This window comes from Phaseolus vulgaris, chromosome 2 (assembly GCF_000499845.2).
Source record: "Phaseolus vulgaris cultivar G19833 chromosome 2, P. vulgaris v2.0, whole genome shotgun sequence".
NCBI classification, from domain to species: Eukaryota; Viridiplantae; Streptophyta; class Magnoliopsida; order Fabales; family Fabaceae; genus Phaseolus; species Phaseolus vulgaris.
The window spans coordinates 38,101,585-38,162,532 of record NC_023758.2 but is presented as its reverse complement, the minus strand read 5'-3'; the positions used below and the strand labels follow the sequence as shown (position 1 = coordinate 38,162,532).

General features: G+C 33.6%; 9 protein-coding genes across 14 annotated transcripts in view; 5 read left to right on the top strand and 4 right to left on the bottom strand.

Moving 5' to 3' along the window:
• The first annotated feature begins 9,691 nt into the window (after positions 1-9,691).
• On the top strand, positions 9,692-10,878 carry LOC137809465 (uncharacterized). The gene is made up of 2 exons (XM_068610574.1): positions 9,692-9,923; positions 10,601-10,878. Exons 1-2 carry the CDS (start codon positions 9,692-9,694, stop codon positions 10,876-10,878), a joined length of 510 nt encoding a protein of 169 aa, XP_068466675.1.
• Positions 10,879-12,717: 1,839 nt separating this feature from the next.
• LOC137809464 (uncharacterized) lies at positions 12,718-13,239 on the bottom strand. The gene has a single exon (XM_068610573.1). The coding sequence runs from the start codon at positions 13,237-13,239 to the stop codon at positions 12,718-12,720; it is 522 nt and encodes a 173-aa protein (XP_068466674.1).
• Positions 13,240-14,443: 1,204 nt separating this feature from the next.
• On the top strand, positions 14,444-15,886 carry LOC137809463 (uncharacterized). The gene has a single exon (XM_068610572.1). It carries the CDS (start codon positions 14,444-14,446, stop codon positions 15,884-15,886), a length of 1,443 nt encoding a protein of 480 aa, XP_068466673.1.
• Positions 15,887-20,979: 5,093 nt separating this feature from the next.
• LOC137809462 (hyphally-regulated protein-like) lies at positions 20,980-21,576 on the top strand. The gene has a single exon (XM_068610571.1). It carries the CDS (start codon positions 20,980-20,982, stop codon positions 21,574-21,576), a length of 597 nt encoding a protein of 198 aa, XP_068466672.1.
• A 744-nt stretch (positions 21,577-22,320) lies between these two features.
• Positions 22,321-26,035, top strand: LOC137811887 (uncharacterized). The gene is made up of 6 exons (XM_068613749.1): positions 22,321-22,681; positions 22,759-22,854; positions 22,964-23,004; positions 23,796-23,913; positions 24,801-24,881; positions 25,691-26,035. Exons 1-6 carry the CDS (start codon positions 22,511-22,513, stop codon positions 25,745-25,747), a joined length of 564 nt encoding a protein of 187 aa, XP_068469850.1. The 5' UTR covers positions 22,321-22,510; the 3' UTR covers positions 25,748-26,035.
• A 302-nt stretch (positions 26,036-26,337) lies between these two features.
• LOC137811888 (uncharacterized) lies at positions 26,338-28,225 on the bottom strand. The gene is made up of 4 exons (XM_068613750.1): positions 28,033-28,225; positions 27,761-27,932; positions 26,880-26,996; positions 26,338-26,694 (listed from the first exon to the last, which is right to left on the bottom strand). Exons 1-4 carry the CDS (start codon positions 28,143-28,145, stop codon positions 26,563-26,565), a joined length of 534 nt encoding a protein of 177 aa, XP_068469851.1. The 5' UTR covers positions 28,146-28,225; the 3' UTR covers positions 26,338-26,562.
• A 920-nt stretch (positions 28,226-29,145) lies between these two features.
• LOC137811885 (ycf20-like protein) lies at positions 29,146-32,752 on the top strand. The gene is made up of 4 exons (XM_068613748.1): positions 29,146-29,248; positions 29,349-29,470; positions 31,292-31,508; positions 32,080-32,752. Exons 3-4 carry the CDS (start codon positions 31,327-31,329, stop codon positions 32,522-32,524), a joined length of 627 nt encoding a protein of 208 aa, XP_068469849.1. The 5' UTR covers positions 29,146-29,248; positions 29,349-29,470; positions 31,292-31,326; the 3' UTR covers positions 32,525-32,752.
• A 607-nt stretch (positions 32,753-33,359) lies between these two features.
• LOC137809748 (guanosine nucleotide diphosphate dissociation inhibitor At5g09550) lies at positions 33,360-40,916 on the bottom strand. The gene is made up of 13 exons (XM_068610833.1): positions 40,699-40,916; positions 38,272-38,334; positions 38,102-38,185; positions 37,564-37,671; positions 37,252-37,424; positions 36,983-37,094; positions 36,610-36,690; positions 36,472-36,534; positions 35,936-36,037; positions 35,650-35,774; positions 34,680-34,890; positions 34,198-34,272; positions 33,360-33,618 (listed from the first exon to the last, which is right to left on the bottom strand). The coding sequence occupies exons 1-13, from the start codon at positions 40,783-40,785 to the stop codon at positions 33,565-33,567; spliced, it is 1,338 nt and encodes a 445-aa protein (XP_068466934.1). The 5' UTR covers positions 40,786-40,916; the 3' UTR covers positions 33,360-33,564.
• A 6,913-nt stretch (positions 40,917-47,829) lies between these two features.
• Positions 47,830-60,948, bottom strand: part of LOC137811884 (MADS-box protein JOINTLESS-like) — a 15,581-nt gene continuing 2,462 nt past the window's right edge. For 5 of the 6 annotated variants that reach the window (XM_068613742.1, XM_068613744.1, XM_068613743.1 and 2 more), the window contains exons 4-9: positions 51,439-51,500; positions 51,259-51,358; positions 51,114-51,155; positions 48,556-48,654; positions 48,358-48,461; positions 47,830-48,110 (exon numbers count right to left, since the gene is read on the bottom strand). In XM_068613742.1, coding sequence (XP_068469843.1) covers positions 48,101-48,110; positions 48,358-48,461; positions 48,556-48,654; positions 51,114-51,155; positions 51,259-51,358; positions 51,439-51,500 — 417 coding nt within the window. In that variant the 3' untranslated portion in view covers positions 47,830-48,100. The remainder of the gene's footprint in view (positions 48,111-48,357; positions 48,462-48,555; positions 48,655-51,113; positions 51,156-51,258; positions 51,359-51,438; positions 51,501-60,948) is intronic. The other variant, XM_068613747.1, reaches the window with a different exon arrangement.

Below are 60,948 nucleotides of genomic sequence, written 5' to 3'. Positions count from 1 at the left end.
TTTATAATACCCAATTCATTAAGCAGAAAATTAAACCTATCTTTGGCTAATGGTTTAGTGAACAAATCAGCAAGTTGTAAATCAGTACCAATGAACTTAATATCACATGTTCCATTAGATATGTGTTCCCTTAGAAAATGATGCCTTATTTCAATGTGTTTGGTTCTTGAATGCATGACAGGATTTTTGGTTAAGTTGATTGTACTTGTATTATCACACAGCAGAGGTATATGGTTAAGTAAGATACCAAAATCATTCAATTGTTGTCTTAGCCATATAGTTTGAGCACAGCAACTCCCTGCTGCAATGTATTCTGCTTCAGCAGTGGAAAGAGCTACACAAGCCTGCTTTTTGCATTGCCATGAGATCAAGCTTGATCCAAGCAAATGACAGGTTCCACTAGTACCAAGTGTAGTTCCATTGGTCGTTCCATTGGTAGTACCAGTGATAGTACCAGTGGTAGTACCATTGGTAGTTTCCATGATCCATTGATATTCAGCCCTTGTCGCTTTGATTCGTAAAAAAAAAACATAGTACTAGTAGTACTACAATTGGTAGTACCCTCGGTAGTACCCTCGATTTTGTTATTGTTATTGTTATTTTTATTGTTATTGTTACTATTATTATTACTATTATTACCTCGGTAGTAACAGTGGTAGTTCTTGTGGTAGTACCAGTGGTAGTTCAATCGGTAGTACCAGTGATAATACCAATGGTAGTACCAGTGGTAGTACCATTCGTAGTACTAGTGGTAGTACCATTGATAGTTGTCACGATCCACTGAGATTCAGCCCTTGTCGCTTTGATAAGTAAAAAAAAAATAGTACTAGTACTAGTACCAATTGTAGTACCGTCGTTAGTACCCTCTGTAGTACCAATAATAATGATTTTTTTATTGTTATTGTTATTTTTATTGTTATTGTTATTGTTATTGTTATTATTATTACTATTATAATCTTGGTACTACCAATGGTAGTAGTGGTAGTATCAATGGTAGTTCCATTGGTAATACCAGTGATAGTGCCAATGGTAGTACCATTGGTAGTTGCCATGATCCACTAAGATTCAGGCCTTGTCGCTTTGATTTGTAAAAAAAAAGATAGTACTAGTAGTATTACAATTGGTAGTACCCTCGGTAGTACCCTCGGCAATAACCTCAGTAGTACCCTCGATTTTGTTATTGTTATTGTTATTGTTATTGTTGTTGTTGTTGTTGTTATTGTTGTTGTTATTGTTGTTGTTATTGTTAATGTTATTGTTATTGTTATTGTTATGGTTATCGTTGTCGTTGTCGTTGTCGTTGTCGTTGTCATTGTCGTTGTCGTTATCGTTATCGTTATCGTTATTGTTATTGTCCCGACCAGACCTCGGTGATTGACCCAGAGACTAACCTTAGACGTCACGCATGGGTGTATGGTAAGGAAAGGAGGTCAGTTGAGGTGGGCCCCAGACGAATTTACCAGGGAATCAGTTGGTCTTCGAGTCGCTACCTTAAGCCTGATATCGGAGATTGATATCAAACCTCACCAATGGGGGGAGAAGATCGGACATCGGCCGTTAGGACGAAGTAAGAGCGCGTAAGGTGGGCCCTATGATTTCATCCAGATAAACAGTTAAAGACAAGAGATGTACGGGAAACCTAAGGCACGAGGGATTCATGCATGTGGGATGTATGACGCATGAAGGCGCAACATCATGGGTAATCCTGGGGGGCGTAAGGGCCTTGTAAAATTAGGGTTTTCAGGGAAGTTGCATGCATGGCACGTGGATACTTAGGGCACCCGCGAAACAGATGGTGCTAAAGATTAGGTGCACCAAGTTGGGACCTAGGCGACCACTCTAATTATTCGTTGCACTCTAGATAAAGGAAGTTCATGTGCCAGATACGCTAAGATTACTCAATAGCGACACGGGGACACTTCCCAAGGAACCCTAGACAGTGGTAACAGAACAGAGGTAAACCCTAGTTTCAACCTATATAAAGGGTGTTAATAACCCTAGCAAGGTACGTAGCTTTTGAGACTAAAGTTATTTGATACACTTTATGTTCTTTGCCCTAATACTGACATGAGCGTCGGAGTGCAAACGGCCGCTAGGGCGCCCCTTTGTCTTTGTAGGTGAGAAGTTCCTTGACGGAGAAGGTACAATTCTCAGGCAAGGATAGAAAGGCCAATGCGATCGTTGGGGACGACCGGCGAGGCAAGTCAACCAGACAGAATATTTGGCGCCCACCGTGAATTCCATCAGGCGAATGGCCACCATATACGAAACTGCCTAGCCCTGGCCCATCAACTAGACGAGTTGGTAAAAAGCGGGTTCCTTAAAGACTACCTGCAAGAAGAAACGGACGATCAGACACTGGTGGCTATGGGAGTGGATCTGGGGCACGAGGTTCCTATTCATGGAGAGGTAAACACTATCTCGGGGGGTTTCCCAAGAGAAGGATGTACCTCCCAGGCAACGGTAGAAACGCAACAGACAGATCTCGCTCCCGATGTCGACCTCACCTTCACGGAAGCCGATCTCCAAGGCGTCGTACCACACAATAACGACCCGATGATGATTTCCCTAATCACCGCTGGGAGAAGGGTACGTCGCATCCTTATAGATCAAGGAAGTTCAGCTGATATCATGTTCTTAACAACCTTCCATCGTCTGCAATTGTACGTGGACCAACTGAAACCCTATGTCGGGCGTTTATACGGATTTACCGAGAAAGAGGTAGAGGTCCATGGATACATTGAACTGAGTACCACGTTCACAGACAACCTGTCTTCACGCACCACCAAAATCAGGTACCTTGTTATCGATACCACCTCAACTTACAACATACTATTGGGAAAACCATCTTTGAACAAGTTAAAGGCGGTTCCGTCCACTAGACACATGAAAGTGAAGTTTCCCTCCCTCGAGGGAGCAGTAATCACCATCGAATCTGATCAAGAAAAGGCCAAGAGGTGTTACGAAAACCGTCTAAAAACGACGGGGGGAATATTCTCCGTCACGTCCAGACCACCAAAGGAAGATGGAGTGACCCGAGAAGAGATCGTCCGGGAAAACCGACCCGAGCCTATCGAAGGGGTAGAAGAAAGGGAGATCAGGGGGAAGATGTTTAAACTAGGGAAATCCTTGAGCATAGAATTGCGAGAGCAAATCTCCAAAGTCATAGCGAGACATCTCGACGCCTTCGCATGGTCCGCGGCCGACATGCCCGGAATTGACCCTGATTTTCTGTGTACCATTGGTAGTTGCTACGATCCACTGAGATTCAGCTCTTGTCGCTTTGATTCGTAAAAAAAAATAGTACTAGTAGTAACCTATGTAGTACCCTTGGTAGTATCCTCAGTAGTATCCTCGGTAGTATCCTCGGTAGTATCCTCGGTAGTACCCTCGGTATTGTTATTGTTGTAACATCCCTAATTTTTACCCAAATATAATAAAATAATAGTAAAACAAGCATTATCTACTTAACATATGAATATATATAAGTATCTCATAATTGTATCTAAAAAAAATATAGCCCTCTTCATAGGGATTTTAATATATACATGAAAAGTTTTAAAAAAGAAAACAAATAGAGCATTCAAATTAAAACTATCACATCCTCCCGCTGCTCACTTAGGAGCTCTATTACCTGCAATCTCATCTGCTCCCGTGTACAACACGATCATCACAGATAAAGAAACAAACACAAGCAAATAGCAGGATAAGCTAGCTATAATAAAAAATTTCTATATAATTTCAAATTGATACACAAAATTCATAATTTCTCATACAATTCACATAACTATCAAGTGTCTACCCAAGAAATTCACAACTAATCTTGCTCATGTCAGACTTCTACTGACTCACAACACATAGACACTTGACTCTACTTCCGGAAGACTCGTGTATTGAAATTAGCATCCATAGACCTACACCTATCACACTACTCACTATGAATCCACACAACCATGCGCATAAACATCTCAATATCTCATCATCTAGTATGACAGGGTAAATTCATATGACCTGAAAGACCAGATTCTATTTCAAACCCCAGATAAAATCATATGAACTTCCATCGACTCTCACCAACTAAATAACTTCATTTATGTGATTCCATTATATCAGTAGAGTCAAGATCGTCTCATTCACAGGACACTCACAAATCAATACACCCTAATAACAATCTCAACACGGTATTTCCTTTCCTGAAAATACTATGCTTTAATCACACTTTCACCTCATTACATACATCATTTAACACATCACTGCACCATTCAATCCAAATATATATTAAAATTCACTTAAACACGTAATGAAGTTTCAAATATATACTCTCTAAATCAATCATCATCTAAATTCAAACAACTAGTTCTCATCCAACATCCCATTTAAGTATTTCAACAAAATATTCAAAAACAATTCAACTCATTTATATCATCATTCAAACACTTTCACTTCTCAATCACAAACACTTTCAACAAATTATTCACCTTAAAATCAATATAAAAGATTCGAAATCAACCATTTCAAATCAATATATTACTTTACTTTTCAAAAGAGACAATCCTGCAAGCAAAAATTGGAATTGGTGACCACGTCACCCCACATCCAGATCTTCTAACCTAGGTGATGAGAATCAAATAAAGGAGGTTTTTATTAATGGAGGAAGAGGACATCCACCCTCACATTTGAAGTTCTTCCTTCTAGTCTTCTCAAAATTAAAAGAAGACATAAAATAAAGATGAGGCCCAAGCCCAAAGCCCAAGCCCAAGCCCAAGAAGGCCAAAGCCCAAAGAGCCCAAGTCCATCCCATGAGGGGCAATGCCAAGCTTTGAAATACTCTTGTATAGTTTTAGGAGGTGTGGTTATTAAATAAAGGAGTGTGAAAATGTAAAATAAAGTCACATTACCCATGTGACTTAGGAGAGTGGTGTAGGTGTAGTTTTTGGGAGGTGTCATAGTAGAAAAAGGTCACACCTCCCATGTGACTTGTTTTTGGTGGGAATTTCAAATGAGTTTATTTGAAATTTCCCACCTATTTTTCAGCACCTTAGGCTATAAATAGAGGTGCTTCCTTTGTAAAATTCAGATTTGAATTTATCTAAAGAAACTATACTCAAAATTGGAGTGAGCATTTTGAGAGCTTTTGAGCCTTCTTCTCTAGTCTTATCTTGAAGGATCCATGGTGTCCTCAAGTGGCGGCAACACTCTCATCTAGGAGCATCCACACTTCTAGTGGCGAGATCATCCATCATTCATCCATCTTCATGAGCAATTCTTCTCTCCTTCCTTTCTTCTTTGTTAATTCCTAGTTCTAGCTTGTTGTCTTGTTGTTTTGGTTCGGCTGTTCTTGTTTTCCAGCACCTATTTTTCTGTTCTTTGCCTTTTAATTTCACTTTGTTCGGTTCAGTTTGCTTATCATCCTTTTCTGTTCGGTGTGTTTTAATTTTACCTCTCTTTGTTGATTCAATTTGACAATATGTGGAACATCCAAATGAGTTTGGGATTTGGTACTAGTTTTTGGTGAGTTCTTGTCTTAGAACAATGATCCAACTCTAAGAAAAGTGCCTCAATAATGTCCAGCTCAAGGTGATTCCTAAGAATGTCAAGAATCATTCTCTATATGGCTAGTGGAATCACATCATGTGGTATCATGAGTCTTAGGTTCTTCTTGTTTAATTGTTGAGTTGTGTGCACTTTAATTTCAAGAGCTCTTTTAATTTCTTGCAATTTAAGTTTCTGTTTTAGGCTTAATTGAGTTTTTCTTGCTGTTTTTCTTTTGTTACACCAAGTGTTTGTGAAAAGGTTTATGGCACTCATTGTTCATATGAGTATGGCTGCTCTTTTGGAATGACATTCACCTTCCTAGAGCTGACCTTAAGCTTCTTCCACTTGTTGATACATCTTGTGATATGTCTTTTAATTTTGTAATCATGTCAAGTTTTGTCTTAGTCATGTTATTCCATAATTTCCATTACTTCTTGTAGTACTTTTATTGCTTTGATTGTTTCTTGCTTTGGTTTACTTTCTGTTTTGAGTTTATTGCTTGATCCTTTGTGCATTTTCATTTTTAGATTTGAGTTCATGCTTGTATTCTAGTTCTATACAAGTTCCTTTACACAATTTCCATTATGTCTTTGCTAGTTCATCATACTGTTTTTCATTCCTAAATAGGTTCCTCTGTTTTCTTACAAACGTGCTACTGTTTTCAATTTACTGCAATTAACTGGCTCACTAGAAAATTGTGAAAATTTGGATTTACATTCTTCAAAGTGTTACAAAAGCATAGCAAAAAGAAGTACAAAAAAATTCCAAGTACACAAAAAATGATAAATAAAATACGAAAAGTGTACATTACTGCCGAAAAAAAGACGGTAATTGGGCAGCAATTTTGAAAAATTTATTTCTCTCAATTGGCTTACTGTTTTTAGTTCGTTCCAGTGCCATTATTGAGTTGAGACATTGAAGTTTGTGTGGTTAATTTTTCACATTCCAGTTCGCTTTCAATCGTTCCAATTAAATCTGTAAACATAGCACAGTTTGCATACAACATTGTTTTCTTGTAGTTCTGTTTTTGTTTTTTAAATCTACTCTAGTACTTTTCTCTAGGACTCTTTTGGTGTGCCTTCTTTCCTCATTGAGTTCTTTATTTTCTTGCTTGTCTTTCATTCTTTAATCTTTGAGTTTGTCTTACATATAGTATTCCTTTTGCCATTACCTTTCTTTGCTTATACCTTTTCTTGTTTGTCTTTATTGTTTCATTGGTTTTGTGGTGGTTGCCTTTGAGATTGGTGTGCTTGCTTTGACATCTTTCATTTGAGGATTCCAAGGCCTCAAGATCAGATTGGTGCAAGGACATTATTTCTTTGAGAGTGACCTCTTTTTTCTGCCTCCATTCACTTCGGCAATTTCATTGCCAAGCTCACTGTTTTTGCTAATTTTGTTTCTTAACTTGTTTGCTGTTTTTGTGTGTTTGCTGTTTTTTATTTGCAAAATGGCTGGCTATTCAAGTGGTGCATCTTACAAACAGCATTCTCCTTCCAAAGCTTCAGTCCTTGGTGAAGAAGAACATAGAAGAAGGAGGCATCACCATCATTCTCATGAAGAGAGCTATAACCGTGACCAAAGATATCACCAAGTGTTCAACATTGCTTGTAAAAAAGTCCCTAGTTTTAATGGTGATAGTGATCCTAATGTGTATTTAGATTGGGAGACTAAGGTTGACCATTATTTTCATGTGTATAGGGTCCAAGATGACGATAAACTTAGGATAGTTTCTTCATCCTTTTTGGGCTATGCCAAAGAATGGTGGCATAAAATTGTAATGGACATTATATATCGCAAGAAACCTCCCGTGGTTTCTTGGAATGCTTTGAAAGAGTGTATGCGCGCGAGGTTTGTTCCTCCTTCTAGGAAGGAACACTTGTTGAAGTTCCAAAGGCTTCCTCAAGGACATAGGATGGTAGAAGAATACATTAATGATTTTGAAACAACTTTGACTAAAATGAATATGCATGCTAATGAAGAGTCAAAGCTAAAATGGTTTGTACGTGGTTTGAGAAGAGATATTAGAGAAATTGTAGAATTAAATGAGTACTCTTCTTTAAAGAAAGTGTTTCGCCAAGCCATCAAGGTAGAATCCTATCTTTTGAAAACAACTTTCAAAAATACTTATGATTATAATTTCTACAACTCTTCTAGGAAGGATGCCAACAAAATGTCTACTCAAAATTGTCCTTCCAATTTTTCCAAACAAACCATGTTTCCAAAGAAAGTTTCTACTACAAATCCTTCTAATCCTAAGTCACCTACCCAACCTTCAAATATCAAATGTTTTAAATGTTTAGGTTTTGGGCACATAGCTCTTCATTGTCCACAAAAGCAAATCTTAATGATAAAAAAGGTAAAACAAGACCTACCTCACCCACATACCACAAGTAAAAAAGAAAAAGACAAAGAAGGCCAAGTTGACATGGATCTAATCCTTTCACCTCCAAGGTGTTTTCCTTCCTTATCTTTTTCCTTACCCAAGGTTCCTATTTCACCACTATCTTGGTTAAAAACTGTTAGGGATAATTTGTTCATACCTCCTAATGGTTGTCACCATTTAAGAGGTCTTTTTCCAAAACATCACATCATTCCCAAACAAATTTTTCCAACTTGGTCGATTTATAGAACCTCCTTTTCTGAAATCCCATTATTTACAAATGCTAAGTCATGTTTACATTTTTCTTCCACTTTTAATTGTAAAACTAAACTGACTTTGTTATATGCAGGGATTCAGAATTCGTGGACGAATTCTCCAGCACCTATTTTTCTGTTCTTTGCCTTTTAATTTCACTTTGTTCGGTTCAGTTTGCTTATCATCCTTTTCTGTTCGGTGTGTTTTAATTTTACCTCTCTTTGTTGATTCAATTTGACAATATGTGGAACATCCAAATGAGTTTGGGATTTGGTACTAGTTTTTGGTGAGTTCTTGTCTTAGAACAATGATCCAACTCTAAGAAAAGTGCCTCAATAATGTCCAGCTCAAGGTGATTCCTAAGAATGTCAAGAATCATTCTCTATATGGCTAGTGGAATCACATCACTAGGGTTCTATTTTAAAAAATAAAACTAGCTTCTCTTACCTGGACTTGAGCAGATGCTCACCAAAATCTCAAATCCCACCAAAAGCTTAAGAATAGTCTAACCTGCACCACAGAGTCTTGATCACAAATCTAATTATACCACTAGGATCATGAGCTAACAGAGACTATTTCTAGAGATACAAACATCACATGCATGATTAACTAAGAGCAAACCTAACCAAATCAAAACTAACCAGTGGTAGTACCATTGGGCGAGGCGCCTTGAAGCGCAATTCCCATCGAGCAGCGCGTAGAATCCTTTGCGGAGGACTTAAATACGCAACGGGGTATTGTTTGTGGCAGAGTGATCTTTCTACCTCGATCCACTGAGACCAATGGTAGTACCAGTGGTAGTACCTTTGGTAGTATTATTATTAGTACAAGTGGTAGTACCATTTGTAGTACCATTGGTAGTACCATTCGTAGTACTAGTGGTAGTACCAGTGGAAAACCATTGGTAGTACTAGTGGTAGTACCAGTGGTAATACCGGTCGTAGTACCTATGGTAGTACAATTGGTAGTATTAGTGGTAGTACCATTGGTAGTACCAGTGGTAGTACCCTTTGTAGCACTAGTGGCAGTACCATTGCGCGAGGCGCCTTGAAGCGCAATTCCCAATGAGCAGCGGGTAGAATCCTTTGCAGACAACTTAAACACACGGCGGGATATTGTAAGTGGCAGTGTGGCCTTGCTACCACGATACACTGAGACTAGTGGTAGTACCTGTTGGTTATTCAGATTTTATTATTATTAATTCTGATTTTATTACCCTTAAACTATTTTACCGTTATATTGCATGAATGGTTAGTTTACAGGCCTATTAGTATTCCTATTTTATAGCTTCCAGTAATTGTAATTTTATTATATATATGATTGAGTAAATCAAAATGAATAAGATGAGTATTACAATTTTGTGCAATTACGTTCAATTAGTTGCTATAACCTTTTGCTTTTTCTTATTTCCTTCCATTAGTTCTTACAATTGGTATCAAGAGCCAGTCTATTATCATGAACTCTACCCAATTATCCGTCCCTATCCTTAATGGAAAAAATTAAAATCGGTGGTGTGTGCAAATGAGAGTTTTGTTTGATTATCATGAGTTATGGGATGTCGTTGAGAGTGGAGTGTCTGCATTAGGTGATAATGTAACTGAGGCGCAACGAGAAGCGCATCGTGACCAGAAGAAGAAGGACAATAAGGCTTTGTATCTCATCCATCAAGGGATGAATGAAGAGAAGTTTGAACATATAGAAGGAGCAACAACTGCCAGTGAGGCTTGGACAATTTTGTCAACCAATTATAAAGGTGACGATAAGATCAAAAGGGTGCGTCTTCAAACCCTAAGACGCCAATATGAATTGTTGCAGATGGAAACCACAGAGACTATTGATGTCTATATAAACAAAGTTCTTGCCTTGACAAATCAGATGAAGAGCAATGGTGAAACACATTCGGAGCAGGCAAAGGTGGAAAAGATTTTGAGGTCTTTAACTCCCAGATTTGAACATGTTGTTGCCGCAATTGAAGAGGCCAATGACATTTCAAAAATGACAGTAAGGTTATTGTTTGGTTCCCTACGAGCGCATGAGCAGCGGATGAATTACAATAAGATTGAAAAACCAATTGAACAGGCTTTACAAGCACAAGTCTCAATTGGTACTTATTGTAGTAAAGTTCGTGGTGACCAGAATCATGCAGGCGCTGAACAAAACAACATTGGTTCCAATCACAATCCAAGTTCAATAACTCTTGGTGTGGTGAACGTGGACGAGGAGGCATTTATAATAAATCAAATGTTGAGTGTTATAATTGCCATAAACATGGCCATTATGCAAATGAGTGCAGATCAAAAGGTGATAATCATGTTGTCAATTGTGCTCAAGAAGATAGTAATCACAAACAAGATGAAGAGGATCATGCAGTATTAATGGCAGCCACATCAAATGAAACTACAAACAATCAGACTTGGTATTTGGATACAGGTTGCACAAATCACATGTGTGGTAAGAAGGAGTTGTTTGCAGATTTGGATGACTCATTTCACACAAAAGTGAAATTCGGTGATGGCAGGTTCGTTTTGGTGACTGGAAAAGGACGAATTCTTATCACATTGAAGAATGGTGATCACAAGTACATCTATGATGTTTTCTATGTACCTGATATGAAAAGTAATTTGTTGAGTATGGGGCAGCTGGCCGAGAAGGGTTATGTGATGCACATAGTTGAAAATAAATTATCAATTTTTGATAAAAAAAGGTAGTTTGATTCTTAAATCCTTTTTATCAAAAAATCGCATGTTTCCAGTAGATATTCATATGGGTGATTTCAAGTGCTTGAATGCAATAGTGAATAATGAATCGTGGTTATGGCATTTACGCTTTGGGCACTTAAATTTTCATAGTTTGGAAAATCTTTCCAAAAGAAATTTAGTGAATGGTTTACCCCATATTCATCATCCTGATCAATTGTGAGACTTGCATTTTTGGAAAGAATCACAGGATACCATTTGTTAAGGAGCCTTGGCGTGCAAAATTTCTTTTGGAGCTTGTTCATACAGATGTTTGTGGCCCGATGAACATATCATCAGTTGGAGGTAATAAGTATTTTTTAACCTTTATTGATGATTTTTCAAGGAAAACCTGGATTTATGTATTGAAAAGCAAGGATGAGGTATTCCACTGCTTTAAAATATTTAAAGCATTTGTTGAAAGAGAGTGGCAGACAAATCAAGATGGTGCGTAGTGATGGAGGAGGTGAGTACAAGTCTAATGAATTCAAGAGACACTGTGAAGAACTTGGGTTGCAACATAACATAACTTGCCCTTACACACCTCAACACAACGGAGTTGCTGAGAGAAAGAATAGAACAATCATGAACATGGCGAGGAGCATGCTTAAAGCGAAAGGTATGCCAAATTATTTTTGGGCTGAGGCCGTAACATGCGCGGTATATTTGATAAACAGATCACCCACTCGGAGTGTTCCTAACACAACTCCGATTGAGGCATGGAGTGGAATCAAACCCAATGTGCAACACTTGAAGGTATTTGGGTCAATTACTTATGCTCATGTCCCTAAGGCAGCAAGATCGAAGTTGGATGATAAGGCAGTGAAAACCATTTTCATTGGATATAAGCATGGGGGATACAAACTGTACAATCCAATGACAAAGAAGGTGATTGTTAGTCGTGATGTTACATTTGCCGAAGACGAGGAATGGCAATGGAATGCAACAGTTGAAATAGATTCAAAAAAACGATATATTTATGTTTTGAACGATGATATGGAAGATGGAGTCACTCTTGAAGCACCTGTAGTTCAACCTGAAGCTGCAGTTCAACTTGAAGCTGCAATTCAACCTGAAGTTGTAACTCCAATTGCAACTATGATAGAGCGACCAAGAAGGCAGCAGCGACAACCTATACATCTTCAAGATTGCAAAGTAAATCTTGATGATGAAGTTGATGACAATGGAGATTTGGTTCACTTTGCTTTTCTTGCAGAATCAGAACCTGTGAGACTTACCGATGCCATTCAACACCCCAAATGGCAAAAGGATATGAATGAAGAATTGATGGCGATTGAGAAAAACAATATCATAACTCAAATTGGGAAGGTTGTTCCAAATCAGAATTAAGGGAGAATGTTGGTTATTCAGATTTTATTATTATTAATTCTGATTTTATTACCCTTAAACTATTTTACCGTTATATTGCATGAATGGTTAGTTTACAGGCCTGTTAGTATTCCTATTTTATAGCTTCCAGTAATTGTAATTTTATTATATATATGATTGAGTAAATCAAAATGAATAAGATGAGTATTACAATTTTGTGCAATTACGTTCAATTAGTTGCTATAACCTTTTGCCTTTTCTTATTTCCTTCCATTAGTTCTTACACTACCATTGGTAGTACTAGTGGTAGTATCAGTGGTAGTATCGTTCGTAGTACCATTGGTAGTACCAGTTGCAGTACCAGTGGTAGTACCATGGGTAGTACCTATAGTAGTACCATTAAGCGAGACCCCTTGAAGCGCAATTCCTATCGACCAGCGGGTAGAACCCTTTGCAGACGACTTAAATACGCGACGGCGTATTTTAAGTGGCAGAGTGGCCTTGGTACCACGATCCACAGAGACCAGTGGCAGTACCAATGGTAGTACCATTGGTGGTACCATTGGTAGTACTATAGGTAAAACCAGTGGTAGTACCAGTTGCAGTACCATTGGTAGAACCATTGGTAGTACCAGTGGTAGTACCAGTTGTAGTACCACTGGTAATACTATTGGTTGTACCAGTGGTAGTACCAATGGGAGTACAAGTGGGAGTACTAGTGGTAGCGTCAGTGGTAGTACTAGTTGTAGTACCAGTGGTAGAACCAATGGTAGTAACATTGGTAGTACAAGTGCTATTACTAGTGCTACTACCAATAGTAGTACCAGTGGTAGTAGCAGTGATAATGCAATTGGTAGTACCAGTGGTAGTACCAGAGGTAGTACCATTTGTAGTACCAGTGTGATTACCGTTGGTAGCACCATTGGTAATACCCTTGGTAGTACCAGTGATAGTACCAGTTGTTGAAGATGGGAAGCTTTGATGTGTCAAATCCAAATGAAGCATGAAGCTGTGTGATGTTTTAGGTTTAGATTCGGTTTAGGGTTTAGAATCTTAGTAAAGATTAGTTTTGAATATCAGACAAAGCTCATTTCAATCAGTTTTAAAGATTAAAGTGTTTATCCATGGAAAGGGAAAAACAACTGATTAAAGTTTTAAAATAATCGGTTGTTTGTAACTTAGCTGGCAAAGAAGGTTTTGGAATTGTTTTATAACTGACAAGAGCATTTAACCGGTTAAATTGTGGTTTTAACCGATTAAATGCATGTCCTTGTAACATCTTTTTGAAAATCTGTTTTAACTTACTTGGTTGTTTAGATTTGCTTTAACATTAGCATTTCAAGTATTATAAATATATTTTTTATCAAACGTTTAAAGATTGATGAAACAGTAAAACTTTTGATACTCTGAGTTGAGATTGATTTGAGAGATTACAAAACTGTTTGTGAAAAGGTTTCTACCACGTTTTTAGCAAGATTGCTTTGTGCTTTGTTGTCTTTCAAAGAACTGATCTTTAGGGTGCTGGTGTATTGTGTTTTACCAGTTGTTTTCTATTCGTGTTCAAGTTCTTTTAATTGTTCATATAACATTCTGTATAACTGTGTAAAATCGTGTAAAGTCAGTGGGATTCTTGCTTGAGGTGGTTGTTGTGTGCAAAGAGGGTGAGTAGGCTTTGTGGGATTCAAAGTCACCTCTTTGTGTGTGGTGTTTGTGTAATCTGTGATTGGTTGCATAGTGAAAACTCAGTGGTTTGACTAAGGATTGGATGTAGCTCTGTGATTGAGTGAACCAGTATAATCTCTATGTGTAATTCTCTCTATCTCATCTCTCATTAAACTGTTTGTATTTTGCGCTGTCATAAACAACCAGTTAAATCGCAGTTTTAACCGATTGATTTTTTATTCCAGTTTCTGTTTGACTATTGAATTCCTTTTATGAATTGCTTTTTTGAGTTCTTTGTTAAAGTTTCATTTTAAGAAAAGCATTTGTGAAAATAGTTTGAAAACAATTCACCCCCCCCCCCTTCTTGTTGCAGCCATCAAACCTAACAACTGGCATCAAGAGCAAGGTTCTTGAAAGTTACTCAAGTTTTTTATTTCTGGTTTTTGAAAATCTTTTGATGGCTGATAAAATGCCCTTTGGGGAAAGAGCCTCAATAAACAGGCCACCTTTGTTTTGTGGAGTTAATTACCAATTTTGGAAAGTTAAAATGAAGATTTTTATACATTCAACTGACAAAGGCATTTGGGAGTCAATTGAAAATAGTCCTTTTGTACCTCAAGTTAAGAAAGATGATGTTTTAGTTGATAAACCTTCATCTGAATGGACAGAGGCAGAATGTAAGAAAGCTAAGTTTGATTGGATAGCTAAAAATATTTTAACATCTGCTCTAAGTTGTGATGAGTTTTACAGGGTTTCACAATGTAGCTCGGCCCAAGAAATGTGGGACATCTTGGAGGTCACACATGAACGCACAAATGATGTAAAGAGAGTTAGGAAGCATGCTCTGATCCAGGAGTATGAACTCTTCAGAATGCAGAAGGGAGAATCAATATGTGATGTGCAAAAGAGGTTCTCTCACATTGTGAATCACCTTATGAGTCTTGGTAAGAATTTTGATGAAGAAGAACTCAACATCAAGGTACTAAAGTGTCTTGATAGAACATGGCAACCAAAGGTTACTGCCATTTCAGAATCAAAGGATCTCACTTCAATGACTATGGCATCTCTTTTCGGAAAACTAAGAGAGCATGGAATTGAGATTCAAAGGCTTGTTGTTCAAGAGAGTGAAGAAAAGAATAACAAGAGCATAACACTCAAAGCTAGCAAACAGCAACATGTTTCCAATGAAAGTGAAGAGGAAAACATAAGTTTGTTATCAAGAAAATTCAGCAAATTCTTGAGAAAGAAACAAGCTTCTAAAAGGTATGATTCAAAGAAACCTAGTGAATTCAATTCTAATAAGTATACCTGCTATGGTTGTGCTGAACAGGGACATATTAAGTCTAAATTCCCAAATAATGAAGTCAAAGAAAAGGGAGACTTCAAAAGGGAGAAAAAGGGAAAAGCAAAGAAATCTTATATAGCATGGGATGACAATGTTGTCTCATCCTCAAGCTCTTCACATGATGAGGAAGCTAATCTTTGTCTTCTAGCATCAGTAACAAGTAGTGTGGATTCTACTTCAACAAGTAAAGGTACCACCTATGATCAATTGCTTAATGCTTTTTATGAAACTCATGATGAAGCCAACCGATTGGCCCTTTCTCTACACCGGTTGAAAGGATTAAATAACTGGTTAGAAAATAAAGTTAAGGATCTTGAGAAAGACCTGTACAAAACCAATGAAGATTTAGAACATTTGGATTTAATCTACAAGAATTCTTCTTGCAGTTGTGAGAAAATGAGTTGTGAAAATTGTGAGCTTCTTGAAAAGAAGATTTGCTATCTTTTGAAAACCTTGGACAAGCTTACAACTGGAAAGTCCAACTTTGAAGATGTTTTAGCCTCACAAAAATGTGTTTTTGGAAAAACAGGTTTGGGATTTTATCCTCAAAGCAAAGAGAAAAAAATTGCAAAACCTTTTTCAAATTTTCCAGAAAAACAATCGGTTAAAAAATCGTTTCAACCGGTTGTTACATGCTTTTATTGAATGAAGAAAGGTCATTTTGTCAAGTATTGCAGGTTTCGTAAATCTCTTGCACCTAAAGGCATCTATAAGTGGATTCCAAGATGTATTGTCAATACAAAAGATAAATCTAACACTGAAGGTCCCAAATTCTTCAAGGGATCAAATCTTAAGATTTGACAAAGTTCTATTTTGCAGATTTCTGATTTCTTTTGAAAGGTTCAGCAAGGACTGGATGTTCGGTACTTGTCAACATATCAGAGTCCTGTGCTGGTTTCCTTGAACTTTTGTAATTAGAAAATCAGTAATCTAGGGATTAAACTCCCATTTCTTGTTAAGAGCTATCAATGTACAAAATTCAATTCAATATGCTTCTCTATGTTTCTATGAATGATTTCTATGTACTCCATCTTCTCTCCATATGTTTTATAGCTTGCAGTTATGTGAAAACCTAATAATTACAAGCAACATGTGTTTCTGGTTTAAAACATTTTTTTTTTCAGAACAGAAATTTAACTGATTGTTTCCTCGAAACAACCAATTATTTCTGTCAGATAAGCTCTGGATGAATCTATTTTTGATTTTTAATTTTGGGATTTGTGATTCTGTTAAACCTAGTGACGTGTATGGTCAAGCTTGCTTTAATTGATGTTTGAATACAGTTTAACTCTGGTACATTAGCTTTTAATAGATTAGATCTCTACCTATCTTGAAAATCAAATTTGTCTTAAATGCTTGGTCAAATATCACATGTGAATCTGTACTTTCTGATTTGACTGACCATGTCAGCTTTATTGTTCATATTTGATTTGTTTTTATGTTGAATACAATCAGCTTTGACCAGGGATTCTCTGCTATAAAACCCAATGTATTTAGCTGTTGTTTCCACTCACAAATAACCAGTTACACTAGAACTGTTATTTCTATCTTTCTTCAAAAAGTTTTCTTTGCAGAAACTATTTCTGATTTAACCAATGGTTGGATCTCCTCCATCTGCAAAAAGAATGAAGTCCAGGGGTGTCAAAAGCTCTAGAAAGCTTGAAGGTTGGTTTGCATGAGATACCAATCTCATCAACAAGTACCTACCAGAGACTAGTAGAAAGAATGTGAATACTCCAAAAAAAGTTTCCTTCACTTGGATGAAACAACAGAAGTTAGATTCTGTAAGGAGTGTCCTCAAAGAAAAAAAGTTGAAAAGATTTCTGGAACTCACAAGAAACATTTATCCTGATCTTGTAAAGGTATTCTACACTAACCTTAGTTTTGATGGTGACTCACTTGTTTCTCATGTCAAAGGTGTAGATATGATTATTACAAATAAGGTATGGTCTGCTGTGACTGGGCTGAAGTCTTCTGGACTAAGAATCAATAGGGGAAACCTTGAAGTTGTGGAAAATTTCAACAAAATCCAGTTTTACAAAAGTTGTCTCAAGAATCCCCACTCCAAAGTAAGAAATTTTTCTGTTGGAGGGTTGAAGCTTGATGAAAGGCTTGTGGTCTTCATAGTTTCATGGATTCTCAGACCTAGGGGGAGAAACCATTCAACTCTTTTTGAAGAAGATCTTCTCATGATCTACTGCATCATGAATAAAGTGAAGATCAACTGGATTTACACTATCAAAGAGCATATGCAAAAAGCCATGAGGCTCTGTGACTTTCATTATCCTTATGCTATTTTGATTTCTAAGTTCCTTCACTATTTTGAAGTGGATATAGAAGGAGAGCTAGCAAAAGTTATCAAGCCCTCCAATGAAATCAATAGTGGATCCCTAAGCAAGATGGGGTTTACTAAGATTGGTGGAAGATGGGTAAGCAAATATGGTGATTATGTTGGCCCAAGTGGAACCAATGAAGGAGATGAAACTGAAGAGGCAGCAATGCAAGATGATCCTACTGCTGGAACTCAAGAAGGAATGCATCATGATATCAACATGGAGGAAAGGATGCCAAGCATGTTATCCTTTGAAATGCAAATGCTTAATAGAATGGACACCTTTGCTGACAATCAAAGGAACTTTTATGAGATGTGAAAATCAAGGTTTACAAACATGGACATAAGGTTCTCTACTCTGAATGAACAGATTGAAGAAGTTCAGAGGCAGATTCTGGAACTGCAATTTCAAAGGGAGGATAACCCTTCTTTTTAGCTTAAAATGTTTTAAATTTGTTTTATGTTGTTTTTAATCCTACCATTTGTCTATTTGATGAGACAAATAGGGGGAGAATATTTGGGAAGTTGTAATGTTCTTAATTGTGTGTTTACTGCTTTTGAACATTGCTATTATTGATTATGTCAAACTGCTTTAATTTCTAGAAGTGTTTGAAACTATTGTTTTCTGGTTTACAAAATTTCAACCGGTGATCTTTGTATTATAACTGACTGTTCTTATGCAGATTTTGCTAAGTTTTGAAAACTGACATAAAGTGCATATTTGTTTGGACTAGACTGTTATGTGTTTGTTCAGTGTGTGCAAGATTCAACAGATTCTAAACAAAGAACATTTCTAAAAGCATCCCAGGGATTTGTATCCATCAAATAGGGGAGGATTGTTGAAGATGGGAAGTTTTGATGTGTCAAATCCAAATGAAGCCTGAAGTTGTGTGATGTTTTAGGTTTAGATTTGGTTTGGGGTTTGGAATCTATGTAAAGATCAATTTTGAATCTCAGAAAAAGCTCATTTCAATCCTTTTTAAATATTAAAGTGTTTTTCCATGCAAAGGGAAAAACAACTTATTAAAGTTTCAAAATAATCAGTTGTTTGTAACTTAGCTGGCAAAGAAGGTTTTGAAACTGTTTTATAATTGACAAGAGCATTCAACCGGTTAAATCGTGGTTTTAACCGATTAAATGCATGTCCTTGTAATAGCTTTTTGAAAATTTGTTTTAACTGACTTGGTTGTTTAGATTTGCTTTAACGTTAGCATTTCAAGTATTATAAATATGTTTTTGATTCAAACGTTTAAAGATTGATGAAACAGTAAAACTTTTGATACTCTGAGTTGAGATTGATTTGAGAAATTACAAAACTGTTTGTGAAAAGGTTTCTACCAAGTTTGTAGCAAGACTGCTTTGGGCTTTGTTGTCTTTCAAAGAACTTATCTATAGGGTGCTGGTGTATTGTGTTTTACCAGGTGTTTTCTAATCCTGTTCAAGTTCTTGTAATTGTTCATATAACATTCTGTATAACTGTGTAAAATCCTGTAAAGTCAGTGGGATTCTGGCTTAAGGTGGTTGTTGTGTGCAAAGAGGGTGAGTAGGCTTGGTGGAATTCAAAGTCACCTATTTGTGTGTGCTGTTTGTGTAATCTGTGATTGGTTGCATAGTGAAAACTCAGTGGTTTGACTGAGGACTGGATGTAGCTCTGTGATTGAGTGAACTAGAATAATCTCTGTGTGTAATTCTCTTTATCTCATCTCTCATTAAACTGTTTGTATTTTGCGCTGTCATAAACAATTGGTTAAATCGCAATTTTAACTGGTTGATTTTCTAAGTTCTTTGTTAAAGCTTCATTCTAAGAAAAGCATTTGTGAAAATAGTTTGAAAACAATTCACCCCCCCCCCCCCCTCTTGTTGCAACCATCAAACCTAACAATTGGCATCAAGAACAAGGCTCTTGAAAGTTACTCAAGTTTTTTATTTCTGGTTTTTGAAAATGACATAAATACGCGACGAGGTATTGTAAGTGGCAAAGTTGTCTTGCTATCCCGATCCACTGAGACCAGTGGTAGTACCATCGGTAGTACCATTTGTAGTACCAGTGGTAGTGCAATTGTTAGTACCATTGGTAAAACGAGTGGTAGTACCATTAGTAGTACCAGTGGTAGTACCGTCGGTAGCACCATGGGTAGTACCAGTGGTAATACCAGTAGTAGTACAAGTGGTAGTACCAATAATAGTACGAGTGGTAGTACCCTTGGTAGTACAAGTGGTAGTACCAGTGGTACTACCAGTTGTTAGAATATATGGCTTTAAACTAGAGGGGGTGAATGGTTTAAAGAGGGTTTTCACAAACTTTTTAGTCTAGAATGAAATTCCTTTGTCAATACTTGATTCAGAATTCAGTTTGCCAAAAACACAAAGCAATTTAACACAGCACCAGAAAAAACAATCGGTTGTTTCGCAGAAACAATCGGTTGTTTATACCAGTTAAAAAATACAAATTGAAATTAAAGAGTTTAAGGGAGAGAGAGATTGCACACACAGTTTATACTGGTTCACTCTTAAACCAAGAGCTACATCCAGTCTTCCCAGAAACCACTAAGGAATCCACTAAGTAACCAAACCTAGATTACTTACACACACCACCAAAGAAGTGACCTTGATCCCCTCAAGACACACACTTCCTTTGGCTCAGCACATACACCACCAAGAATGTTGATCTTGACAACCTCAAGAGCACACAACACTTCTTGGCCCATCACACCAGAGTTTACACAAAGTACAGAAGGATTACACTTGTTACAAAATTATCTGAAATCAATACAAAATGAAATCCTATTCCACTCTCTCTTGATCAAAGCAATCTTTAACTCTTGAAAGCAAAATCAGTGAAAAACTCAAATATGTTTTTCTATGATTAAATCTCAGTTCTTGTTTGTTACAAAAAGCTGAACAAACTATTTATAGCTTTCAAAGAATGGTAAAAGCATTTAAAACAGGAGCGCATTCAGTTACAAAATCATTTAAAGCTTAGTCAACACTCAAAACAGTTTTCTGTTATGATTTGAAAACAAACAATCGATTGAATGTGCGAATCAATCGGTTGTTTTGGTTTGACAGCAAGTCAACCACCAAAAACAGTTTTCAACCTTTCTCAAAACACCTAAGAGTAAAACAATCGGTTGTTTCGACAAAACAACAGGTTGTTTTTCACTTAGTTTGAAAAACACTTTCAATTCAAAAGGTTTGAAAAAGCTTAAGCTTTGGATTCAATCAAGAGTGGATTTACACAGATAATCTACCCCATATCCTATTCTAAAGCACCTCAGCAACAACAAGCACATCCAGCCTTCCATCAAACTCAAAGGATTTGAATTCTTCAAAGCTTGAACACACTTGATTCAACACCAGTGGTACTACCATTGGTAGTACCATTTGTAGTACCTTGGGTAGTACGATGGGTAGTCCCTTTGGTAGTACCAGTGCTAGTACCAGAGGTATTACCAGTCGTAGTACTAGTGGTACTACCATTTGTAGTACCATTTGTAGTACCTTTGGTAGTACGATGGGTAGTCCCTTTGGTAGTACCATTGGGCGAGACACCTTCAAGCGCAATTCCCATCGAGCACCGGTAGAATCCTTTGCAAACGACATAAATACGTGTCGGGGTATTGTAAGTGGCAGAGTGGCCTTACTGCCACGATCCACTAAGACCAGTTGTAGTACCGGTGGTAGTACCCTTGGTAGTACCATTGGTAGTACCAGTGGTAGTACAAGTGGTTGTGCTAGTGGTAGTACCAATGGTAGTACCATTGGTAGTACCTTTGGAAGTACCATTTGTAGTACGAGTGGTAGTACTAGTGGTAGTACCATTTGTAGTACCTTTGGTAGTACCATGGGTAGCACATTTGGTAGTACCATTGGACGAGACGCCTTCAAGCGCAATTTCCATCGAGCAGCAGGTAGAATCCTTTGCAGACGACTTAAATACGCAACAAGGTATTGTAAATGGCAGAGTGACCTTGCTACCACAATCCACTTAGACCAGTGGTAGGACCACTAGTAGTACCAGTGGTAGTACCATTGGTAGCACCATTGGTTGTACTAGTGGTAGTACCAGTTGCAGTACCATTGGTAGTACCAGTGTTTGTACCAGTGGTAGTACCTGTGGTAGTATCAGTGGTAGTACATTTGTAGTACCAGTTGTAGTACGTGTGGTAGTAACATTAGTATTACTAGTGGTTGTATCATTGGTAGGTAGTATTTTTGGTAGTACCTAAAAATGAAAAAAAAAAGTGATGATTGAGTGTGGTGTTCTAAAAGTGTAAATTATCTATTGATTAATTTCATCTAGCAAATTAACTCGTATAATTGTGGTTATCTTAATATCCAACCAAATTTGTATTCATTTATTAGTTTTTAATCCTACATTGTTTAAGTTTGTTTGGTATAATTGTTCTTATTTTGTTTGTTTCCTTGATTCAAGAAATAGTTTGTTAAGTATTTAATCACTGTATTCAAGTGTCTTGTATGTTTTGCAGTAGAAGCCGAAGAGTACACATACTTTGTGAGGATATTATTTTCTTTTCGTTGTGCTAACAAGTTATTGGTTAGTTTGTCTTGTTTGAAATTTTTGTCTTGTTTGAAATTTTTATAGGTGAGAACGTGGCCACTCTATTTTGTTAACAAGTGTACTCTTGATATTCAAGATATTATTTTTTTTGAAAAAATTTATATAATATTTTTTTAAGCGTAGAATTTGTTAACAAGTGTACTCTGGAATAGTATTTGTTTTTATATTAGGAGACGTAATAGAGGGTTAATCCCATTGTTCGAATCGCCACGTGTTCCTCTTGAAGTGGCACCTATGGAAGCTGAGAAAAGCAAAATGAAATGATAGAAAATAAAAACAGATTCCAATTCCCGTTCCCAACTCCACCGTTCTGTGTGTGTTGCCTCCGGTAACTAACTCTCACTGTTCGAGAAAAATGTCCCGAAACGGCGACGTACAGGAAGAGAACGTGCCCACTCTAAGAAACAGAGCAGACCCTTTCTTGGTAGCGTGCCGCTGCTTCAGCTTCCTCACCTCTCTGGCCGCCATTCTTTGCATCGGCGTCAATGTTCTCTCCGCCGTTCGTTCCTTCAAACACGCATCCGACGTAACACCTCTTCTCTCTCTCCTTTTTCAATCTCCGTTTATCACTTTCCGTTACCTTCTAATACGAGCGTGTTTCAGATTTTCGACGGCATATTCCGGTGTTACACAGTTATCATAGCGGCTTTTGTGGTCCTCGCCGAGACCGAATGGAGTTTCATCCTCAAGTTCTCTAAGGTTCCGTTTAATCATCATTATAGCGGTTATTCGATCAGTTCTTAACACTTTTGTGTTGTTACGCATTGCTTGCTCTGTTGTGATCTAATTGAACGATGATTTTTATTAGGTTTTGGAGTATTGGGCTGCCAGGGGTATGCTGCAGATCTTGTACGTGTTCCTTTCGATTTACTCACATTAATTTACCTTACACGTGCTTATTAAATCCTGTGATCTCATATCATATCATAAAATATGTTAACAGTACTTCCTAGGATTCATAATTTTTTAATACGCCTCTGTTGACCATTTCCTTAATCTTTAGTGCATTTGTTTGATAAGTAATAAAGAAATATGTGAGAAACATAGATAGAAATAAGGAAGACATATGAAAATATGGAAGAAATAGAACGAAACCTAAAGTGTTTGGTTTAGAGAAACCGGTAAGGAATGAAGAAGAGTTAAACGAGTGAAAATACATACTTCATAAATAAGGTGAAGATAATTAGCGAGTTCCATACTTTTCTGTTTAAGTTTTTATTTTCTCATTTTCTTCTACTAAGCACTTCCATTTTTTAGTTTTTACTCTATTTCTCTTTCACCAAAGAGAGGTAAATGATGTTTCGTTAAAGAATAGGAGCACACCTTGTTAAATACCTTTTATACTAAAAAACACGTGTTGAATTACTTTTATATTTTTGGATTGAATGCCTTTTTGTGTAATATTAGATGTTTATCTGTAAAGTTTAAACTGCAATAATGATATTTAATTGCATTTTGTTGGAGGAAGGGAACAGTGTCCATTATGAAATGTTAGTGGTATGTTGTTAACTGGAAACTTGTATTTATAATTTATTAAAATGTTGTGAAAGTAGCTACTTCTTGTATTTACCGTGATTTTTATTTTCTTTGTAATGAAATACTTTGTGGCTTGTTTCTGAATAGTGGTTTTATTTGTGCAGTGTTGCTGTCATGACAAGGGCTTTTCCTGACTATATTGGGGACCAAAAGAACCTTTTTCTTCTTCAGAGCATAGCAAGTTATTTGCTACTTGGCTGTGGCGTTGTTTATGTTATTTCAGTAAGATCATTGAAGAGAAACAATCTATTTAGTTTAGTCATATAATGTGTTTATTACTTCAATTTAGTGCCATGCATAAAAAAGTGTGTTTATAGTTATTGGCAATGCTAGTACAAGATTTTTTTTTCACTTTTACGCAAGTATATTAACTTAAAAATTTGTAAATCTTCTGTCGACTTGGCAAAGTATTGGGTAGTCTGTACACTATTATCAGTGAGGTCATGAGTTAAACATTTCCTTTTCTTACCGTTATTTTTTTTTTCCTAAATACTTTTCATTCTAGGATATCTTAAGCTTGCCTGAAGTGTTCAATTGCCAAGTAGACTTTGTATTTTATTTCAGTTCCCACTCTTCACTATGATTTTCCTCAATGAACCTTGTAATAATAATTCTTTTCTCATTGGAAATGGAAATTGAAAGACAAAGTTGGCATTATTTTTTTGCTTTCATTAGGTTAAATTCTTCTCTTTTCGATGATGACATGCTTTGCATGATTGGGAAAACCTGCATACTAACGTACTATAGAGATGTAAGATAGATAAATATGATCACAATCTGAATAAGCCGTTGGCAATTTAAAATTCCGTTAGACTGTGAACCGTGACTATGTAATTTGAAAATATTGTGTAAAGTAAAATACCTACTGAAAACTTCAAACATATAATTCATGGGAGGTATGCATGTTAGATTGTTATAATCATATTGCAATAGGGATCTCTTTTCCATATCCATGATCATTGGTGAGATTGTATACAAAGATCAATGGCTTTGGCTTGTTTTTCAATCTTACATCTTAACAGAGGTCTTATCTCCGTCTGATCTTATCAAACTTGTTTTTTTCACAAATCTTAATATCACATTTTCTTTTATTTCTCTCCTCAATGAAGGGTATTCTGTGCATTGGTTTTCTTAAACGTGCCCGCCAGAAACAGGAGATTACAAGAGAGCAAGCGGCCAAGGATCTCGAGGTATGCTGCTATTTTCAGATATTATGATCTAATCTGATTCACATCTATTATATGTGGTTATATATTTACAATGGCACACTCTGTCCGTCCTGCACTGGTTGTAATTTTAGCCATTTAAAAAAGTTTTAAATCGACTGATGTTCTCTCACCTTTTAATGAAACATTGATTTTCCGCCTCTTATATGTCCTCAAAGTAATTGTCTCTCTCTATCATCAAAGTAATGCATTTTTAAAAGAATGAGATTATTTCAATAATTATTTTTTAGAAAGTGACATTTATTGTTTTTCTTAATCTATATGAAAAAACCTTAAATTGTAGTGATTGTAAGATGGAGTAATGAAGTTCTGATTTTGACCTGATGCTTGATCTTGATGACATGCTTTGCATGATTGGGAAAACTGACATACTGATGTGCTATACAAATCTAAGATGGATTAATGATATCAAAATCTGAATATGCCGTTGGCATTTTCCGCAAGACTGTGAATGGTGACTATATGATTTGAAAATACTGTGTAAAGTGCAATACCTACTCAAAACTTCAAATATATAATTCATGGGAGGTTTGCATCTTTGCATGTTAGATCATTGTAGTCATGTTGGAATATCCTTTTCATGTCCACGATCATTGATGGAGATTGATACAAAGATCAATGGCTTAGGCTTGTTTTCAATCTTAAGTATTAACCGAGAGGATTTAGACTCTTATTTCTCTCAGGAACCTCTTATCTCCATCTGATCTTATCAAAAGTTTATTCTTTTACCAATAAAACCTGCTGTATTTACTTGCTTTTATTCATACATACAGGAGTTGGAACGGCGCAGGGAAGAACTTGAACAACTACTCCTTTTGGAAAGAGTTTAAAAACATTTTGAAGTTGTGGTGAGCTGATATGAATCGGTAGTGAAGATTAATCTACTGCGAATTAATGAATCTCTAGTTATCAGTATTGCTTACAAAATTGTTTGTTCATTCTTTGTAACCAAATTATGTTCTTAGATATAGGCTATTAAAGGTGGGCTGTTGGCCTATTCTTTGTAAATATATAAAGCAACATTTAAAATTGTCTCAGCTTTTATAGAGACTTGAATCCAATTATAACTCACGATATATAATAAACTCTCTACTTCGTTAGAGCAGTTTCTGTTGTAATAGTTATATTTTGATACTGTGATTGGTTGAAGGTGTTTTTAACATTTATCGTATTGAGTCACTAATTTTACAAATCAGGATTTTGCATTGAACGTTGTCATTGTATCATCCTGATTCTTTTTGGTGTCATGGACCTTCCATTAACTAATTAAGTACGAAACTGTTCTCAAGGTGTGATGAAGCGCTAAAGCGACGCTCTTCCATACATTTGTTTTCCTTCATATACATGAATCTCAAATTTTCTCTAAATATACACTCTAAATTTTATTTATCAAAGACTTATATTAGGACCACGTAAGACCTTTTTGCTTGCTCATAGAGTTTTTTTATTCAACTGATATACACTTACACTTCATATTAAAAATGCTGCAGGTATACTTTCAGTTTCGAATTGGGAATTAGGAGTAAGAGAGGCAACATATTACATATTTGAAATCGTCAACCGATGAGGTTCAAACGCAGAGAGAAATTTCATTAGGATATTCAATTTCAGCATCCTTGTTGAGAGTATCTGCCTTTCGGGAGCATTACTTGGGCCTTTTCTGCTTGTTCTTCTTTGATGCATTCCCGTTTTGAGAAAATTTTGCGAGGCCGTTTCTCAATGCTTCAAGATTTACCCCATTTCTAACCAAAATACTTGTTACTCCAATTTTTGAGATCTGCGATTAACACTACAAATCATGTTACATATATAACAAAATGATAATCCTTGTTCCAACCAAAGAATAGGAAATTCACGCATAATTCTGTATGATCCAACCTTCAAATTAAAGCAACTATTGGTAACAAAATTTAAGAAACTTAGTTAAAATAAAAAAAAATCGACAGACGCAAACTTTATTACCTCTTGGATGTTATTATTATCATCGTCAAAGAATAGCATGGAATTATAAGGGACCCCAGTCTTCGAATGAATTTTCTGAAAATGATCTGTTTTGTGTGTCCAGCTGTAAAATATTTCCTGAACAATGAGAAAGAAGAAGTAAATTTGGTCAATAAATGAATCTCGTTAAAAACATTTACAATAAAGAGGAAAAGCTTAAGGAGTATATAGGATTTCATCGGCAAAATTCAAGGCAGAACTTTGAATGGCTTTCAGAGAATCACAAGTTTTTGCCACTGCCCCTGCAATATATTACATTTTTTCATGATTCGAATGATCAATTGGCAACCACCAGCCAGTTATTTCGTTGATAACTTTTCTGAAATTTCCAATTCCAAAAAACTAAAAAATCGATATGTTTGGTACAGGGTTAATATCGCTTCAGTTTTGTTCTAGGCTTGGCTTATGTTTCAAAGCATACTTGCTACAAAGGACACACTCAAAAAAAGATGGAGGCTATTGAGGATAATCTCGATGTTGTTTCTGTGCTACTTTTGAGGAAACAGGAACCTCCTATGTTGAGTGCGATTTTGCTCAAGCTTTATTATATGCTATGTGGTAAATAAGCATTTGAACTAAAAATTGCCAATTTGTGCGGCAATAAATTCCTTCCAATGTCCCAACCTCTTGTTACTCATTAGTTCAATCCTTTCTATTGAGGCTCAGTTTGAATAATTTTTCCAATAAACATGAAAAAAAGTAAAACAAACTAAACTTCTCTTATAAATTGAAATTTATCTACCTTAACTTATTTTATTCTTTCTTTCAGAAGTAGTTGCCCTCTGATTTGTTTAAATAAAAACCGAAACAACATTAAACAAAGGCAAAGAAAAACAACACACCTCGGCGACAAACATTGACCTGATGCCAAGTTTGTTAAGATATGTGGTTGCTATGTCAGGAGTTGGTGACTTAGACGCAATTGCAGCAGGAATGTTCTGGTGTTTGAGTGCATGCAAAATGCCTCTAGAATGAGGAAACAAAGAAGGCGCGTCGTGCTTTGAGCGGCACTCACTGGATTTAGAAAAGAACATGGTTTTAGTAGGAGAAAAAAGGAGTAAAAAATGAATGAAAGAACATAGTAATATCTAAAAGATGGAGTAAGAAGATGAACCAGTAGAAAGGCCAAAGAGTGTAATCGAGATCGAAGACGACGAGCCTCGGGAGCAGTTGAAAGACTCCCATTATCTGCACTGCCTCCGCTTTCACCCGCTCCACCTCCTCCATACCTCTGCTTCCTATCTATGGATCATGCCTCAATGGCCCTTAAATATTCTTCCACTCCAACCATATCAACATTTTATTCATTTTTTTTCTTCTTCTTTAAATAAGTTTAAATTATCTCATAAATTTAAGAATTTTGAATTGAGTTCTTATTACATTTTTTTTGTTATTTAAGTGCTGACAGTTATTTCTGTTATTGTATCTCTAACTTAGTAATTAATTTATTAACTTACTTTTTTTTCTAGTCTCATTCAAATCTATTAACTTACTTTTTTTTTCTTTTTCATCTCATTCAACTCGTACTTAATTCCTAAATAAATATTTATAAATTTTTTTTTTATAAAAAAATCAATAAAGATATTCAAGTTTATAAAGTAATTAAAATTTAATTAAATCCTTAATATTCCTACTTTTATGTTTTTAATTCTAATTTTATCACTCAAAAAGTCTTAGAACTTTTTTTTATCACAATTTAGGTGAAATAAGTTATTGTTTTCATGAATAATCAAAATTTATTTTTTACTTTTAATAATTTTTTATTTATTTTTGGCTTACTTATTTATATTTTTTACATTGATAAAATGTTTTATCAATGTCTCTTAATTTTAATAACACAATAATATGATATTTTTAAGAGTTAATTAATCTTTTAAAAGTACAATAATATAAACGTTATTAATTTTATAAGTTATTATGCATCAGTTATAAATAATATTATACATAATTAATATCATTTTATTATATATTTTAAAAATTAGGCTACTTATTGAACTCTTCTAATAATAAGAATATATTGAATAAAATAGATAATAATATAATTAAAAGATAATGAATTAATTATTTTTTAATTCTAACAGCGCCATTTCAGTTTTCTTTTTACCTTTCAAAATGATATCTAAACATAAAAATAAAATTAAAAAGTTAAAAAATTGTTAGGTAAAAAATTAAATTAGAGTTTTCCGGACCCGAGATGGGTGATTCGGATGAGTGATTTGACCCGAATTGTGAGTGGCATGAAACGGAAAGAGATAATAAACAGAGGTTTTATTTCCATTTCCGTTGGAAGAGTTTGCTGGGTTGTCCTTCATCGTTCTCTCTTGATCAAGGTAACACTAACATTAACACTAACATTTCACTTATATTTTGTTTTTGGGTACTCATGTTTCATTTTTTAACCAACCCATTTCTCTGTTTGCACCATAACAGAAAATTCAACCATCATATCTGTAGATGGATTCACAGGGGTCATGAGATTGCCAACAATTAGGGCTACTTGCTTGTTGTTGTTTAGCAACTTGAGGCTTCAGCTTGTTTTAAAGGGCATAAAGGTATACCTTGTTTCTGTACTTATCCTTGAATTTGAGTGGGTACTTTTAAATTAAATGGAGGGTGTTACACCCTTAGGAGCTTATTAGGGTAAATATGATTACTTGTTTGTTTTCATGTAATTTATTGCGAATTCCATTACTGTTTTCTTTTCTATTTTATTCACTTGATTGTTCACTGCTTCCTGATTGTTTATAAGCTATCCACTTCCAGCATGTTACCACATTTATTTTGGCATTTTTTAAAACTTCTTATTGTAATCGTAATCTCAATCTAATACCTATGCTTGTAATTTCTTTACAATTGGATATCCTGAACTGCGTATGTGTTAGTCATTTTTTTTCAGCTTATCTTCATAATCTGCATTTGCGCTTAAAAAAACAAATACAAAATTCTCAGTGTATCTAATTATGTTTTCATAAGATCACTTAGATACAGTGGTGGACTTAGAAATTTCAATACTTGTTGCTAGCATGATTAAAGAACACGATGATAGGCATCATGTTGATCACTGCCAAAACCTCCCAAAACCTTTATTTCAAAAGTGCTTCTGATCATACTTGTGGAATTGTGGTGCATTAGCTCTAATGATATTGACAATCTTACATTAATTTTAAAGATATTATCTTGTCTGATGTACAGCTGCATTCTACCAAACTTTTCTTCCTATTCTTGTCTACTGTAATACACACTCCATCTTTCCTCTAACTTTAATGACATACCAAAGTTTAAACCATGTATTGTCTATCTCATTAACTCTTTTCTCCAGCTCCCATTTAGTTTTTACTTGTCAAAGTATCAATAATCCAAGGACCAAACCTAGACCACCACTGCCTGAACTTTTGACAACATTACCATCGACACTCCTGGCGATTTTTTCGGTCATGCTTCTGATGGCACTTCTGCCAATGCTTCTGATGCTACAACTTTGAACAATACCTGATCACTTCTTTCTTCTCTGTTTTGCTGTGATGACTTCCTTTGGCCAACCACCCTTTGCCAGTCAACTTATTCAACCAACCTCTCAGCCTTTCTAGCCACCATCATCCTCTTGTTGTGGATTGGTGAAGTTACTGGACCTAACTTTGACATGGCTTGCTAGTGGAATAATCTACGAATATCAATAGTCAAAAGGATGCAACTTGCAGTTTTTGTTTGAAAATCACTACTAATGATATTACTGATGCTAAGAGACACCAACTAGGAGTTAGGGGATCTGTTAATAGTTGTACAAAGTTTAACCCTCATGTGAAAACATTGATCAAGGAAGCAGTTTTGAAGAAAAAAACAGAAGGATGCATATGTGTCTAATATTCAAGAGAACAACAAAGATGAGGATGAGGTAGAATAAATTCACATTCTAAGAGGAAAAGACGTGCAACGTACTCTTCTTCCACTATTGCATAGAAAGGGAAAAAATTTAAAGGTCCCATTGATTTAATGTTTTTCTATAAGTTAGAGGAAACTGTTAAGGTAGGCAAGGTGAAGAGGCAACAAATGGTGCTTGTAAATAAGAGACAAGAGAAAGGACCATACAATTCATAGACTGTTAGTAAAAAAGTGCAAAGATATTCTTAAGTCCCTCTGGCTCCTTAGAAGTCCTGCGATTCTCTACATGCATGTTTTTTTTATATGCAATTGCCTTGTCTATTACAACCTTAAATAGAATTAAAATGTTTGACTGCCAATTACACCCCCCTCAGTTTTATGCCTTAAAACTCATTCTATAGTTTTAAGTGTAACTCTTGTTGATTTGTATTTTAATGGGTGATACATTATATGAAGCTCTGCATATAACATCTTGAGATTTTGAACAAGTGCAGATTAGAAGCCTCGGAGCACTATAACCTCTTAATACATGGCTTGTCGGGTGGGATCTTCAATTCTGAAATGTAGTTTTACGAATACAGAGAATGAAAGCTGCAAAAAATCATGTATAGCCCTTGCAACTTCCAGAATCCACAGTTGTGTCTGTGAGCCAAATATTAACAGGCTGACTCTAAAAGATGGCATGAAGTCTTCACCTTTTGCTCAGAGCTGGTAATTGAAATTATTCTAACAATTTGTACCTTGATCTAAAATTATGGTGATTTTTTATCATATCATTTATTTGTTGTAAGAAAAAAGAATGAAGCCTCTGTTAGAACAGCTGGTTAAATGAAGGATAGCCTAGAAAATACAGGTAGAGAAAGACCAAGAAAACCTTTGAAAGGAATTTAGATTTAAATGGCATCTATGAAAAAGTTGTTTTTTATTAAAATATAATAGTATAGCATCTGATGATTCGTATAAGTGGTAGCTGACCTCTGTGAAAAAGAGCTATGATTATTGCTGTTACCTATAATTTTTATATTATTGTTAGCAACTCTTGTCTTAAAACCTGAAAATAGAGATATCATGCTGCCTTCCCATGAATGCTTTCTTTTTTCTCACCTAACCTTGTGGATATATTTTTCTTACTCCTTTCTTTCCATTAAGATACTTTCTCATTTTGCATTATAGGATGCTAGAAATAAGCACGCCTTTACGTATTAACTGCCTGGACATTTTAGGCGCCTCTGAATCTTTATCCTTGCAAAAATATTAATTGTTTTTCATTACCCTGGTTCAGTTTCCTGGGAAGAAGAGCTGAGTGGAAAATAGCTTTTGCCTTGAACACAGGTGGAGTGTCTGGAAATGGTGACCAACAAAGCTTCAATGAAGCCAGTTCCAATCTTGGTGGTACTCGATTGGGTAGGATACTGAGTGCAGGTGGCAGACAACTTCTAGAAAAGCTGAACTCAACTAGAAAGAACTTACCCTTGAAAATATTCCTACTACTTTTTGGTTTCTACACGGCTAATGCACTAGCTACAATCCTTGGGCAAACTGGTGATTGGGATGTTCTGGTTGCTGGTGTTGTGGTGGCTGCAATTGAGGGAATTGGCATGCTAATATATAGAAAGCCTGCCAATGCAAGGCCGGGGAGGTTGCAGTCTTTTCTAGTGATGGTGAACTTCTGGAAAGCTGGCATATGTTTGGGTCTCTTTGTAGATGCTTTTAAGTTAGGCAGCTAAGAACCACAAGACTTTTCTTTTCAATTTGTTGTTGTATATCAGAAGACTCTGGTAAGTCATAATTTTTTAGTACTTCTCTTCTATTGCTACCTTATAGTTCTTTGCTAATGGTATACATGTAGTTGTAGCATGTGAATAATATATATGACGATTGCTTAGTGAGCTTTTGTCTGTGCACAGTGCACCCTTTTGCATGTGCTGTGTGAAGGATAAACTTTTATTTTCTTAGCACTCGAATTCATTTGCATGTACATCTGTCCTGTTGACTGAGTTGCTGTGTTTAATTGGAAACTAATTTAATGAGTCACTGGAGTTACCTGCACAGAGTGTAGAGCTATTTAAATTATACTAATGATGGGTGGTAAATACAAAGTAATATAGGTAGTGTCGCTCTACTTTTTCTTTTTTAGTGTGTTTGAAGTAGTGCTGGTAAGTTGTATGCAATGTGAAGCAACATAACGAAGTTGTGACCTGATTGAAAAGCAGAAATAATGGAAGGTCGCATGACAAATTGAATTTTGGGGAAAGGTGGGTGATGATTTTGCCAATATTATAATCATCACGTTATATATTGTGCAATTTTTTGTGCGAAAGCATTATGTTAATAAAGGTCTTGCCATCAATTTTAAATGAATAAATAGAAGAATGAATAATCTATGAAGTTTTTAAATGAGCGTGATGTATAAGATTTATATGGTTTAAATATCTTAAGGATCCCTAGTTTTCTTGCAAGGCAGATTATTACTTCACATCACAGTCATGTTTTTATCATGTTACATTCATATTTTTTTAGCTAATATATGCGGAGAAATGGAATTAACTATGGAAGGAAAATGATATCAAACAATTATATTGACTAATAAACAGCTCGTCTGAATTAAAGAATGCTGTCATAAATGGGACATACAAATTCCATCGAGCAAAAGGAACAAGGATGTGTTTTCTTCCCATTAAATCATCTAAAAAATAAATTTGAAATAAAAAATAGATTAAAGCTTTTCTTTCAAAACTTGGGCATGATTATATAGTTTCAAGCAATCTCATTCTTCAGCTGCAGCACTTGCGGCACTCAAATCCACACAAAGATCAAGAATCTGAAACAAAAGACAAAAGTGATGCTAATTAAGACAAGAAAACAAATCCAGAATTTATGACCTTTTCCTTCTTGAATATGATATTTTATTATGCAACATTATATTTGGGGCTTAAATGTTTTCGTGTAAATCATCCTATCAGATTCTCTTAAGGTATAGAAATTTTATGTTATGAGGTAACAAATTAGGTCTAAATTTTGCTCGGAGGTTGGAACTATGGAACAAAGAGCTATACATGCTTTTTAGGTCAAATCTACAAGTGCAGGTACCAATCCATATTCTGGTTAAAATTTAGCTTTATTTTTGAAAATGCAATACCATAAATAAGGAGTAAAAACAAGGAAATCAGTGTTAAATTCCAAGCACAAGCTTTTTTTGTCTAAATGAAAGATACCTTTTTATCAAAAGAAAGTAAAAATTACAAGTGTAGTCAATTAGAGATAGAGATCTATCAATTTCTTGGCATAGTCGTTTTGCTATATCAGTTTTTTTCCATTTCTTGTTCTCAAACTCTGTAATTGTCATAGTATGGGATGAGATATGTAATATGAATTGCATATTAAGTGAAAAGATACAAACCTTTCCAGTGATTTTACTGTACATCCCGACCACGTCTTTAACTGTGGTTTCAAAGTGTGTGGTAGGATCATAGCTCTGCAAGGATTAAACTTCAGATTATTACAATTTTTTTTTAAAATAAAAAAAAAGGAAAGAAATTCCATCTTATATGCTGAAAGAGAAGTGTAATAAGATTTCATACTTATCATGAAGGACACCAGGGAAAACCGTTGGATTCTAATTGTAAATTTACAGAACATGAGATGTTCATTACTTTATTTAAACCAAAATAATATTTGATTCTTCTTTCTTGCAACATGTCCTGACCATATTCATCAGTGATAGACTTTTGGATATTTTACGTTGTTAAATAAAACAAACAACTTTGTAATGAGTTAGTATGACTGTGCTCTAGATAACCCAATCAAGTGCCGTAATGGTTTGGAAATAAGAAACAACTAAAGAAAATAAAATATCCTTGTGAGATTCTATTCAATACTTACAGTAGAGATGAAACAACCATCAGCCTCATGATCATTGCAGGGTTCAAACCTGTCATACATGTCATAGAATATCTCATCTACAGGTCCAAGAAGGTCAATACCAGGCTTCAATTCCACCTCAGGCTGGTCAGTCTCTGCTTCTGTTGTAACAAAAGCAATAAATTTTCCTTTGGGTGCTACATTATGAGCATAAGAGCAGCAGAAGAGATACCTGCAATAACGAGGTACATGAGCAAACATAGCCAATAAAGTAGGAAGAAATAATCTTCACAAGTAAGAACTAATTTGAATTAACTTCTCATCAAGTATGTAAAAGAGAAAAACGAATGAAGGAGGTAAAAGGAATCAAACTTGTACACCCAAACTCTTTCATATAACTTCTAAATAAGCGCCTATAAACTTAACAGAACCCTGTCTTCCAATATTAAAAATGTCTAATAGAAGAGTTTCACAAGTAAAACTCTCACGAATTAGGAGCTAATCCAAATTCTTGAAGTACATTCTACTCACTAATTTTAAAATTTCTAAGTCGTAACTAGAAACTGAATGAACCAAATTAATGGATAAAGCATTGTTAGTCAGTATTTTTTCCCATTGGTGTAGGAAACTATATTGTTTTCCTTTGCTTTTATGATTTTTAAAATTGAAATTTGAATTGAATTTTCCATTTCATAACATATTTTGCAGTATAATAAAACAATCTCTGTCAGTTACAAGTACTTTGTGACTACAAAAGTCAACAGCGGTGTATTTATAGTGAGCCAAGTTTGGTTCTACAAGGATTTCATTCCTTTTTTTCTTCAAGAACCTGAATATGACATTTTTAAAGAGGGAATGACACAATTTTTTGTAGGACTTGTGAACCCCTGGAAAAGGCTGTTCCCTAGTGTGTTTTCTTATAGTTTTTGTTTTTTTTTCATGCATATTTAGTGAAATATGAAAGCATCGGAGTTGATAAAAGCAAACCTACATATCTGACTTGCGACCAAGCTGCTTCTGTGGCAGAATGACTTGTGCTGAGTGAGAGTCATGGGTTTCTGGAATAGGATGGCTCATAATACATATTGCACGTGAAACCTTTCCAACCTTGTGAACCTGTTGAATGCATTAAGTAGTGTCAGATGGAGTGGAGGAGATCACACTTTGCTACAATTCATGTTTTCTGACTTCAGACATTCATGTAAACCATGTCCAGTAACTAAATAGAACACTTGAGAAAACTTAGCTCACAGTCGTTGTTATCATAGAAATCTAACCTTATCAGATAGATACGATGGATCACACACAACTTTCTTGCATTTGGCTGTTTCTCCTTCTGAAGTCACACCGATGGCTTTCCCACTTTCGTCAAATTCCACCTGTGTACCACAAGATTAAATGTCAGGAGAAATGTACAACAAGGAACTTGAGAGTACCTTTGCTAATATTGGTTAAGGAGCATTTAGTATACATTCTAGTAGAGGCTTATAGTTACTTAAAAAGTAAGTCTAATTGATTTTTCTCTTTTAATATAATGTTTGTGATTAAATACTTTCTACTTTTGTTTCCTTAACCCATGATAGTACTGAATAGCATTTTGCTCTGTATATCGTGGATTCTTCTATTTATCACGCCTCAGGAGTTAAGCAACACAAAGTAAGGTAATGATCAAGTTACAAAAACTGAAATAGAACAGAATAACTAGTAAGGACAAAATTAACTGTTTTAAAATGACTCCCAAAGAAACTTCAAAGTTAAAATAAATTCTCTCGATACAAATTTCTATAGATCAATTGGTTTTCCTGTAACTTACCTTGCATTCTGGTTTGTTCAGCATGTAAGTTCCACCGTACACAGCACTTAGACGTGCAAATGCCTTAAGAAAATCAAAGAAACCAAAGTTTAGTTCCTGAAGTTTACCAAGATTAAAATGGAAACAGATATGGAGAACCTGAGGCAACTCTCCCAGTCCATAGAGTGGATATATGTAAGGTGAACCTCCTTGAAAGCGTGCTAGGGATTCTGCATAAACCTGTAGAGAGAAGACAACATATTACACGCTGATAAAGTTTAAGAAGTGACTCTGTCTGCAAAATATCAATGTAATAAACTTAAAATGCACAAGACAAAATTTCCATGAAGGAGATAAATGGGAAACCTGTGGAATCTCGTGATCTCAATTAGTAATTTCAATCACGTATACAAATCGATCCCATTTCAGGTAATCAGTAATTGACTTTTAGTTCTATAAATACTCGAGCGAAATATATGATAATAGTGTTGGCTCAGTACAAAAGTTTATGGGATAATTTTAATATTAGTACCTTAACTCTCTCTACAAAACCCTTGGCTGGCTCATCCAAGTAGCTGTCATCACGATGAAGTGCCAAGGCATGACCTATAAAGTCAATTGTATCATCTTCCAATCCATATTTCCTACATTTGGAGAAACCATTAAGCATGTAGTAAAGTAGATTTATTCAAGTGTTAAACTAGATTACAATTATATTTTACGCTTAGTGTGATTGAAGCAAGATTTCAAGGCATGAAAAATCAAGTAATATAGAGGAAAATAAAGGAATCAAATACATACGATATCAGCTGCCTTGCTGTAACTTGATTCAAATCTAGTCCTTCGTGAGATTTGGTATCATTCTCTTCATAATCTTGGACATAAATGAAGAACTTCCGAGCACGGCGCTTCTCAAACAGTCCCATTAAAGGTGATTTCAGTGCTTCAACATCTGTTGCAGGGACTTTGTGTATCTAGCATAAATAAATTAAGAAGTTCTGTCGTAAGATTTTTGTCAAAATGCAATAGGTTTGGTGAAACGTGAAGCTTGCAATATAGTAAGAAACATAAAACTTGTGAAGAATACAAAAAGAAAATAAATACGTTGCCTACCTTTCCCTTATTATACACAAAGCTTCCATCTACGGCTTTGAAGTTCAAGTACTTTGTAACATCTGTGTGAATGAGAACACGGACTAAAGCTCCATTGGCCAGCATAAACTACAAAAAAACAGATGAAAAGTTGGTTTTTGTTTCAGAAATAAATGGAAATGATAACTATACAAGAGACCAAATGATGATCCATGAAAAACAAAAATAAAATCCATTTCATGCATGGAAGAGAACTCAAGGTAACTTGCTCTGCTTTTCCACTTTAATTTATGTTAACAAAGAAACCAACAGAAGAATTTGGTCTACATTGCCTAATACTTGCAAGAGCCAAGAAATATAAACACATAATTAGCACATGTGTATTGTCCTACCAAAATTAGAAGGTAGATTTGAAAAAGGGTAGGTAGGGAATCCACAATGTGAAGATACTAACAAAATGCATCAATGTTTCAACTTTCAACTGCAAAATGTGATATATATACTTTTCTAGTTTTATGTTGTTCCACAGGTCAAGAGATATACGAGAGCAGTTAGTTACCTTAGGTATCATATCAACATTGTATTCCCTGCTGGACCCTAACGCCTCTGCTGGCTTATCATCTTCCCTAAATCGCTTCCATAGCTAAACGGCAGAAAATGGTTTTTATTATGAAAAATGAAAAGGAGAGAATTCACATGCTCCTATTGCTAATCTAACAAGTAAGTTACCTGTGTAAGATTGAGAGATGTAGAAGCCCCTCCATAGTAGTCATTTCTATCCATGTGCAACACCTGATTCATAAAGTGGAAGTAACATACTCAAATCACTTATAATTTTCAAATTTGATAATTATTTAACAACTTTCTTAATGCTTCTATATAATGATAATTATTTTCAAAGGGAGACAGAATTGCACTTCACAAAAGCTTTTTATCATGTTCCCAAAGTCTTTATCAACTTTTGCTAGGTCAGGCAAAATAGATGAAATTATGATATTAGCCTATGACTTAACTAATTGACAAAAATTATATTATGTTAACAATTAATTATATGCATAGTTTATTATTCCTATAATATATTATAACGATAAATGTTACTTTTTCAGTAAGTTTAATAAAAGAATTAAAATAAATAATTATGTTTAGATGTAATAAAAATACCAACTTTCACATAAGAAAAAAATATATGTCTGAGATTAGGAGTTCTATCTAAGTTGAATCGAGTTTTTAGTTTAATTTTTTATTTAACTTAAATATATTTAATTGAGTCTGGTCGAGTTTATTCTTTTTATTTAACGATCTAATCCAATCAATGGCTTGAATAATCGGGTTGAGTAATTTAAAAGATGATTATTTATTAAAAAAATAACTCTAACTTTTTTCATGTTTTTTAATATATAAGGTTACAAAATTCTTAATATATATATATATAATAATCATATCATAAGATATAAAACTATTTTTTATAATAAAATTATGGCTTAATTATATTTTAATATTATTTTTTACTCATTTTATTTAATTTATTCTAAATGTTAATAAAAGAGTTCAATTAAATCTCTTAATTTTTTAAATTCTAAAAATGTGACCTCATTTTACTCAATTAACAATTTAATAAACCGATGCTAATGGGTTTTAATTTATGCATAATGTAATTTATAACCAATGAATGATGAAAAATTATAAAATTAATGACATCAATTTGAACATATCAAGATTTACATTGATGAATTAAAAAAAAAAGAGGGATTTGATGGAATCTTGAAAGATATCACACTATTGTAATTTTAAAATATATGAATTTGATTATACCAATTATGAATAGAGAATACAAAGTGAATAAAATAAATAATCAAATTATAAAAAATAATTAAATCTAAAATTATTAGATAGATAGTATTTTTTATTGTATATTTATTAAGTAAATGGGTTGAGTTTGATGGAATTTATTTTGAAATTCATTAAACTCATTACACAATTCAATTCTAATTAAGTGTAATAAATAAAACTCAACACAACTCATAAAAGTGTAATTACTAGAAGATACAAAATATTCACTTGACAATTCAAAATAACAATATATTTAATTATATTTATTTTATTTTTAATTTTTAATTTTAATATATGTTCTTATATTATTAAAGTTGATGGTAAGTGAGTTTTTTTTAGGGTTCTGAAAGTTTTTTTTCTGCTTTCCCAAACATGTTATTAAGGATAGGCAAGGTAATTTTACTAAATAAATAAAATAGATTAAAAAGAAGACAAACATTAACTAAACTTTTATATGGAGTAACTAAACTAATTTCAGATATTGAATTTAGAAATTGAGTTAAAATTTAAATTTTATAAATCCTAACTACCCTCTCCTTTTCTCCCCTAGGCCCTAGCTTCATGTTTGTACTTCAGCACCTGCCACGCTATGAAAAGACAAGACTAAATACATCATTATCTTTTTTAACGTTCATTTCTAATTTTTTCTTTTCCTTATTTCACTTTTGTGGCTTTAGGATCTCATCTATAAGAATAAATGCATTGCCACTACCATGATTTTTAAAGTAATATATTTTAATCTTATTCATTTATAGTCTTCAAAAAAACAGTAAAATTTAGTAATAAAAGAAGTAAAACAATGAAATTCAGATAAATGTTATAAATCATGTTTTCCAAAATAAAAATAAAAAGTATTATGTAAATGATACAGAATTCATTTTAATAAATACTACATAAATAACTTGGTCAAATTTAACCATGTAATTATTAGTTACAAAGATCAATGGTGGTCTCGCCAAACTCTATCACAAAACAAATTCTCATCTGAGAAAAGTCCTTTTTCTTTTATACTTTTTATGTTTTATTTACATAAACTGGATCATCTCATATTTGATATGCAGTTATTGCAATTTTGATTAGCTTGATTTTTTTTATAAATAAGTTGACCTATTTTATTGTTTCTTGAAAGAATTTTTCAAAAATCATTTATAAGTGATTGCATTTCAAGCAATTTTGTTCTTCCAAAAATTGGAAAAAAAAAATCTGAAAGAAATGAATTGAGAGAATGATTCATGATTCATGTAGCACCACTGTTTTAGAAAGAAAGATTAAAATAAGAAGGAGAGAAAAAAGTAGAAGGAGATAGAAAAAGAATGAGTAATTTACCTTGAGGCCATCAACTGAGAGAAGACCACTGAGGATGCATTCCTTGAGACCTGTGCCCAGCACAATTACATCGTACTCTTCATCCATCGTAGGTTGATTGATTGATTGAGTTTCGGAGAAATTGAAAAGAAAAGTGAAATGCAGACAGAACAAGAACAGGGAAAGAAAACGAGGTTTTGAATTTGGTTAGGAAGGAGATGAGAGAGAGGAACAAGGGATTTGCATATTAAGTGTTCAGGTTTTTGTGTGTGTGAAAGAGATTTGAAGCAGAACACGTCTTTAGCACAAGTAACGAGACTAACGCTCCCCAAAATAACTCTTCTCATAATGCATACACGTGTTTTCTGTTATGAAACCATTTGTTTCTATTATAGGTCAACTTTCAGTTCAGATGCTGAGGGACAATATTCTCGTATAATGCAAACTCCAATACATTAATTTACTGCATATTTCATTTGGCTTATGTTAGGAAATGCTTGCTTAAAATTATTTTTCGTCAATCAAAATTATTTTTTATCGTTGTAATTTTTTAACATTTTTATACATTCATGCAAGACAACACGTTAATTCTAATGTTAAGCAATTTTCAATATACTTAAAAGATGTAGCATGGTTTGTGGGTGGTATTGAGTAAAATTGATAAAAGAATTTTTTGAGGAGTCATCCAAAGGTAATTTTATGTATAAGATTTGAAGACAAAAGGAAGTGTTTTATATAAAATAGAATATTGAGATTTTTTTTGAACTATTTTTTTTAAGAAATGAGCCAAAAGGCATAAGAAGTGTCTAATTTTTTGTCTTTTTATAAAAGATAACAAAAAATTGATTATTTATATTAATGTGTTGTATATTAAATATAAATAGACAATCATTTTCACCTTTCCTTACTTCTTTAAACAATAAAAAACAATATATATATATATATATATATATATGTTTTTTCTATTATTACATTAATTATCCCCTCTTATCACTATTGCATTTATCTATGTTACATATTTGGGAAGCAATTCATAAAAGTTCTCGAAAGTTGCTTGTGAAAGTTATGTTACACAAGAGTGATTGAAAAGTCACTTGGACATGGTTTTTTTTGGTGGTTCCGTAGAAAATTCCAAAAACAATCGTCTAAATCTTAGATAAGTTAGAAAACACAGTAAGTGTGCCCAAATCACATTACTCGATTTTTAGACTTGAAAATTTATAAATAAGAATTTTTTTTAACCATTTTATTTGTTTCTAGAGAAAAAAGTACATTTGTACCAAAGATTCATGTTAATGCAATTGTTTTTATTATCAAACACTTTTTCTTCTACTGTTCTCCTATTGTTCTTAACATGTCATAAGTGAATAGTGGTTAGAGAAAAACAATTAGGGCATAGTGAAAGTTATTTTTTTTTTTTAAAAGCACTAAATGTTATATTGTAACCATGTAAATAAGACTTAATAGGCACATTAGAACTACAACGTAAGATTATATATTTGTAATACAAATACTCTTTGTAACATAGCTCAAAGCATGTGTGTTTTTTCAACTTTCTTTCATCTTTTGTCTTCATTTTCACGTTATCATTTTTTCTCTAGATTGCTTTCTTTTAGGTTAACATTTTATTGTCTTTGATATTAATAATATGAACTATATCTCTACTTATTTATTAACAAATCAATTTATAATATTAATAATAAAACAAGTGTGATATGTATTGATTATGAGATATATATACTACACTAGATATTGTACATTGTAATGTACTATTTCTTTGAATACTATGATTAACAATATTATTAAAATGATTTGGACAATCTTATGTTTTATCAATAAACTAAACTAATATTACAATATTCACAAAAAAATTAGTCTAACTCAATGATTAACAATTAAAAGTTTCGTCTAACATCTTTCATTTAACAAATTCAAGAGTTTAGAACTAAATCTTCGTCCGGTGAAGTCGAGGAACATATGAACATGGAGTCTTCATCTAATAAACACTGAAGAACGAATGAATAATGTTTGATTATTCTCTTTTTACTAGAAAAATTAAAAATTCTCTCACTGTTTTACTTGTTTATGTAGACGATATTATTCTTGCAAGAGATTCATTACAAGAAATTGAAAGAATTAAATATTTCCTAAATGATTCTTTTAAGATATAAGATCTTGGTGAACTAAAATACTTCTTGGGTCTTGAAGTCGTCAGATCTAAGAAAGGAATTCATTTATGTCAAAGGAAATATGCTCTTGACATTTTGGAAGAAATTGGAATGCTAGGAAGTAAACCTTGTTTTACTCCTCTTATGTCTAACACCAAATTTTTATTTGAAACTGTAGATAAAATTCAAAATCCCAATCCCTATAGAAGACTCATTAGCAAACTCCTATATCTCACCAACACTAGACTTTATATAACCTTTGTTGTCCAACTCCTTAGCCAATTTGTTCAAGAACCAACAGTTCGTCATCAACCAGTTGTGCAACATATTCTACACTACATCAAAGCTAATCATGCACATGGACTATTTTTTAACAATAAATATGAAGTTCACATTAAGACTGTCAGTTACTCAGATTGGACATTTTGTCCTAACACAAGATATTCTACCACTGACTATTGCATTTTCCTAGCTACTCTCTTATTTCCTGGAAAACAACACAACAACTACTGCTTGTGAACTACAATGAATCAACTATATACTTCGTGACCTTCATGTTACTCTCTATTTTGATAATCAATCGACTCACCACATAGCTCATAATCCTAGCTTCCATGAAAGAACGGAACACATTGACATTGACGGTCATTTGATTCGCGAGAAAATATAGATTACACACACAACAAGCTTGGAGTATTAGAATAAAATGATATTATTATTTTATTTGGAGTTTGAACTCAAGACCAACTACAAAGTATCAACCTAGCCACTAGGACAAATTATCATTTCTTGAAATATAGCAATTGTAATTTTATTTTATTTACTTACAAACGAGTCAAGACCTATAACTAAATTTGTATTTATACACTTTTGAAAATCAGAATGAGGGATGAATATTTTGGCAATTTTAAGAGAGAATATTTCTCTGCTAGGGTTTTTCCCTGCATCTTGCGATCTTATCAAGAATCCACCAATTCTTGTGGCGATCATCCTTAGGCTTATCAAACTTTGTTTGTGGCGCCTTCCTCAATCTAGGTTTTTCGTAGTTACTATATTTAGTTGATTACGTTTCGTAACCCTAAATTCCTATTTTCGTTGCCAGTTCTATTTGGATTCATATCAAGCTAGGTATGATCAATATACATCATCCAACTTGAGAGGAGGATATTGAGAAAGTAATGTACGTACACATATACAGTTATATATACAGTTTGTTATTTTAATTTTAAGTTTTTGTATAACGCTATAAAAAAAGGAAACAAATCTTTGTAAGTGTGATATACACTAATAACAGAAATAAAAACAAAATTTCTTTTTAACTTTGTTGGTTGCTATTCCTTCTTCTTCTCCAATTGTTGTAAGTTACATTACAGGGAGCAATGAGGTTTCCTTTCTTCTTCTTCTTTTCGAAACACACACATTGAAAGCTCAAACCTTTGTTTAAATTTTTCTTATGCACATGCTTTTACCCTTTTCTCCTTATGTCATTTTACTACTTTTCCCTTAAATATTTTCTATCTTTTCTCTATAACCTCTGTTAACCATCACTCTGGGAGTGTGATTGTATTCCAATTTGCTTCTTCATGTGGGTTCACTAACTGTTTGCCAGCTCCATGCATCGTAGCATTTCCCGACAACCTTCCAAAATGCTCGCACTGAAATGTTGTTTAGACTATGGCTTGCTTGTTGACTAAAACATTACAGCAGCTGTGGGATTCTTCTTTTATATTCCTGCACACAGAACCTAAGTCTGGCTCAGTAGACATAAACATATGTAGAAAAAAGATGTTTGTGTAACACATATATAGGATTGTGGATCAAAACAAATCCTAGTTTCTTTCCATAAGAGACAACGTTTTAATTAATATAAACCTAATAGTATTATATATTCATAGTATAAATATTTTTTTTTTAAACTTTTGTAATAAGTTTTCATTCATTTGTTATTCAAGTCTTATGTTCTGTAAAAAAAATTCTCTAAGTTCTTGTAAAAAAATACTTTTATATTTGAATTGTTAACTTAAAATAACATATTTTTGGCAATATATATTAATCAATTTTTATTGTGACATCTTTTCTATTTTTGATTTCTTTATGTCTTTTCCATCTTTTATATCATTCAGTTGAATTTGTAAAAAACAATCCATTCATCCTAATATATGATTGGGTGTGAATTGCCACTATACACCCACTCTTGTTTTAAATTGATTTGTTGCTAAGTTTATTATTGGTTACTTTTTTTTAATTTTCTAATTCTCTTCGAGATAAAATTTAATTATAATTGACCAACTCATTTACATCATCTTTCTAATAAGAATCTAGTAGAGAGAAAATGCATATAAATTGTTATGAAGTTCTCATCTGCTATATTTCATGATGGCCAATGATGGCCTGAATAAGAAAATGATAAAAAAATGGTAAGAAGAAGAGATGTTTCTTATTCTCTTATGTGTATATTACAACACATCACTTCATGTATAGGAAATATATAGGGAGTTTCTCCCCCCAAATTACAATCTAATTAGGTAAGATACTAATCATGAGATTCTATAATTATTAAATTAATTGCATATAATTGGGTACAATATCGTCAAATATTGCATACAATAATTGCATATAATTTGATAATTATTATTTCCTTAATACTCCACTCCCCTCAAGTTGGTAGGTGAAGATCAATAACCTCCAACTTGTGTCGTAGCGTCAAAAATCCTTCCTTGCCCAGTGCCTTCGTAAAAATATCTGCGAGCTGATACTGTGTCGGTACATATGAAGGACTGATTATCCCAGTTTGTAATTTTTCTCGCACAATGTGGCAGTCTATCTCAATGTGTTTTGTGCGTTCATGAAATACTGGGTTTGCTGCTATATGTAATGCCGCTTGATTGTCACAGAAAAGTTGAGCTGGCAAGTTACATGGCACCTTTAAATCCTGCAACAGATATCGCAACCAAACTATCTCTAAACAACTATTGGCCATTGCGCGGTATTCTGCTTCCATCTTGATACGTTTGTCTGTTTTTTGGACTTCCATGAGATAATAGAGGAACCAAGAAAAATGCAATATCCAGATACTGATCTCCGAGTTGTCTGACAACCTCCCCAGTTTGAGTCGCAATAAGCTGTCAATGTCAGATTGTTTTCGGATGGCAATAACAATCCTTGTCCTGGTGATCCGAACCGAAAATGCTATGTCAGGGCCGAGTAACCGTGAGGTATATCAGTCGTCCCACGAGTCGCCTGTATTTGACTGCATCCTTTAATAACTCTCCATCGTCTGGCGTGAGTTTTAGGTATTGTTCCATTGGAAATTTGTCTGGACGAGCACCTGTGAGTCCCGTATCTTGCAAAAAATATCAAGCGCATATTTTCTTTGGGACATGTAAATACCATCTTTAGAACGGGAAAATTCAATCCCTAGAAAATATTTTAGGTCTCCAAGATCTTTAATGCGAAATTGTTGTAATAAACAATCTTTAACACGCTGAATTTCTGTCAAATCATTTCCTGTCAAAAGAATATCATCCACATAGATCAAAAGGGCAGTAAATGATGAGTTATTTTGTCTTGTGAATAGAGAATAATCTGTCTTGGACTGTTGAAATCCTACAGATTTAATCACATGAGAAAATGTTGAAAACCATGTTCGAGATGCTTGTTTGAGACCATAAAGGGATTTGTTGAGTCGACATACAATGTTCTCCCCCCTGTGGATGATGCCCGGGTGGCAAGTCCATGTAAATAATTTCATGCAATGTGTCATGTAAGAAGGCATTTTGCACATCTAGCTGGTGAGTAAACCAATTTCTGGCTGCTGCAATGGTGAGGAGACACCTCAAAGTTGTTAATTTTGCTGTTGGTGAAAAAGTTTCATAATAGTCGACACCTTCAATCTGAGTGTACCCCTTTGCGACAAGGCGCGCCTTATATCTGTCGACGCTACCATCTGAGTTGTACTTTATTTTATAGACCCATTTGCATCCGATGGGTTTCTGCCCAGTGGGTAACGGTGTCAAGGTCCACGTTTGATTTAGCTGCAAGGCGGAAAGTGTTAGAAATCCCACATCGACTAGAGATAAGGACATTTCATAATATATAAATGGGTGCAAACCTCACCTCCATGAGCCGGTTTTATGGAGATGAGTTAGGCTTAAAGCCCACTTCTTAACATGGTATCAGAGTCATTTCGAGCCTGTTGAAGGTTAAACTTATCACAAGAATATTATAATAAAGTCTTAAAATATATGCAGAGATGCCTGGTTATTAGTCTACTTTTGTATTTTGCAAATTAAGCTTGAAGAGAGGTAACTAGAATTAAAAGAAGTAGCCTCACTTCTATTATCCTTTTATTTTTGTTTTGAAAAAGTTTAAAACATAAGACGAGTTAAATTAAAAACCGTTTTATATAGGAAAAAAATGAACTGAATTTCTTAATTAACCACATCTAATCTACAATAGTTCCACTAATAGTTTTTAAAGCCATTTTAACACATCTCTCCTTAAATGGAGCCATTTAATTAATTTTGAACTAAAAAAATAGTTGAGCTTCTTAGAAAAAAGTATTACGCTTTAAAATAATGTGTTGTATATTATTATTATTATTTTAAAAGGAATATGTATACACAGTGAAATTATATTAATAACATTAATATTCAATAGTATATGTCAATTTGTATACCAACATCAGTATTTGTTAGTATAATATATTATAATATTGATTTCATAATGTTTATATCAATTAATTTGCTTTTCAAATAGAGAGAAATAAACCATCAAAGATTGCAGATTATTTTAATATCAAAATGGTAATCACAAATTGACAACCTTTGACGTAGTATTTGGTTAAAGGATGTGGAGGTCAGAGAAAAGAATGAAAAACGTCTTCCCTCCTTATTTGCCTGCATTTTTTTCCTCACTTCTTCCTTCCATTGGAATCTCTTATTATTTTTCTTTCAATAAAAAACAACAAAAAGAGAAACATATATGTAAGAATCAAATTAACTTTTATGGTGATAAACTATAGACATGATCAAAGCATTGACCATTAACTCGGAGTATATAGAAGATGAGTTCATTGTTATTTGCTGATAAAAAAAAAAAAAATATAGAAGATGAGTTCAGGACAATGCATCCCTTGGATTTACTTACTTTACATCATTTGTTTTTGACATCAAACACTGGATTCAATGGTTTTCAGTGACACATAAAGGAAGCGAACCCTGTCACTTCTAACAATCTACAATTTTGTTCATTATTTAAGGTAACCTGAAAGCCACAAAGATACACGAACTCAGATCAGTAGCCTCTAACAACTATGGATAACATAGCAGTTCAATTCTTCTAAGAATATTTAAAGTTTAACAAAATTACAAGAATATATGTGTGTTTAAAGCTTCCAAAACCAAGAAAATATATAAGAAAATAAATCAGTAAAGAAGATATTTGCTTAAACCAGTACCACTACAATAGGGCACTCATAAGCTTGAATTAATGTATAGAAAAAGTAACTAACCCCAACTTGAGAGATGTGTCACTTCCACCATCTTCAGGAAGATTAGATGAATTGCTAATAATGGATTCCGATGATTGCCTATGTAAGGGGATAAGGCTCGGTACCTAAATTTCACAACCATTAATTATTTCCAATATTTCCCTCTTGAGAGATTGTATATAAATATTAAACAAGCACAACTTTGAAAAGCTTTATCACCTTTTTCAATCTTTGGTTTTCCTCCATTAGTTCCACTCCCTGTATGGGCAACATAATCAAACATTGTAGCAGAGTTGCAACGAATGCAGGCTCTATCTTCTTTCACCCCATTAAATACAAAAATCAAATTCATTCATTTGGGTCTCAGATAAATTTTCAGAGCCACTTGTCAATTGGCCTTAGAACCACCCTTTTGACGAGTTTAGTTGGATTATTGATACCAATGCTTAATGTTACATCTATAAAGGATTTCTTTACATCTTCTACTTCAAGTTATCTTAATGTTTTGAAGATGGATGATAATCACTATACTGTAGAGGTGTACAATCAAGAAACCTACCTCCAAAACCTGCTTTGTTTTTCTGACAAAATAAACCAAGCCTAACTGGTCAAGAACATGTTGATAAGAATAGAGTTAATCAATCCATAAACCTAGCCTCCTTAAGTAACCCAAGTGTCAAGCATGCACCAAATGTTTATTTATATTTGATTTCTACCAGTGTACTTTATTCAGTACTTTTGGAGGAGGATATTGGAAACTCACCAAGGGTTCTTTGATTTTGGCATGTGGATTGAGTTGTTTTGAGTTATACTGGACTAAGCTTCAGATTATATTGACTCCACAGAGTTGGTGTGTTTTGATTTTTATATAAATATGAAGATTTTTGGTGGTGCATTTTACTTTGTATAATGGTCATTCAAGGAAAATATTTTCTTTATGATTTGAAGAGTAAAACCTAGGTGTTTGGTGGTGTCTTTAGTATCAGTTCAGGCTTTTGCAGAAAAAGAAATGGGAAATAAGTAGAAAAATCGCTTAGAATGATAGTGAATGAAGTTTATCATTTGATCAAATACTGGAAGTCATATTTATAATAAATCATACTTATATTTTTTAACATTCTTTTTTAATACATTTTCTTTAATTATTTTATACTAGCAGCCTTACTTTGGAAATTATAACAACAACAATCTCTATACATTAAAATAACTCTTTAAATTATTTAGAAATATTACATTGCATATCAGTATAAATGATATACTGTAAAGGCTAAAAATGAAGAAGTTATTATGTTAAAAGTTAAAAAAAAATCTTAAAAAGAGTTAATATAATTTACTCTAATGTTTATCTTCCTATTAATCTCTTAACATTTTATATTAAAACTATAGGAATAAATCTATTTGTTTCTCATATAAGAATAGCTTATTATAAACATAAATTCACTTTTTTATACCATTTCAAGCATTAATCATGACTGGTTCTCCTTCAAGTTTTCTAGTTAGCCATAATCAAGATTATTTCACATTGAATTGACTCTGAAAAAAAAAGACTACTTTAAATAAAGTACAATTTATAAGCATTAATCAAAGAATTGAGATTATAATTAATTTTAATTTGATATGTTATTTAATTTTATTATATTTTTTATTTATTATCTTTGTCAGTCATTAATTACATACAAGGACACTTTATCTTCTAAAGTACATCCCAATATAGAAAGGTCAAATCCTACTACATCTCCTTGATCATACAATGATTCGAAATCTTGCAGAACTTTAGCTACATCGAAATTTGCTATTGAGAATATCTTAATACTTCATTTTATTTTTCTCTCATTTTACCAGGGGTGCTCAGGTTACTAATATAACCATAACCATGAATGAGAATTATATTTTATAACCATACCACCTTTTATTCATAACAAATTTGGATGTTTTAAACCAGGTTTGATTAAAAAAACCTTATATAACAAAATATAGTCTAAAATTGGTTTTCAAATTATGCTTTAAAACATTTTAGTTGAAGTTGATGGAAAGGACTGATAAAGGACTTTTTAGTTAGACATTTAGTTAAATTCACTTACTTTTTTATTTTGAAAGTATTGTAACTCAAACAGTACACAATATATATTGGTAAAAAATAACTAATAACTGATAAAGGACTTTAAGCGTTCATATCAATTAGAAAATACATATCTAACTAGCTATATCCCACCGTTTAAAGAAGTAACCAAAAATTTAACTTAAAAATACAGTGATCAAACTTTATTACCAATTTTAATTAACCAGTCATTATAAACCAGCTAAATATGGTTCTGATCCCTTATTAATTTATCATTTTCTTTTGGTACTTGATTTTGCTATCTCTCATTTCCATATATATTTGGGTGAAAGTTTAGTACGTGTTCCTATTTTCTAGAGTGAAAAGAAAGCTGAAGCATGATCCAGCAAGAAGTTGGATACAAATTGGCACATTGAAGAGCAGGAAAAAAGCCAAAAGCTGCTAAATAAGAAAGGCAAAAGACACGCATAATGCGAGGTTTTGCCCTTAATGCAAATCTTTGACTCACTTCACTAACAATCCCCTAATGTTAAAGGAAGTTCAACAGAAGAACCTGGTCTAAAGGATTTTACTGATTGCCGTTATCTCAATCATTAGATGCATAGAACATGTAGATTTTCATTAATTTAATACGTTAATTAGATATATACATTATAGTAATAATAACGACAGAGTATATGAGATTTGAAATGTATCAGAGATTTTGTTAAGGTTTTACCTTTCTTTTAAGGGCGCTGATCTCTTGCATAACTTTTTCATCCTAAAACACAATATTGTCCTATATGTCAGAAGCACATATGCATACGTTTCCCCACAATCATAACTAATCAAAAGAAGAAGGTTGCAACATTGCTAGCATATACCTTAAGTTTTGAAACATTGCTCAAACCTCTTTTAAGATGTTCCTCTATTTTCTGCAGTTCTTGTAGTGTCAATCCTTGCAGATCTTCCCCATTCAACTGCCTGTGTTGGAAAACCACGTCTGTGAGTACTATGTTTATATGGTACATGCAACATATGAAACATTGCATGCATATATATACCTCAGTTCATGACTCTTATCTTCTACTTTCTTGCGCAGGATGTCGTTGGAGTCATTCTCAATCTGTGCATAAATTTAAAAATAACCTTTAACTTTTGTTATTATGCAGATAATGTCTAAGACAGTGAATTATACTTTTTTTTCTTGCAGTCACGAGATAATTAACTCTATTTGCAGTTTTCCGTATATATCTCAAGTACTCTACCTGTCAAGTCTGAAAAGAAACACATTCATGCAAGAACCAGAAAATTCACAAGTATATTTCTCCCTCAGATGTTAATTCTTACCAAAAAAGGGACAAAATGTTGGTATGAAACTTCTAGCAGAAGTTTCAATATAACTGCTAATAAAGGATTGTCTGTGTTTTTGAAAAAAGTCCATTGCCATCTATTATATCTTCCCACCTCAGGCTCATTCTTAAGCTTGTCAAAACTTTCAAGCTACCTCAAGGTCACCCTCTACCTTGAAATTAGATTGTGCTGAGTTACAAATGGTGAGTACCTCTTGTACTCACAATCAACTGATTAAACCTTTTTAGCTGCTCAAAAACAACAATGTTAAAGTTTTCTTTGGACTTATGAGTTAGCTTCTAATGTGGAACTACGCGGTCGTTCTTTTTTATCAACAAGAAAGAATAAATAAATAGAAATTACTTTAGGGGTGATTCAACCCTTATACATACTACAAAAAATATACATAACACATTCAAATAACCTAACCCATAATTAAACTAACACCTTACAATATACCCGGAACCCCAGAAAAAGCCTCTAAACCAGAAAGTACAAAACAAACACCAAACAAAAGAAAAACACCGGAAAAAAATCCAAAAACAGATCGCCTCAAAAACCAACATCTCACATAAACACCATCCAAAGAACACCCATACAACCAAACAGAATCCACCCCGACAACATCCCACCAACCAAAAGGTTAACCAACAAACTAAATCAAATACAAACATACCAGGAGATCAAGATACAAGTCTGAAAACGAGAAACAAGCTGATTGAACTTTGAAAGTGACCCAAGACCAAATCTTCAGTTAGGCCAAAGAGAAGATTTCAGAGTGCTCCACCACACCGCATTTGAAAATTACCTAATTCATATGGCACCAAATCTCCCTTACCACCGCAATCCACACACTCCCCAAAACTAAATTAACAGATTCAGAAACATTACAAATGTTGAACTATAGGAAATGTGAGTAAGAATCTTGGGGGACAACCGACTTCAACCCTAACCATGCAAAACAAAGATTCCAAACAAACCAAAGAAAATCTACATAAAAAAAACAAGTGATTAGTAGACTTCTCTTTTAATCCACAAAAACAGGAAAAAGTACTATCAACCACAACTCCACATCTAGTCAAATTAACTTTGGAAGCAATCTTATTTTCTAGCACTTTCCAAGCAAAAACTGGGTCGACGGTAAAACTTTAATCCTCTAAAAAATTTAAACAAACACAAGCTTTCCCTTTCATTCTCACACTGTGAGAGTGACCTCACACCTTAAAAGACCATAAGAAGAATTAACCAAAAACTCAAGAGACACACCAACTTGCCAAATTCAGTTGTATTCGAAAGACTAAACGGGTTGAACCTTGCACAACCTCAAGAAGTTGGCATACTTGAAGCTTCTCCCACTCAAATAGGCCCTTCTCCTAATCAAATTCCACGCTTAAACATTGTTAATCCAATCCCTACATAGATTCAACAAAATATCTTTATCAACACAAAGGGAGTAAAGCCTCGAAAATTTACTCTTCAGCCAAACATTCCCCACCCACCTGTCTTCCCAGAAAGATATAACCTTCCCGTTATCAGTTTCCCACTTAAAGCAGTCTTCAAAACTCCTACCCCACATTTCCAACTTCCAAATCTCCTTCAAGTCCCTCTACTAGAGAGAATCACCGTTATTCAACCTCTGTTCTTTCAAAGATCTCTAGCCACCATATTTAGACTTTAAAATCTCCTTCCATTTTTTTTTTTTTTTATCAGCCTAAAACCTCCTTCCATAATTCACCCTTAGTCGACCCCAACTGCGAAATCCATTTTCCCAGCAATGTCGTGTTAAAGACCTTAATATCAATAATACCAAGACCTCCAACATCGTGAGACTCGCATACTTTTTCCCGTGAAGCCCATGCAATCTTTCTCCAATCAAACTTCCAATCCCAAAGAAAGTCCCTCTGAATTTTCACAATCTTCTTTAGCACAACTGAAGGCACTGAGGGCATTCTGAATAAGGATAAAAAAAACAACGGAATATCCAAAAGAATGGACTTGATCAAGCAAATCCTATTGGCCAAAGAGATAAATCTACCTTTCCATATCCCCAATCTGGTCTTGATTCTAGCAATCACGTCCCAAAACACCGCCTTTTTATGACACTCCCTACTTTAATCCCCAAATATTTAAAAGGGGTTTTCATCACATCAGAGTTCAGAATAATTGCAAAACAACAAATCCTAAAAGCATCCATCCCCACCCAACTGATACTACTCTTTAAGATATTTACCTTAAGCCCAAACGCTATCTCAATACAATTCAAAATAGCCTTAATATTGAACACACTTTTGGTTGTTGCTTTGCAAAAAAATAACGTGTCATCAGCATACTGAAGCATATTCACCTTAATATTCTTGCTCTCAATCTCCACACTCTCTACCAAATCTTTCTCCATTGCACTCCTTGAAATATCTGCTAAGCCCTCAGCTGCTATAAGAAACAGAAACGAAGCTAGAGGATCACTCTGTCTCATACCTTTCAAAGGGATAAATTCCATAGTCGAGTTACCATTTACAAGAATAGACACCGAGATTGACTCCAAGCAAGCTTTAATCTGACCTATCCATTTTTCACATAAATCTAACTTTGTTAACATATAATAGATAAACTTCCACATCACAGAGTCGTAATCCTTCTCATAATCCACCTTGAAAATGACACAAGTTTTCTTCTTCCTCTTTACCTCCTCTAAAACCTTGTTGGCCAAAAGAACACTATCAAGTAAACCCCTTCCTTCAAGGAACGCAGATTGTCTTGAATATATGACTTTACTAATCACCTTCTTTAACCTTAACGATAACAGTTTCGAAATAATTTTGTACAAGCAGTCAACCAGAGATGAGTCTGAAATCACAAAGTTGTTGTGGATTCTCGATCTTAGGGACCAAGTAAATAAACAAGGCATTCGACCCCTTGACAATTTACTAGAACCTGCAAAATCATTCACTGCCGATACGATGTCGTCCTTTAAAAAATCCCAACAAAACTTAATGAAACCGAAATTAAAGCCATCCGAGGACTTTTCGAACTGTCGCAACTCCAAACAACAAACTTAACTTCCTCTTCAGAAAAAGAACTTACCAACATCTCATTGTCTATATCAGATATAGAATTAAAAGACACATTACCCAACCTGACCTGAGGCCCAACCACTCCATCAACTACCTATTATGTTCTGCTAACTAAGACCTCCTCTCTTCCCTATCTTCCTTGTCTAATCGTCAATATCATCGTGTGCATCTAATTCTTGAATTTTCTTTTGAATAACTTTCCCTAACTGATTGACATTCCTAAATACATCTTTATTCCATATTTTTAAATCCGATTTTAACATTTTCAACTTTTCCTTAGAACCAACATCCCTCCGGCTTGAACCACATAGCTAGACCATTTACACCTAACGAAATCCCTGAATTTGCTATCACTTTGCTAAATATCCAAACTTCTAAATTGTTTTGACCCCCAATCCATACAAGAGTCTTTTAGCACTAGAGCACAATGGTCAAAAACAAATCTACTAAACACAAATTGTTTACTGTTCGACCACTTTTTCAAAGTTTCTTGTTGACTAATTCACCTACTTGATTTAAAGATAATAAAAATTATACTTGATCAAATTTAATTTTAACTAACTTAAAAATTTAGGTATTTTCAATTAATTCTTCATTACAAAACTTTCAATAAAAGTTTAAAATATCTTTTATTTTTTATTAAGTACCGTACGTTGATTTTATTGACAACAAATTGTCTTGATCGTTACTTCTGTCTTTTCATCTTTAACTCGTAAGTTAACTTCTGACTTTGCTTTCAAGTCTCATTCAACTAGTCAATCAACTTAGAGTTAGAAGAGATTCAAGAAGGAAGAAGAGAGTTGATTGGTGATTGAAGAAGACACTAGTGCAAAAACACTTATTTACGACAGCTAATATACGTTGTTTCACTACTAAATGTTGTCTATCAAAACGTGATGGCATTTTTGAAATTAAAACGAGTAGATAGACAACAGTTGTAAGAGGAACCAATGTCTATTTAAATCACAGAGAGAATAGACAGCAGTTCCATTTACAACCACTGTCTGTACCCTCGCTATTACCCTAATTCGAAGTCCCGTGTCACTTATGTTTTCGTTCTCTATGTTTTCTTCTTCGCGCTTTCTCATCAACTCTTTTGAACGTTCTCTTCACTCATTGTCTTTGTAAGTTTTTCCTACCCTCATTTCTTATTCTTCCTTCATTCTTCCTATTGGTCCATTGCTCATTCTTCCACTGGTTCATTGTTTAAGGTTCTTGTTCATTGATTCACCATAGCGCTCCGCTTTCCCTCCACCATTGTCATCGCTTACTTTGTAAGTTCTTCCTACCTTCATTGCTTATTCTTCCACTTTCGTTCTCATCTTATTTTTCCTCCATTCTTCCATTGCTTCATTGTTCATTCTTTCATTGGTTCATTGTTTAAGGTTCTTGTTCATTGCTCCACCACCATGCTCTGCTTTCCCTCCACTATCACCGCTACCATCACCTTGAGGTTGGTGTTGTTTTTATTTTTATTTTTTAAATATTTTTTTGTCTAAATGTGACTTATAGACGGTGGTTCTAGGATAATCGTTTATACCTCAATAGAATAGACTATGTGCTGATAGACAGCGGTTTCGAAACCGCTGTCTAATTTCTAAAAGAACCGTTGTCTTTGACCTTTTCTGCACTAGTGCAAGAAGACAAAAGTAATCGTCACATCATTTCGTTGACGAAAAAAAATCAAATCGTAGAGTACTTAGACAAAAATAATTTTTTTTTGAAGTGTTCAATAGAATAAAAATTTGTAATAAGGATTCAATTGAAAATACTCAAAACTATGATGTACTTAAAAATTAATTAAAACTAAATGTTTTGCTTAACTGAACTACCTTGTTAAATTAGTAATTAACATCCTTTTAGTATGGTAAAGTTGGTCATGTGTGTATTTATTTTCAATTTATGTATGCATGTAATTATATATGCTTTCGATTAAAAACTTATGATGTTTTTAGGTAGGTTGGATGGTTTTTGGTGTCTTTGGGGTGCTAACTTTTGTAGTGGCTTTGAGTGGTATGGTGTTTTGGTTGATGCTGTTGTGTAGGTAGTTGGTGGTATATGTGGGGATTGTTGTATATGGAGAAAGGCGTGTTTGTTCATGTGTTCTGTATAAGGGTTGGAACACTTCTTAAGTGGGTCACATTTATTTATTTTTTCTTGTTGATAAAAAAATGTAGTTGAAAACTATGCTTAAGTCTGGACTTTTGCAAGATAAATAAAATATTTAATTCTCTTGGTTTCTAGCAGGTGAAATAGAATTTTGGTAGGTTAATGATAATTTTGGGAAATTATTTGCTTACAGAAATTAATTAAAGTGAAACTTCTTATTTTTAAAAATAATTACTCTATTTGATTTTAGTAATTAATTTGTTTTCTTTCTTTCCATAGCTTCAATTTTAATATTTTTGGAGTCAGTCATTTAAGTGTTAAATTATTTGTTTTTTCTATAAAATCTTTAGTTTTGCTGTCAATATAGATTGCCAAGATACTTTATGTACTTTGACTTTGAGATGAGATACTTTTCTTTATTTCATTATTTAGTGATGATGATTTAGGGTGAGCAAAATGTATAAATTTAATTTACCTTTAGAAGTGATATGAGAAAATTAATGTATAATAGTTTAAATAAATTTAACTAGATTAGATCAAGATTTGAATAAATTAAACTAAATTTAACTAGTATTATTGTTTGAACTGTGTGAATTGTTTGAATTATTACCCATGGTATATCTTTCAATCTAATAAGTTATAGTCCAATTTAATTCAAACATTCTTATTTATTAGGAGAAATCCAGTTTTAAAAAACTAAATTAATTTATAACAATTTAGTATAGTTTTTTAAAATATTTTTTTTTATAGAATTTAGTTCAGTTAAATTATAAAATGGCAAACACAATCATTTACCTTAATCTCAATTGCAAGAATTTGTACTTTATTTTTGACATAGCATACAAGTTATTCTTAAATGATCCAAAAGTAGACAATCTATGATTCCAGATTCAAAATTTAGTAAACTGCATAGAGAGGCAATCATTTTGAAGAGAAGACTATTATTATGGAGAGGATCTTAGAGTTGCTTTAAAATGTTTGAGAAAACAGTAAATAAAATTATATGATCTGTGGATACTTATACAAAGTTGTCAGCAAAAATAAAGTTGTATGATTTGAAGATAACTAATGGATAGATCGATAAAACCTTAGAAGTTTGCCAACACTTTTAAAAAATATGTTGCTGATAATTTAATAATGTATTTATGGGTTAAACATGGTTAAAAACGTATTATGTTATTGGTATGAGCTATGAAAACATATACCAGTGATAATGTTTATATATTATTTTAAAATGAATATGCATGATTAAATAGTTGTCCTATATGTGATGTTTCACAGTAAAGAAGGAATTAAGTCTACAAAGGTGTTACAGTATTTTCTCAGGATGTTACCCGATTTGATCACATTAACTGTGTTGTTGATACATTCTCCTGAATGTCATAATCAAACACATTCCCCTGAATGTTGTCATCATCAGACATGAGCAGAATACCATATGGAAGCATACCAAGATAAAACCCTAATTTAATGTCTTTTCACTCGTCCAACACCTCAAGAACAATGTTCCTTTGGAGACAAGAATAATGAAAAGAATAAAAAGCACGTTCCATTAAGTATTGTCCATGCATGCACGCCACAAGACTCACAACTTTCCAAGTGACACACCAAATCTCAGTGAAGTTCGGTCATGGATGATGATCGATTAATAAATCACTCAATTCTATGAGAAAGTGAGTCACACAAGGCATGATGTAAATTACTTGATATGACATACAAATGAAAAAGATTTAAGATGGCAAATTTTGACACTTTCAAGATTCTTTATAGTGGAGGAAAATTGATTACAAGTATCCTGATACATGGTGATTAATAACTTACTTGCCATCACCATACTGAAACACAAGTTTGAAATATTTTCTATTAGTTTTTTTGCACAATCAATCGAGAAACAATCCAAATCACTCGACTTCTTTAGATGAAATTTTGAATTACACTAGGGAGACAAGCAAAGAAACATTTTGTTATTAATTTGATTAGGTACAAAAGAATAGAAAGGGCTGAACCAGATAGTCCAACAACAAAGCAATACTTGTTTGTTATATTGGAATTAATGTTTGTCAAATTGTGCTAATTATCCAATATAATTGTAAGTGAGGAATCCTTTCAAAAGCAACATTTAGGAAGATGAGTTCACATGCATACACTTTGCATTTTTTTATTCATTTTCACTCAATTTTTTCTTTCTATCTCTCCTCTCATTTATATACTATATTTTTTTTTCTCTTATTCCTTTATTTTTTTGTCTCTCTTCAATCTACCTTATGACGGAGTATAAGATCAACCTTTTCATATGATGGACACATATTTATTAGACATTATGTGTATTTAAAAAGTTATAAAAACATAATAAAAAATATAACTGTATAATCAAATTAAAAACACATTAAACATTGGTGAAGTAAAAAAAAAATATATAACTTACCGTGATTATAAATTACTTCCTATTATTTACGAATAGAAATTGAATTGTGAATCTAATTCCAAAATAATTCATAAAGTGAGCAATTTTCATTTGGATATGGAGAAACAATGTTTTGTATATTACGGATATGGAGAAACAATGAAGTACACGAGTCAAATAAATATATAGAAGTTTGGTAGGTTTAGATATTCTTGGATGTATCAATAAAGTGTTGAAGAGTATTGATCTTGGATACGAGTATGAAGCAAATTAAAGTAAAGACACTTCATAGCTTTTTCTTGAGAAAGATATATGCAGCACTTTCTCAAGAAATAAAAAAAAATCAGTGACATGCTGGTTGGCTCTTAAAAGTGATGATATTTGTACTTAAAGAAATGTAGGTCCCTACAAAGAGTTCAGAACTTTCCAGGAACAAAGAGCAAAAGGATATATCGAGCATCAAGAAAAAGGATTTTTGGCAACATAAACCCGGAAGATTAGAGGACAGTTTTAAAAAAAAATGTGTATGAGAAAACTCAATACTCGTGGTATAATATTGGTATATAATATTAAGTTATCTTTATATATTTGATTTCCTTTTGTACTTAATTAGTATGCATCCATTTTTTTATAACAATTACCATCTATTCCTTTTACTTTTTGGGTAACAATATGCATTTCTCAGCATAAAAAAATTACTTAATAATAACTAATTTTTTAAAAAAATAATTAGTATTTTATAAACTAAAAAATTATTAATATAATTTCTATTATTAATAAAAGTGTATAAAACAATTTTTAAATTATATCAAATATTAATTATCAAGGTTTTAACTATAAATTATTAATTAAAAATTAATTTAAAATCTAAAATAGTTAGTTAGTAAAAAATTTGATAATTAATGTTAGATATCGATTTAAAAATTATATTCCCTTAATCTATTTTGTTCTATCAAATAAAATAAATAAATATGGACTCAATCCCCAAAAAATCCATTTTCAAGTGAACACATCAGTATTTGAAAATAAAATAAAAAATTCCATTTTAGAACCAATGTTGACACTTTTTATCATCAAGGACTAGATTAATTGATTGGGTTGTTATATAACAAAATTCCAAATCAATCAACTTTTGCCAACTCATACATATTATGTTATTTATTTACAGCTAAAAAACACACAAGGTCCCTTTTGTTTGTGTTTATGGAGATATAAGGATATAGTGAATGCTATAGAAACATGAAATATCTTTCACTCAATAAATTGCATGAGACACTCCAATTCATGCATACTATAGAGCATCTGCGATAATGAGAAATTGACAAAACAATAAGGTGAGATTATGATGTGAAGTCAATGTAAACTTGCAAGAACCATTTCATAGATTACCTACATCAGCAAGCATATACTACAGAGAATAGATAAGAGTGTTTGTTTGGCAAAGAATTTACTTATTTTCAGTAAACTATTAAATATTCTTTTAGGATTGGCGCCTCATTGGTAATCCGGATCCAATGGTCTGTGGAGGTATTTTTTGAGATAACAATGGTTACTTTCTGAGAGTTTTCTCAGCTTACATTGGGATTAATAAGGCCTTCAAGGCCGAGATCTTAACTATTATTCTGATCACTGATTAT

Excerpts from the sequence above, each read along its gene's own strand:
- LOC137811887 (XM_068613749.1), top strand. The coding sequence starts at position 22,511 with ATGTCCCGAAACGGCGACGTACAGGAAGAGAACGTGCCCACTCTAAGA. Across the intron at positions 22,682-22,758 it reads CCTTCAAACACGCATCCGAC|ATTTTCGACGGCATATTCCG; the intron begins GTAACACCTCTT and ends AGCGTGTTTCAG. Across the intron at positions 24,882-25,690 it reads AAGCGGCCAAGGATCTCGAG|GAGTTGGAACGGCGCAGGGA; the intron begins GTATGCTGCTAT and ends TCATACATACAG.
- LOC137809463 (XM_068610572.1), top strand. The coding sequence starts at position 14,444 with ATGAAGATTTTTATACATTCAACTGACAAAGGCATTTGGGAGTCAATT.
- LOC137809464 (XM_068610573.1), bottom strand. The coding sequence starts at position 13,239 with ATGCTTCATTTGGATTTGACACATCAAAGCTTCCCATCTTCAACAACT.
- LOC137809748 (XM_068610833.1), bottom strand. The coding sequence starts at position 40,785 with ATGGATGAAGAGTACGATGTAATTGTGCTGGGCACAGGTCTCAAGGAA. Across the intron at positions 37,425-37,563 it reads TTGTGTATAATAAGGGAAAG|ATACACAAAGTCCCTGCAAC; the intron begins GTAGGCAACGTA and ends TATTTATGCTAG. Across the intron at positions 36,691-36,982 it reads GTTTTGTAGAGAGAGTTAAG|GTTTATGCAGAATCCCTAGC; the intron begins GTACTAATATTA and ends TTCTCTCTACAG.
- LOC137809462 (XM_068610571.1), top strand. The coding sequence starts at position 20,980 with ATGGGTAGTCCCTTTGGTAGTACCAGTGCTAGTACCAGAGGTATTACC.
- LOC137811885 (XM_068613748.1), top strand. The coding sequence starts at position 31,327 with ATGGCTTGTCGGGTGGGATCTTCAATTCTGAAATGTAGTTTTACGAAT. Across the intron at positions 31,509-32,079 it reads TCACCTTTTGCTCAGAGCTG|TTTCCTGGGAAGAAGAGCTG; the intron begins GTAATTGAAATT and ends ACCCTGGTTCAG.
- LOC137809465 (XM_068610574.1), top strand. The coding sequence starts at position 9,692 with ATGAGAGTTTTGTTTGATTATCATGAGTTATGGGATGTCGTTGAGAGT. Across the intron at positions 9,924-10,600 it reads TTTGTCAACCAATTATAAAG|GTTGCACAAATCACATGTGT; the intron begins GTGACGATAAGA and ends ATTTGGATACAG.
- LOC137811888 (XM_068613750.1), bottom strand. The coding sequence starts at position 28,145 with ATGGAGGAGGTGGAGCGGGTGAAAGCGGAGGCAGTGCAGATAATGGGA. Across the intron at positions 27,933-28,032 it reads ACTCTTTGGCCTTTCTACTG|TGAGTGCCGCTCAAAGCACG; the intron begins GTTCATCTTCTT and ends TTCTAAATCCAG. Across the intron at positions 26,695-26,879 it reads ATAATAATAACATCCAAGAG|ATCTCAAAAATTGGAGTAAC; the intron begins GTAATAAAGTTT and ends TGTTAATCGCAG.